At 46.0% G+C, this 72,089-nt stretch overlaps 1 protein-coding gene and 1 long non-coding RNA gene across 2 annotated transcripts; both read left to right on the top strand.

The window, feature by feature from the left end:
• The first annotated feature begins 16,615 nt into the window (after positions 1 to 16,615).
• Positions 16,616 to 35,448, top strand: LOC116974031. Its single transcript, XR_004412266.1, has 3 exons — positions 16,616 to 16,729; positions 29,151 to 29,156; positions 35,438 to 35,448. It is a non-coding gene; the product is annotated as an uncharacterized LOC116974031 (long non-coding RNA).
• A 3,019-nt stretch (positions 35,449 to 38,467) lies between these two features.
• Positions 38,468 to 51,624, top strand: LOC116974675 (NACHT, LRR and PYD domains-containing protein 3-like). The gene is made up of 7 exons (XM_033023392.1): positions 38,468 to 40,247; positions 48,072 to 48,202; positions 48,387 to 48,557; positions 50,057 to 50,227; positions 50,419 to 50,580; positions 50,863 to 51,033; positions 51,184 to 51,624. The coding sequence occupies exons 1-7, from the start codon at positions 38,490 to 38,492 to the stop codon at positions 51,368 to 51,370; spliced, it is 2,751 nt and encodes a 916-aa protein (XP_032879283.1). The 5' UTR covers positions 38,468 to 38,489; the 3' UTR covers positions 51,371 to 51,624.
• Positions 51,625 to 72,089: the final 20,465 nt, after the last annotated feature.

Genomic DNA, 72,089 nt, shown 5'->3' with positions numbered 1-72,089 from the left:
CCACGCATTCAGCTTTTTAATTTTACGTACCCTCGCCGATTTGGCCCGTGGCTCAGGTAGCAATCCGGAGATCAGTACCCTCGAGGTTCTGCTTTTTAATTTATTCCCTAACTGCTCAAACTCCTTCAGCAGATCCTCCTTCCTCGTCTACATACATAACAGACAGTGACAGTCAAGGCCTAATTGTGCAACAGTATGTAAGCGACCCTCAAAGCCCTTACCCATACCCACCTTCAACCCACCCGAATCAGGTCGGAACCAAACGGGGACAAACAACACTCGCATACATACACATCCACACAAATATTGGGACGACAGATGGCACAATGGGCTAAGTGTCCGGCTGGCGACCGGAAGGTGGCCGGTTCGAATCCCGCTTGGATTGCATACTGTCGTTGTGTCCTTGGGCAAGACACTTCACCCACCTTTGCCTGTGTGTGAATGTGTGTGAGTGATTGGTGGTTGTCGGAGGGGCCGTAGGCGCAGAATGGCAGCCACGCTTCCGTCAGTCTGCCCCGAAACGGATTGGATGAGATCAGTGATGCATCATACCAGCAACGGAGCAGATTTAACATTGAACTTAAATTGACAGTGCAATGATACTGTACCATGTTCTTCCACTTCTTTCAATATTCTGTCCAGTTTAGGCACTGCATTACGCATTTTTGCGAAGGATTCCCACATCTTTCTTTGGGCCAAAGCGCCTTTCTGCATCACCAGATTTAAGACATTTTGGAACTTTCTGCTTCGTTCCCCCTGTCTGCAGTTTTGGTGATCGTCTGCATGGAAGCGATGATAAATATGTTCAGAAGCAGAAAAATTCAATCCGAAGGAGATGACAGCGGTCAGTGGGACGAGTATAGCTTATGTTGGTCAGTAGATGGGCAATATCAAGCTAAGTGTCGCCAGAACTCGAGGTTTTGAAATTGACGGTGTACAAACCGCAACTCTATAGTACACGATATTAAGTTAAGGGGCTTATCATATGTCGTCTTTCGTCTTGCTTCATCACTAATAGACTAATTTATGATGTTGCCTTCAATACCTGGGTGTCATGGTACACCAGTCATTGAAAGTAGGCATGCAGGTGCAGCAGGCAGTGAAGAAAGCGAATGGTATGTTAGCTTTCATAGCAAAAGGATTTGAGTATAGGAGCAGGGAGGTTCTACTGCAGTTGTACAGGGTCTTGGTGAGACCACATCTGGAGTATTGCGTACAGTTTTGGTCTCCAAATCTGAGGAAGGACATTATTGCCATAGAGGGAGTGCAGAGAAGGTTCACCAGACTGATTCCTGGGATGTCAGGACTGTCTTATGAAGAAAGACTGGATAGACTTGGTTTATACTCTCTAGAATTTAGGAGATTGAGAGGGGATCTTATAGAAACTTACAAAATTCTTAAGGGGTTGGACAGGCTAGATGCAGGAAGATTGTTCCCGATGTTGGGGAAGTCCAGGACAAGGGGTCACAGCTTAAGGATAAGGGGGAAATCCTTTAAAACCGAGATGAGAAGAACTTTTTTCACACAGCGAGCGGTGAATCTCTGGAACTCTCTGCCACAGAGGGTAGTCGAGGCCAGTTCATTGGCTATATTTAAGAGGGAGTTAGATGTGGCCCTTGTGGCTAAGGAGATCAGAGGGTATGGAGAGAACGCAGGTACGGGATACTGAGTTGGATGATCAGCCATGATCATATTGAATGGCGGTGCAGACTCGAAGGGCTGAATGGCCTACTCCTGCACCTAATTTCTATGTATCTATCTATCTATCTATCTATCTATCTATCTATCTATCTATCTATCTATCTATCTATCTATCTATCCTTTTCTCTATCTCTCTATGTATATTTCTATCTCCCTCTCTCTATATATGTATTCTCTACCTCTCCCCCCTCTAAATCTCTATTTCTCTCTGTCTCTCTCTTTCCCTTTCCCTCTATCTCTCTCTATCTTTCTCTATATCTCTCTATATCATATCTCCCTCTCTCTATCTCCCTCTGTCTCTCAACCTCTGTCTCTCAACCACTCCTGCAGTGGTTACCATTTGCACCGGCTCCACACAACCAGAGCCGCCTCTCTGAGATGACCAGCGTGCCATTTCGTGATGCGAAGAGACGCTCACTGTACAGAATGTTCCTGCACATTTTGAACCTCCTTGCCTTTGTTTTCCATCCCGACACACCATGGCGGATGGTGTTACCACCCGAAGACGGGGGTGGCCCCAGTGGAGGTCGCTCTATAAGGGAGTTGTCTCCCTTTACATTGGGGACCTGGGGCAGAGAGTGCTGCACAGAGCGGTGGCGTGTAATAAACTGTTGAGTCGGTTCACGGGCTCGTCCGCTGCCTGTATATTTTGTGGCAAGGAAGAGACCGTATTCCACGCGTATATGGAGTGTAAGAGGTTACTGCCCCTGTACCAATATCTGAAGTGGTTGTTCCTAAAGTTCTGCTTGCATTTTAGTCCTATGATTCTAGTGTTTGGACACAAGGCAGGGTGTGGGGAGAGGCGAGTGGGGGGGTGGGGGGGACTTCCCTGTCAATTTGCTCTTGGGCCTGGCCAAGATGACCATTCGTGGGTCCAGGCAGCGGGCGGTCGATGGTCAGGCTAGTTTCGGCGGCCTGCCCTTCTTTCAGGCTTACGTCCATGCACGTGTGTCCCTGGAGAGGGAACACGCCGTGTCCACGGGGATTTGGAGGCCATCATGGGCACTGGTCACCATGTGGGGTTGAGAGTATTGTAAACATGAATGCATTGTTTAACTATAATGATTATTTGTTATAGTGTTTTGTTATACTACAAAAAGTAGTAAACACTGCACAGTCCATCATCGGCTCTGACCTTCCTTCCATCGAGGGGATTTATCGAGGTCTCTGCCTCAAAAAGGCTGGTAGTATCATCAAAGACCCACACCATCCTGGCCACACACTCATCTCCCTGCAACCTTCAGGTATAAGGTACAGGAACCTGAAGACTGCAACAACCAGGTTCAGGAATAGCTACTTCCCCACAGCCATCAGGCTATTAAACCTGGCTCGGACAAAACTCTGAACATTAATAACCTATTATCTGTCATTTTGCACTTTATCAGTTTATTTATTCATATGTTTTGTAGTCAATGCCTATTATGTTCTGTGTGCTGAAGCAAAGCAAGAGTTTCATTGTTCTATCAGGGACACATGACAATGAACTTGAACTTGAACTATTGTAATTTCAGATTATGTTTTGATGTGTTGTATCATATGCCAAGAGTGCCTGGAGATCGAGGGTAGGAAAGATTCTGGCGTCTGTCGTTTTCGCACCGATTCTCAGCCCTAAATTCATTTTGCACAGTGCGGCTGCCTGGCTTTATTTGGCTGGGGCTAGAGCTGGAGATGGAGCTAGAGCTGGAGATGGAGATGGAGATGGAGCTGGAGCTGGATCTGCTGATGGTGCTAGAGCTGCAATGGAGGTGGAACTGGAGATGGAGCTGCAGGTGGAGCTGGAACTGGAGATGGCGGTTGATTCCCGTGGATTTTGAAGAAACACCAGCAAAGAGAAGCGAGAAAAAGCACTGATTAGCTATAGCCCTAGTGGGAAGAGACTTTTAGATAAAGCTAAGAGCTAGAGCTGGAGATGGAAGTAGTGCTGTAGCTGGAGAAGGAGCTAGATCTAGAACTGGGAATGGAGCTTTAGCTAGAGCTGGAGATGGAACTGGAGATGAAGCTAGAACTAGAGCTTTAGACGGAGATGGAGCTTGAGATGGAGATGGAGCTGGAACTGCTGAAGGTGCTAGAGCTGCAATGGAACTGGAGACGGAGCTGGAGATGAAGGTGGAGCTGGAGCTACAGCTGGAGATGGAGATGGCCCTTGAGATGGAGCTGGAGCTGGAGATGGAGCTATAGCTGGAGAAGTAGCTAGATCTGGAACTGGGAATGGAGCTTTAGCTTTGTTGCAGTATCCCAGTAGACAAATGCATTCTCGAGTGTCTTTCCTTTGAGAACCACCAACTTACAAGAGATACAGCTGTATCAATAGCTGAAATGAAGTATGGGAAATCAGTGATGGCATTGCCAGCATAAATATTGACTGGGAATTAATTAATTAAAATGTTGAAATTATTAAAAATATGTATATTTTTGTCTTTCTAAATGCAGTGGAAAGGAAGAAATGAATAAACCAAACACAAGCAGAATATTGAAAATCGTGAACTTGGTGGGTAGTGATATAGATGCACAAATTGTTTTAATATCAATCAATTTAAATAACATTCATATCAATTTCTAAAGTGAAGTTTTCAGTTAATGAATTCCAGAGTGGTGAATCTCTGGAATTCTCTGCCACAGAAGGTAGTTGAGGCCAGTTCATTGGCTATATTTAAGAGGGAGTTAGATGTGGCCATTGTGGCTAAGGGGATCAGAGGGTATGGAGACAAGGCAGGTACTGAATACTGAGTTGGATGATCAGCCATGATCATATTGAATGGCGGTGCAGGCTCGAAGGGCCGAATGGCCTACTCCTGCACCTATTTCCTATGTTTCTCTTCCAGTACCTTCGGTGTAACAATCTTACTGTAGGACTTGTCGAGGACCGACAGTTTCTCGGACGAACCTGAGGTCATCCACTTGCTTCTCCAGTTCCCCAACACGGTCCTTCAGGAGCTGCACCTGGATGCACTTCTCAAACTTGTAACAGCCAAAGGCACCTGCAGTGTCATTGACCTCCCACATACTGCAAGCATCACACTGAATCAGCTTGCTTGACATCTCCTTCTTACGTCTCTCCATCTCCAGCGTTTTGTGTAGCCACTTCTCCGAAGACTCTCGAGCCTAAGACTCACACATTTCTCACAGGGCACTTCCTTCACTGCCGCACCCTACGAGCCATCCTGCTTATATTGACTGATATATTGCCTAATTTATCAATTTATAAACCAAATTCCTCAGATTTAAACTGTTTTCCCCCTCTGACACACTTCTAACTCTCCTCCAACTCGGGCTAGAGCCAATCAGTGCTTTTTCCTGCATATCTTTGCTGCTGTTTCTTCAAAATCCATGAGAATCCAGCTCCATCTTCAGCTCCAGCTCCAGTTCCACCTCCATTACAGCTCTAGCACCACCTACAGTTCCAACTCCATCTGCATCTCTAGCTCTAACTCCATCTCCATCTAAACCTCTAGTTCTAGCTCCATCTCCAGCTCCAATCTACAGCCTTCTCCAACTCTAGCTCCATCTCCAGGTCCAGCTCCATCTCCATCTCCAGCTCCAGCTCCAACACCAGCCCCAGCTCTATCTCCAGCTCTATCTCCAGCTCTAGCTTTAGCCCCATCTCCAGCTCCAGGTCTAACTCGATCTAATACTCAATCTCCAGTGCTAACTCCATCTCCAACTCCAGCTCTAACTCCAGCTCTCAACTCACCTCCACCCACAGCTCAATTTCCAGCTCTAGCTCTAGCTCTATCTCTAACTAGTTGCATCTCCAGCTCCATCTGCAGCTCTAGCTCTAGCTTTATCTAAAACTCTCCTCCCACTCGGGTTAGAGTCAATCAGTGCTTTTTCCTGCATCTCTTTGCTGCTGTTTCTTCAAAATCCATGGGAGCTGTGAGTTAAATCTGCCTGTGGTATGCCTCTCTTTTTAAACAGTTTTCCTCCTCTGACTCACTTCTAACACTCCTCGCACTCGGGTAAGAGCCAATCAGTGCTTTTTCCTGCTTCTCTTTGCTCCTGTTTCTTCAAAATCAATGGGAATCCAGCCTAATCTCCAGCTCCAGCTCCCTCCAGCTCCTGATCCAGCTCCAGCTCTAGCTCCAGCTCCATCTCCAGTTTCACCTCCATTGCAACTAGCACCACCAGTAGTTCCAGGTCCATCTACATCTACATCTAAAGCTCTAGTTCTAGCTCCATCTCCAGCTCCATATCCAGCTCTAGCTAAAGCTCCATTCCCAGTTCCAGATCTAGCTCATTCTCCAGCTCCAGCTCCATCTTCCATCTCCATCTCCAGCTCCATCTTCCATCTCCATCTCCATCTCCATCTTCCATCTCCATCTCCAGCTCCATCTCCATCTCCATCTTCATCTCCAGCTCCATTCCACCTCCATCTCCATCTCCAGCTCCACCTCCATCTCCATCTCCAGCTCCATCTCCAGCACTAGCCCCAGCTCCATCTCCAAATAGAGCTCCAGCTCTAGCCGTAAATCCATCCCCAGCTCCATCTCCAGCTCCATTTACAGCTGTAGCTCTAGCTGCATCTCCAGCACCACCTCCAGCTCCATCTCCAGCTCCATTTCCAGCTCTAGCTAAAGCTCCATTCCCAGTTCCAGATCTAGCTCCTTCTCCAATTCTAGCTCCATCTCCAGCTCCATCTCCAGCTCCATCTCCATCTCAAGCGCCATCTCCATCTCCAGCTCTAGCTCCAGCTCCATCTCCAATGCCACCTCCATTGCAGCTCTAGCACCATCAGCAGTTCCAGCTCCATCTCCATCTCAAGCTCCATCTTCATCTCCATCTAAAGCTCTAGTTCTAGCGTCATCTCCAGCTCTAGCTAAAGCTCCATTCCCAGTTCTAGATCTAGCTCTATCTCCATCTCCAGCTCTAGCTCTTAGCTTTATCTAAAAGTCTCCTCCCACTCGGGTTAGAGCCAATCAGTGCTTATTCTTGCTTCTCTTTGCTGGTGTTTCTTCAAAATCCACGGGAATCAACCCCCATCTCCAGTTCCAGCTCCACCTCCAGTTCCACCTCCATTTCAGCTCTAGAACCATCAGCAGTTCCAGCTCCAGCTCCATCTCCATCTCCAGCTCATAATAGGCATTGACTACAAAACACATGAATAAATAAACTGAAGTGCAAAATGACAGATAATAGGTTATTAATGTTCAGAGTTTTGTCCGAGCCAGGTTTAATAGCCTGATGGCTGTGGGGAAGTAGCTATTCCTGAACCTGGTCGTTGCAGTCTTCAGGCTCCTGTATCTTCTACCTGAAGGTTGCAGGGAGATGAGTGTGTGGCCAGAATGGTGTGGGTCTTTGATGATACTGCCAGCCTTTTTGAGGCTGCGACCACGATAGATTCTAGCTCCATCTCCAGCTCCAGCTCCATCTCCAGCTCCATCTCCATCTCAAGCGCCATCTCCATCTCCAGCTCCATCTCCATCTCCAGCTCCATCTGTAGCTCCAGCTCCACCTTCATCTCCAGCTCTAGCTCCAGCTCCATCTCCAATGCCACCTCCATTGCAGCTCTAGCACCATCAGCAGTTCCAGCTCCATCTCCATCTCAAGCTCCATCTAAAGCTCTAGTTCTAGCGTCATCTCCAGCTCCATCTCCATTTCAGCTCTAGAACCATCAGCAGTTCCAGCTCCAGCTCCATCTCCATCTCCAGCTCCCTCCAGCTCTAGCCCCCGCCACATAAAGCTAGGCAGCCGCACTGTGCAAAATGAATTTAGGGCTGAGAATCGGTGCTAAAACAACAAAGACGCCAAAATCTTTCCTATCCTCGATCTCCAGGCACTCTTGGCAGTCCGCCAATGACATCCATACCCTCGGCAATGCAGAGAAAACTCAGGAATTTCACACTGGTGGACGAATCCCAAAGCAAAGGAAAGTATCAGCAGTCCAACGATAAGTTAAACTATGAAGCCTCTCTGCCTCTGTTCCTTCTCCATCGACAAAATAGGCTGCTTCAAATCTTCTCAATTGCAGAGAAAAAAGCATGACCTCTCTCTTTTTTTTTCCTTTTCAAAAACTTTATTCAACACAGTCATATGATACAACACATCAAAACATAATCTGAAATTACAATATTTCAAGTTCAAGTTTATTGTCATGTGTCACTGATAGAACAATGAAACTCTTGCTTTGCTTCAGCACACAGAACATAATAGGCATTGACTACAAAACACATGAATAAATAAACTGAAGTGCAAAATGACAGATAATAGGTTATTAATGTTCACAGTTTTGTCCGAGCCAGGTTTAATAGCCTGATGGCTGTGGGGAAGTAGCTATTCCTGAACCTGGTCGTTGCAGTCTTCAGGCTCCTGTACCTTCTACCTGAAGGTTGCAGGGAGATGAGTGTGTGGCCAGGATGGTGTGGGTCTTTGATGATACTGCCAGCCTTTTTGAGGCTGCGACCACGATAAATCCCCTCGATGGAAGGAAGGTCAGAGCCGATGATGGACTGGACAGTGTTTACTACTTTTTGTAGTATAACAAAACACTATAACAAATAATCATTATAGTACAACAGTGCATTCATGTTTACAATACTCTCAATCCCACATGGTGACCAGCGCCCACGGAAGGCCTCCAAAGTCCCCGTGGACACTGTGTTCCCTCTCCAGGGACACACGTGCATGGACGTAAGCCTGAAAGAGAGGCAGGCAGCCGAATCTAGCCTGACCATCGACCGCCCGCTGCCTGGACCCACAAATGGTCATCTTGGCCAGGCCCAAGAGCAAACCGACAGGGAAGTCCCACCCCCCCACTCGTCTCTCTCCACACCCTGCCTTGTGTCCAAACACTAGAATCGTAGGACTAAAATGCAACCAGAACTTTATCCTTGGCGAAGGAAATACGGCACATCTTGGTGCACAATACGTAACAGCATGCCATAACCTGAGAGACGGTGAATGACCAACATACACATATGTCCGCACACACTAATTGACATTAACTGACACTAAGAAATTAATTTTGAATTGCTAAACTTGCTATTGTGTTGTACTGCTTACAGCTGCAAGAACGTGTAGCATCAATAAAGGGCAATAGGCCTATTGCGAGTTTATGTACAGGGACATATCTATCCATGCACTGTATAAATTGAATTTATACTTATGCATTTTAAATATGTATGTCATGTTTTATACTTTGGCAATATAACAATGTATTTTTATCATGCCAATAAAGTTTTAAAATTGTATTTAAAATGAAATTTAAATTTAAATTGAATTGAGAGAGAGAGTTTTGACAGGTCCTTCAGTGATGATGTCACTGCCACACGGTCCACCAATCACAAGCTGCCGAGTGCAACAATGACATCACAATGGGAAGTTGCCAACGGTAACCGCAGCAGGAGAGGTTGAGAGGGGGAGAGAGAGAGAGGGAGAGGGAGCGAGAGAGATAGAGAGAGATAGAGAGAGAGATAGAGAGAGATAGAGACAGATAGAGATAGAGAGAGATAGAGAGAGATAGAGAGAGAGAGATAGAGAGATAGATAGAGAGAGAGATAGAGAGAGATAGAGAGAGATATAGAGAGAGAGAGATACATCGATAGAAAGAGATAGATAGAGAGAGATAGAGAGAGAGAGATATTGAGATAGAGAGAGATATAGAGAGATCGAGGGAGAGGGAAAGAGAGACAGAGATATATATATATATATATAGAGAGAGAGGGAGAGATAGAAAGATAGAGATAGATAGATAGATAGATAGATAGATAGATAGATAGATAGATAGATAGATAGATAGATAGATATATAGAGATATAGAGATATAGAGATATAGAGATAACGAGTTAGAGAGAGAGATAGAGAGAAAGATAGAGAGGTAGATATATATATAAATATATATATATTTAGAGAGAGAGGGAGAGAGATAGAGAGCCTGTATTTCATCGGCGAGGTAGGGACCATGTTCCACGTGTATATGGAGTGTGTGAGGTTGCTGCCTGTGTACGAATATCTGAAGGGGCGGCTCCTCAAGATCTGGTTACATTTTAGTCCCATGATCCTGGTGTTTGGGCACAAGGCAGGGAGTGGGGAGGGGCCGGCCTCAGCCCCACTCGCTCCCCTTGGCCCCGCCCGCTCCCCTTGGCCCCGCCCACTCCCCCGGCTCCACCACGCCACGCCTCCCATGGGGGCTATGGGTTAGTGGTGCAATATTGCATTGTGGAACGGGTTGCGTTGGGGGACCAGGCCTCCCGTGTGACAGGGACCCAATGGAGAACAAACCCAACGGGACTGCACTTGGTCTAGTTATTCTTATTTTTTGTTATTTTAGGTGAAGTTCACCCCTTCTGTCTCACTTTTACTTTTGTTACTATCTCCATTTTTTTTGCTATTGTTTTGGGCGACGTTTTGATTGAGTTTTTCAGCGAGTCGAGCAAGCTGCTGACCTTAACTGGGCTGGTGAGCACCTGGATCAGGATGGTGCACAGGTAGAAATTAGTTTATCTTGGGCATAGACACTGTGGGCCGAAGGGCCGGCTCCTGTGTACTGCTCTGGGGTGTGTTTTGTTTTTGTATTGTAAACGGTGCAGGAGGAGGCCATTCGGCCCTTTGAGCCAGCACTGCCATTCTTTGTGATCATGGGCGGAGGGATGGGGGTGGGATTGTGAGCGCGCATTCCAGGTGGGGCAAGAGGAAGAGAGAGAGAGAGAGGGGCGGTGGGGGGGGGGGGGGGGGGTTGCGAAAAGATGTGTCATATCTAGCTCTGATATAATTAATACATTTTGTTCTTGGCTTTTATAGCAATTGATTTTTATGATGGGATCTGTTAAAGAAAAATATGTTGTATCAATCTGAAACCAAAGGATGCTTGCTACACAATGTACAGTAGATCATTTAGCATCAGTGGACTCTCCACTGTCGTGCTGAGTGTATCCATTCATTATTTCCTATGTTCAACATCTGTCAGCCTTGATAGAACACACCTGCCTTTGAATATCGAGAGAGAGAGAGAGAGAGAGAGAGAGAGAGAGAGAGAGAGAGTCCATCCTCATTCCTGTTCTAATCAAGAGTTTGGATTGTTACGAATGAGTATGCTGCTTGAATCATAACGCTAGTGCTTTGAGAATTTGAAAGTTTGCACCTTAAGAGGTAGTTGCTGGACTTGGACTTGGGCTTAGTTCCTCCCACACTGTTGAGTGCATTGTAAATGGTAGCGAATTGAGGAATGCAGTTGAACAGAGGGATCTAGGAATAACTGCATAGTTCCCTGAAGGTGGAATTTCATGTCGATAGGTTGGTTAAGAAAGCTTTTTGTGTGCTGGCCTTTATAAATCAGAGCATTGAGTATAGAAGTTGGGATGTAATGTTAAATTAGCACAAGGCATTGGTGAGGCCAATTCTGTAGTATTGTGTACAATTTTGGAAGGATGTCAACAAAATCGAGAGAGTACAGAGCATATTTACTAGAATGTTGCTTGGATTTCAGCAACTAAGTTACAGAGAAAGGTTGAACAAGTTAGATCTTTATTCTTTGGAGCGCAGAAGGTTAAGGGGGGACTTGATAGAGGTCTTTAAAATGATGAGAGGGATAGACAGAGTTGGGCTACATAAGCTTTTCCCATTGAGAGTAGGGAAGATTCAAACTAGAGGACATGACTTGAAAATTAAGGGACAGAAGTTTAGGGCTAACATGAGAGGGAATCTCTTTACTCAGAGAGTGGGAGCTGTGTGGAATGAGCTTCCAGTGGAAGTGGTGGAGGCAGGTTCGATTTTATCATTTCAAAATAAATTGGATAGGTATATGGACGGGAAAGGAATGGAGGGTTATGGTCTGAGTGCAGGTAGATGGGACTAGGGGAAAATAAGTGTTCGGCATGGACTTGAAGGGCCGAGATGGCATGTTTCCGTGCTGTAATTGTTATATGGTTATATTGCTATCTTACGTGCACGTTCTGGTGACATTCTGAGCACATGTTCTACAGATTTCATCCTGCGTCCCTCTATGTCCTGGCTGAGAGGCTTTGTTGCAGTATCCCAGTAGACAAATGCATTCTCGGGTGTCTTTCCTTTGAGAACCACCAACTTACAAGAGATACAGCTGTATCAATAGCTGAAATGAAGTACGGTAAATCTGTGATGGCATTGCCAGCATTAAAATTGACTGGGAATTAATTAATTAAAATGTTAAAATTATTAAAAATATGTATATTTTTGTCTTTGTATACGCAGTGGAAAGGAAGAAATGAGTGAAACAAAAAAAAGCACAATATTGAAAATCATGAACTTGGTGGGTAGTGATATAGATGCACAAATTGTTTTAACATCAATCAATTTGAATAACATTCATATCAATTTCTAAAGTGAAGTTTTCAGTTAATGTATTGGTAGTTTATTCATTCTAAACTAATGCTATCTATAATATAACGCAGGTAAAGTTCACAAGTTATAGGAGTAGAATTGGGCCATTTGACCCATTGGGTCCACTTCCATTCAATCATGGCTGTTATCTGTCTCCTAATCCCATTTTCCTGCCTTCTCCCCATCTCACTTGACACCCGTTCTAATCAGGAATTTGTCTATCTCCGCCTTAAAAATATCCACTGACTTGGCCTCCACAGCCCTCTATGGCCAAGAATTCTACAGATTAAATACCATCTGACTAAAGAAGTTCTTCCACCTCCTCTTTCTAAAAGAGCACCCTTTAATTCCGAGGCTATGACCTCTGGTCCAAGACTCTCCCACCAGTGGAAACATCCTATAGCCTGGGACTGGATGTTAAGTATCCCGACAGGGTTTGGGAGGATGCTACTAGCTAGAGACAGACAGATCAAAACCCTGGGAACAGATGAACAAAGAAACACTGTGAAAATGGTCACATGATGAACATCTGGTGAGAACAGAGCAGCACGTAATTTAATTGCTAGGCAGTGTAGCCTTGTGAAGATAAGGTGGCTGGGAACGGCCATTTTGCAAAGGAACTGTATGATGAGAATGAAAATGTTGATAAGGTACGAAGATGCATTTTGTTTATTCACCCCTTGGATGAGTAACAACTCAAAATGATTGACTTTAGAATTGTGAGAGTCTTGGGTTTGAACAAAGGCTTCCTTTAGGAGATTGAAGGAAAATTAGTATAAAAGAAGGGCGGTCTGAGACATGGGCAGCGGCAACCCGGGAACAACCATCACAAGAAGGAGGGACCTGAGTTCAAAGCTCAGAGAAGGCAAACCCCCTACCAACAGAGTGAATCTGTCCAATTCATTCACGGGGGCAATATCTGACTTTGTGATTTAGTTTAAGAAGTGATAAGTTGAAATAGTAAAGTAAAGGAAAAGTTATTAGGTCAAGTGTTTGCATGCATGTTTTAAGTTACTCGGGTGTTAATAAGGATTGTTGTAATAAACAAAATTAAACCTTGGTTTAGAGTCTTGTTTGGCGCGTCAGTTGATACCCTATAGAGGTAATAGGGTCACCAATCCTTTCCACATTCCCTCTATCCATGCTTTCACTATTCTGTAAGTTTTAATGTGATCCCCTCATCCTTTAAAACTCCAGGAAGTAGATTCCCAGTACTGTCAAACGCTAATGTATTAACCCACTCATTCCTGAATCATTCTTGTAAACCTCCTCTGGACCCTCTCCAGAGCCAAATTTGCCCACAGTACTCCAAATGCAGATTGACCAGTGCCTTATAGAGCTTCAGCAATGCATCTCTCCTTATAGAGCCTTATAGAACCTCAGCATTACATGTCTTGCATAAAGGTTTATAGTTAAGTCTGCCGACTACTCTTTTCACTTTTATTGATTAAGTCTCCGTTCCTTCCATTTCTCATTCTCACTGGCTTTTTGTTCTCTCGTATACCTTTATTATTTCTTTGAGGCAAGCTTTAAGGAATTATTTAACTTCTCTGCCATTCCCCATCTTTAATTCTCCTGTCTCTGCCTGTAAGGGCCCACTCCTGCCGTATTTAGCATTTTACTACTGCAGTCCATGTTATGTTCTCACCATTCGAGGCATGGAAACTGGCCTTTCCGCCCACCTTATCCTTGCCAAGCAATATTTTTTCTAGTCCCAATTGCTGACATTTAGCCCATATCTCTTCAAATCTTTCCTATCCACATGTGCTTGTCCAAGTGTTTATTAAATGCTGTTATAGTACATGTTTTTACTATTTCCTCTGGCAGCTCCTTCTATATACGCACCACCCTGTGGAAATGGTAGTCCCTCCAGTTACTCTTGAATATTGCCCCTCACTGTAATTCTATGTCCCCTGGTTCTTGATTTCCCCTACTCTGGGTAAAAGGCTGTGCATTCATCCTCATGATGTTGTGCACCTTGTCTTGTATTCCTTCTGCCATTTCTTTATCAATTTATTGAATCTTCTTTGAGTTCTAAATGCTCCCATTCTTCAGGAAAAAACTATATCTGACAACTTATGTGCTTGTTAACACTCCCTTTAATTCCTCATGCCAGGCATGAATAATTCACAGTTTTTTGTTTGTTTTTGCGCATTCAAATACTTTTCTTTATTGTTCTTGATGTCAGATCAAAGGGAAGAGAATGTGGCCTAGAAATCGCAAAATTGAGCCCTTTGAAGCTTATGGTGGAATAGCAGAACATTGTGAAGCTATTCCACACATTGTGCAAGGTAAATATAAATCATTTTGCTCTAAGATTTATTGCAATTTATTGGAACTGAACATAATACTTGAAATGAAGTTGTCACCAAAAGATGCATAATTTTGAAAGCCATTTTCTATGTTTCTCACATTTAATGATTCAATGGTATTTTATTGTCTCATGCACCTAGGTAGAGTGAAACTCATGTTTTGTACACATTTCAGTAACAATCTTGTTGTAAATAGGGCACAACCATACTTAAGTACAAGAGTGTGAGATTAGTAGATCACATTGAGGCACTACACGAGAGTCGCCATGTTTCCAGCGACATCTTGTGCCCTTCAAGTTCAGAGTTATTAAAAATGTGAGAGCCTCAAATTGGTCATAAGGGCACATTGTCCAGGAGGTGGCAGTGAGTTGGAGTTGCAGGGGTCAGCCTGACCAGGCGATGTGTCGATGCCCTCCAACGTTGGGCCGCCGCTCCGTGCCGATGCAGGCTGCATCTGATCCACACGCATGGCCATTTGGAACGGCGCCTGATCTAATTGGAATTTGGAAGGGGGAGGGATGGAGAGAGAGAGAGAGAAACCAAGGGTTATTTGAAGTCAATATTCATACCGCTACCCAAGTGAAATGTGTAGTGCTGTTCCTCCAATTCGTGCTGGACTTGACTCTGACAGTGGGGGAGACCCAGGCCATAAAGGTCAGTATGTGAATGGGAGGGGGTATTAAAGTGTTTAGCAATTGGGAGATCAGGTAGGTTTAGGTAGACTGAGCAGAGTCGAGGATCGAACCTGGGTCTCTGGCGTTGTGGGACAGCAACTTTACCGTATGTGCCACTGTGCCTCCCTTCTCTGCATGGAAACCCAATCACAGATTAGCCAACTGGTTTGCAGAGCCGTTACATTTAGTATCCCAAGGGTAAAGCAGTGTGACTATTCTCATGGGGTAGTTGCCTTTTTTAATGGAAAGTCATTCATTGTCTGAACTGTCAAAAAATTAATATTATTATCTAATGTTAATTTAATTAATTAATTATTAAGAAATGGAATTAGTCCAAATAATGCCTAGAATAATACAATATGGTAAATGCCATTGGAGCTAAATATACAGAAGATATTTTGCAAACTATGACTTATAAGCTATGACCCTGTGCTAAGATGTAAGTTGACTGGAAACACCCAATGGCTTGTTTTCTGAAGAATTTTAAGTTGTATAATTAGTTTGTACTTTTGTTGCTGATCAGAAAATGTTATTCTTCTACTTTTAACTTGGTTTATTTCTCATTTATCCTTGTTTGCAGAACATATCAATGAGATTGATATCCGTACTACAACGCAGGTAAAGTTCACGTTATAGGAGTAGAATTGGGCCATTTGGCCCATTGGGTCCACTGCCATTCAATCATGGCTGATATCTGCCTCCTAATCCCATTTTCCGGCCTTCTCCCCATCTCACGACACCCATTCTAAGCAAGAATTTGTCTATCTCCACCTTAAAAATATCCACTGACTTGGCCTCCACAGCACTCTATGGCCAAGAATTCTACAGATTAAATACCATCTGACTAAAGAAGTTCTTCCACCTCCTCTTTCTAAAAGAGCGCCCTTTAATTCCAAGGCTATGACCTCTGGTCCAAGACTCTCCCACCAGTGGAAACATCCTATAGCCTGGGACTGGATGTTAAGTATCCCGACAGGGTTTGGGAGGATGCTACTAGCTAGAGACAAACAGATCAAAACCATGGGAACAGGTGAACAAAGAAACACTGTGAAAATGGTCACATGATGAACATCTGGTGAGAACAGAGCAGAGAATGGTAAGACTCATTCAAATACTTTTGTTTATTGTTCTTGATGTCAGAGCAAGGGGAAGAGAAAACGGAAACCAAAAATAGCACCATTGATAGAAGATGCAGGACAATCTGAACATGGTGATCAAAATCCACACATTGTGCAAGGTAAATAAAACTCATTTTGCTCTGAGATATCCAAAAGGAAACAGCAATTTATTGGGAACTGAACATAAGACTTGAAATGTTCACCAAAATGTGCATAATTTTGAAAGCCATTTTCTATGTTCCTCACATTTAATGAACCTTGGTTCTTTATTCTTCTTGGTTTCTTGGTCCTCCAAAATATTCCAAATTGAATTTAAACTGGAAGTGGTGGAGGGAGGAATTAAGCCAGAAAGGGTTATTGGGAAGAAAGAGCTACCTTAAATTTAGTTGCATCTGGTTGGGTTACTATAGTAGGGTGCAGATTATTCCATGCTTTAATTGTGTGGAGGAAGAACGAATTGCTGTACACATCTGTCTTCGTAGCTGGAATCACAAATTGGATCTTGTTGTAAATGGGGCACAATCATACTTAAGTACAAGTGTGTGAGATTAGTAGATCACATTGAGGCACTACACGAGAGGCGCCATGTTTCCAGCGACATCTTGTGCCCTTCAAGTTCAGAGTTATTAAAAATGTGAGAGCCTCAAATTGGCTATAAGGGCACATTGTCCAGGAGGTGGCAGTGAGTTGGAGTTGCAGGGGTCAGCCTGACCAGGCGATGTGTCGATGCCCTCCAATGTTGTTCCGTCGCTCCGTGCCGATGCAGGCTGCATCTGATCCACACGCATGGCCATTTGGAACGGCGCCTGATCTAATTGGAATTTGGAAGGGGGAGGGATGGAGAGAGAGAGAAACCAAGGGTTATTTGAAGTCAATATTCATACCGCTACCCAAGTGAAATGTGTAGTGCTGTTCCTCCAATTCGTGCTGGGCTTGACTCTGACAGTGGGGGAGACCCAGGCCATAAAGGTCAGTATGGGAATGGGAGGGGGTATTAAAGTGTTTAGCAATTGGGAGATCAGGTAGGTTTAGGTAGACTGAGCAGAGTCGAGGATCGAACCTGGCTCTCTGGCGTTGTGGGACAGCAACTTTACCGTATGTGCCACTGTGCCTCCCTTCTCTGCATGGAAACCCAATCACAGATTAGCCAACTGGTTTGCAGAGCCGTTACATTTAGTATCCCAAGGGTAAAGCAGTGTGACTATTCTCATGGGGTAGTTGCTTTTTTTAATGGAAAGTCATTCATTGTCTGAACTGTCAAAAAATTAATATTATTATCTAATGTTAATTTAATTAATTTATTATTAAGTAATGGAATTAGTCCAAATAATGCCTAGAATAATACAATATGGTAAATGCCAATGGAGCTAAATATACAAAAGATATTTTGCAAACTATGACATAAGCTATGACCCTGTGCTAAGATGTAAGTTGATTGGAAACACTCAATGGCTTGTTTTCTGAAGAATTTTAATTTGTATAATTAGTTTGTACTTTTGGTGCTGATCTGAAAATGTTATGCTTCTACTTTTAACTTGGTTTATTTCTCATGTATCCTTGTTTGCAGAACATATGGATCAGACAGATATCCGTACTACAACACAGGTAAAGTTCACGTTATAGCATTAGAATTGGGCCATTTGGCCCATTGGGTCCACTGCCATTCAATCATGGCTGATATCTGCCTCCTAATCCCATTTTCCTGCCTTCTCCCCATCTCACTTGACACCCGTTCTAATCAAGAATTTGACTATCTCCACCTTAAAAATATCCACTGACTTGGCCTCCACAGCCCTCTGTGGCCAAGAATTCTACAGATTAAATACCATCTGACTAATGAAGTTCTTCCACCTCCTCTTTCTAAAAGAGCACACTTTAATTCCGAGGCTATGACCTCTGGTCCAAGACTCTCCCACCAGTGGAAACATCCTATAGCCTGGGACTGGATGTTAAGTATCCCGACAGGGTTTGGGAGGATGCTACTAGCTAGAGACAGACAGATCAAAACCCTGGGAACAGGTGAACAAAGAAACACTGTGAAAATGGTCACATGATGAACATCTGGTGAGAACAGAGCAGCACGTAATTTAATTGCTAGGCAGTATAGCCTTGTGAAGATAAGGTGTCTGGGAACGGCCATTTTGCAAAGGAACTGTATGATGAGAATGAACATTTTGATAAGGAACATAGAAACATAGAAATTAGGTGCAGGAGTAGGCCATTCGGCCCTTCAAGCCTGCACCGCCATTCAATATGATCATGGCTGATCATCCAACTCAGTATCCCGTACCTGCCTTCTCTCCATACCCTCTGATCCCCTTAGCCACAAGGGCCACATCTAACTCCCTCTTAAATATAGCCAATGAACTGGCCTCGACTACCCTCTGTGGCAGGGAGTTCCAGAGATTCACCACTCTCTGTGTGAAAAAAGTTCTTCTCATCTCGGTTTTAAAGGATTTCCCCCTTATCCTTAAGCTGTGACCCCTTGTCCTGGACTTCCCCAACATCGGGAGCAATCTTCCTGCATCTAGCCTGTCCAACCCCTTAAGAATTTTGTAAGTTTCTATAAGATCCCCTCTCAATCTCCTAAATTCTAGAGAGTATAAACCAAGTCTATCCAGTCTTTCTTCATAAGACAGTCCTGACATCCCAGGAATCAGTCTGGTGTGAACCTTCTCTGCACTCCCTCTATGGCAATAATGTCCTTCCTCAGATTTGGAGACCAAAACTGTACGCAATACTCCAGGTGTGGTCTCACCAAGACCCTGTACAACTGCAGTAGAACCTCCCTGCTCCTATACTCAAATCCTTTTGCTATGAAAGCTAACGAAGATGCATTTTCTTTATTAAGCACTTGGATGAGTAACAACTCAAAATGATTGACTTTAGAATTGTGAGAGTCTTGGGTTTGAACAAAGGCTTCCTTTAGGAGATTGAAGGAAAATTAGTATAAAAGAAGGGCGGTCTGAGACATGGGCAGTGACAACCCGGGAACAACCATCACAAGAAGGAGGGACACGAGTTCAAAGCTCAGAGAAGACAAACCCCCTACCAACCGAGTGAATCTGTCCAATTCATTCATAGGGGCAATATCTGACTTTGTGATTTAGTTTTGGAAATGATAAGTTGAAATAGTAAAGTAAAGGAGACGTTGTTAGAAGTCAAGTGTTTGCATGCATGTTTTAAGTTACTCCAGTGTTAATAAAGATTGTTGTAATAAACTAAATTAAACCTCGGTTTAGGGTCTTGTTTGCCATGTCAGTTGATAACCTATAGAGGTAATAGGGTCACCAATCCTTTCCACATTAACTCTATCTATGCCTTTCATTATTCTGTAAGTTTCAATGTCATCCCCCTCAACCTTCAAAACTCCAGCGAATAGAGGGCCTGTACTGTAAACGCTAATGTACTAACCCATTCATTCCTGAATCATTCTTGTAAACCTCCTCTGGACCCTCTCCAGAGGGGTCCAAATTTGCCCACAGTACTCCAAATGCAGGCTGACCTGCGCCTTATAGAGCTTCAGCGATGCACCCCTCCTTATGGAGCCTTATAGAGCCTCGGCATTACATGTCTTGAGTAAAGTTTATTGTTATGTCTGACGACTACTCTTTTCACTTTAATTGATTAAGACTACGTTCCTTCCATTTCACATTGTCACTGGCTTTTTGTTCTCTCGTATACATGTATTATTTCTTTAAGGCAAACTTTAAGGAATTATTTAACTTCTCTGCCATATCCCATCTTTAATTCTCCTGCCTCTGCCTGTAAGGGCCCACAACTGCCATATTTAGCATTTTACTACTGCAGTCCATGTTATGTTCTCACCATTCGAGGCATGTAAACTGGCCTTTCCGCCCACCTTATCCTTGCCAAGCAATATTTTTTCTAGTTCCATTTGCTGACATTTAGCCCATATCTCTTCAAATCTTTCCTATCCAGATGTGCTTGTCCAAGTGTTTTTTAAATGCTGTTATAGTACATGTTTTAACTATCTCCTCTGGCAGCTCCTTCTATATACACACCACCCTGTGGAAATGGTCGACCCTCCAGTTCCTCTTGAATATTGCCCCTCACCTTAAATCTCTGTCCCCTGGTTCTTGATTTCCCCTACTCTGGGTAAAAGGCTGTGCATTCATCCTCATAATTTTGTACACCTAGTCTTGTATTCCATCCTCCAAATTGTATTTATCAATTTATTGATTCTCCTTTGAGTTCTAAATGCTCCCATTCTTCAGGACAAAAACTATATCTGACAACTTATGTGCTTGTTAACACTCCCTTTAATTCCTCATGCCAGCCATGAAAAATTCACTGTTTTTTGTTTGTTTTTGCGCATTCAAATACTTTTCTTTATTGTTCTTGATGTCAGATCAAAGGGAAGAGGATTTTTCCTAAATTAAAACCAAAAATAGTGCCCTTAGAAAAAGATCCAGGAAATGATGAACCTGGTGAACCAAATCCACACAGTGTGCAAGGTAAATAAAAATCATTTTGCTCTGAAATATCCATAAGGGAACAGCAATTTATTGGGAACTGAACATAATACTTGAAATGAAGTAGTGACCAAAAGGTGCATAATTTTAAGATGGCGGATGTGCGGGAGTGGGCGCCGTCTGTGTATGGCAGCCTGCCCGCAGTCCGTCTCTTCACCTTTTTTTTATTTTAAGTCCTGTCCAAAATGTTAGTGGAGGTCTTTTATGTGGTGGGGCGGGGGGGTGGGGGGGAAGGGGCAAACTTTAATTCTTAGTCCCCTACCTGGTCGGAGAGGCAGCATTCCTCCGAGCTGCTTCTTCGCCCCGTCCTCGCGGCCTACCATCGAGACTGGAGCGGCGTTTCCTGTCGGGACCGGCCGGGACTACAGCTTCGGCGGCGGCGCAGCGCAAGGACACCATCACGGAGCGGAACCACGGAGCGGGCGATGCCTTACCGGGTCGCCGTGCGGTAAGCTCCGGAGCGCTGTGGCCGTCGATCCAAACATCGCGGAGTTGTGGCTGCGGGCGTCCGGCCGCGGGCGGCGCTGGATTTGGAGCGCCGCGGAGCCAGGGATCGAGTTCGCCGGGGTCGGAGCTCCAACCGGCGCGGCCTGAAGTCTACGAGTTCTCCGGTCTCCGGGGAGGAGGCAGCCGCTCCAGACTTTCCAAGCCGCTGAGGAATTGTTTCACCCGACGCCAGTGTTCCATCTTCACGGCAAGAGGGCCCTGAAAACATCGGACTGGCTGCAAGGCCAAAAATGGGCCCCGACCTCGGGTGTTTCAGAGGAAGAGGACTTAACTTTCTGCTGCCTTTCCCCACAGTGGAAAGTTTTGATTCTGCTGTGGGGGGACGTTTGTGTTGAACTCTAAAATGTGTTGTGTCCATTTTATTTCTTTATTTAATTTTAACCTTTTTCTATGGTTTGTATGTAAATTTATTATTTAATTTATGTAAAGCACTTTGGTGTCAATGCAAATTGACTTAAAATGTGCTATATAAATAAAGCTATTATTATTATTATATTATTATAATATTGAAAGCCATTTTCTACGTTTCTCATATTTAATGATTCTTTGTTCTTGGTTTTTTTGTGGTTCTTGGTCCTCCAAAATATTCCAAATGGAATTTAAATTGGAGGTGGTGGAGGGAGGACTTAAGCCAGAAAGGGTTATTGGGAAGAAAGAGCTACCTTAAATTTAGTTGCATCTGGTTGGGTGGGGGCAGAACGAATTGCTGTACACATCTGTCTTGGTAGCTGGAATCACAAATTGGATCGAATGCCCTCGTCTGCTCTTAATTGATTTGGGTTTGGTGTAGGTCTTGTAATCTATGTTGGGCTGACCATTTAACATTTTGTAAAAACAGGTCAAACGGTGAGCTTCACATCTGTCTTGGAGAGGGTTCCACCCCAGAGAATTCAGAAGTTTGGTAACACTTGTTTCTCTCTCATAGATGGTTGTAACAGCCACATTCACATTAATATCATCATTCCATGCTGCAGCTGTGTGCGCTAGGGTGTGAGGGTGAAGTGAAACAAGGTGAGTATAGCTTCTCCTTGACAGAAGTTGAATAATGATGAAAGTTGCGCCTCAGAAAATTTAGGACACCTGTTGCTTTCACCATTGCATGATATAACCATATAACCATATAACAATTACAGCACGGAAACAGGCCATCTCGGCCCTACAAGTCCGTGCCAAACAACTTTTTTCCCTTAGTCCCACCTTCCTGCACTCATACCATAACCCTCCATTCCCTTCTCATCCATATGCCTATCCAATTTATTTTTAAATGATACCAACGAACCTGCCGCCACCACTTCCACTGGAAGCTCATTCCACACCGCTACCACTCTCTGAGTAAAGAAGTTCCCCCTCATGTTACCCCTAAACTTCTGTCCCTTAATTCTGAAGTCATGTCCTCTTGTTTGAATCTTCCCTATTCTCAAAGGGAAAAGCTTGATCACATCAACTCTGTCTATCCCTCTCATCATTTTAAAGACATCTATCAAGTCCCCCCTCAACCTTCTGCGCTCCAGAGAATAAAGACCTAACTTATTCAACCTATCTCTGTAACTTAGTTGTTGAAACCCAGGCAACATTCTAGTAAATCTCCTCTGTACTCTCTCTATTTTGGTGACATCCTTCCTATAATTGGGCGACCAAAATTGTACACCATACTCCAGATTTGGTCTCACCAATGCCTTGTACAATTTTAACATTACATCCCAGCTGATGAGTCTGACCATTCCAATGCAGATCGTTCTGCAATTTGATGCTAAGATACTTGGTTTGTTTGGATTATTTAAGGGTTGCACCAAGTATATTGTAAGATGTTTCGCCTGGATTCCTCTTTCTGGTGACACGCATGGTTTCACATTTGGAAGGGTTGAACTGTATGCCCCATTGTTGTGACCACTCAACCATTGTATCGAGATCCTTTTGGAGAGCATCTTCATCATCAGCTGACTTAATTGGACGGTACAGCAAACAATCATCAGCGAATAGTCTGGTCGTGCTTGCAACTTTTTCATGGATGTCATTTATTATCATCAGACTTGACTGGAATAAGTATGTAGCTAAGTATCATACTGAAGTCTGTGAAGCCACCAAATCATGGGCTATGGCAGGTAGACCCAGACAGGGGCCTGTGTTTGAGAACAAGATGCTCACTAATGCAAGGTATAAGTATGCTGTTCGCTTCATCTGTAAAAATGAGCAAGCTATTAGGGCTGTTTCCATGGCTAAGAATCTGCTAAGTAACAATGCTACAGATTTTTGGAAGGAAGTGAGAGCTCTCAGCAGTTGCAAAACATCTCTTACCATGTACTGTAGCTGGAATCTCCCGAACAGCTAATATTGCGGAGTTATGGCGACAACATTGTGGCACTTTATTCAACTGTGTCCAAGGTGACTTGTATAGGGTGGACAATATTGAGAGTAATGACTCGATGGTGATTATATCACATGAGGTGTATCATGCTATGAACAAGCTGTCCAACAACAAAGCAAGTGGCTTTGATCATATCTCTGCTGAACATCTTAAGTATGCGAGTATGAGGATAGCTCCTCTCCTAGCTATTTGTTTTACTGGCTTTATGATTCATGGCTTGTTACCAGACTCAATGTTGTCTGTCCTGTTAGTGCCGGTCATTAAAGACAAAGCTGGTAAAGTAGGCAGCCTAAATAATTACAGGCCCATAGCTTTAGCCAGCATATTGTCAAAAGTTTTAGAAAGAGTTCTGCTGGATAGAATGAATGAGTTTGTTAACTCCACAGATAACCAGTTTGGCTTTAAAGCACTGACTTATGCATATATGCCCTAAAGGAGATTGTAAACAAATATAGAGGCAAAAACTCTTCAATCCTTATGTGCTTTATTGATGCTTCCAAAGCGTTTGACCGTGTTAATCACAGAGAGCTGTTTGGTAAAATGAGTCAAAGAGGGGTGCCTGAAAACATTGTTAGAATTCTGGCCTACTGGTATGCCCACCAGACTATGCAAATAAAATGGGGCAATAGGGTCTCAGCCCCATTTGGGGTTAGCAATGGTGTTAGACAAGGGGGAATTTTGTCGCCAGTCCTTTTTAATCCATATATTGATGATCTGTCTAAACAATTGAAAGCCTGCAACACTGCGTGCGTGATTGGTAATATTTTAATGAACCATATTTCCATATTATGTAGCACATTTAGCTAAATGGGAGGATTCAATGTTCATGATGTTGGGTTGTTAAAGAGAGAGAGAGAGTTATCCAACGCATAAGAAACAGTCGGATAGGTGCACGGACGGGACATGTTTGGTGGAATATGGACCAAGCACAGGTGAGGGGGACTCTCTCCCCCTCCTCCTCCCCCTCCCCCTCTCCCTCTCCCTCTCCTGTATTTAAGGACGACACGTAAATTTCAACCAGGGCTCCTGCAATTTCCTCTCTAGTTTCCAACAATGTCATCGGATATATCTAATCAGGCCCTGGAGATTTGCCTACCTACATACATGATGATAGTACCTTCAGTACTTCTTCGACGGTAACACTGACTGCTCTCAAGACACTTCCATTGACTGCCCCAAGGTCCTCCGTCCTACTGTCTTTCTTCTCGGTAAATATAGAGGGAAAATACATATTGAGGACCTTGCCTATCTCCTGTGGCCCCACACAGAGGTGACCGCCTTGATTCCCGAGGTCCCACTCTCTCTCCAGTTACCCTTTTCCCCCTTATGCATTTTAAAAATATTTAGAGATTGTCCTTAATGTTATATGCCCAAGCTATTTCCTGGCCCCTTTTTGGCCTTCCGGTTTCCCCGTTCCGTGTACTTTTTAGTTCCCGAAACACCTCCAGGGATGCACTTAATCCTAGCTGTCTCTACCCGTCCCAAGCATCCTTCTTGTTCTTGACCAATGCCTCAATATTCCTCGTCAGCCACATTTCCTCACATTTGCCTGCTTTGCCCTTCACTCTAATACGGACTTACATATCCTGAGCTTTTGTCAGCACACTTTTAAACACATACCACTTGGCCGATGTTCTATCATCTCAAACAACCTGCTCCAGTCAACTTGAGCGAGATCTTCTCTCATACCCTCAAAATTGGCCTTACCCAAGTTGAGCATTTTAACACGTGTGCCCTCTCTATCCCCATCCTTAAATATCTTATACCTAATCGAACTGCGGTCACTGGCCCCAAAAGGCTCATCCACAAACGGTACATTGACTTGCCCTTCCCAATTTCCCATTGCTAGGTCCAGTGTTGCACTCTCACATATGGGGGCCACTTGCGAAAACTCTCCTGATCACTTTTGAGGAATCACACCACATTTAAACCCTTCAGATTATGATTATATCCCAGTCAATATTGGTCCATTGGAGAAACAGAGTGGGCAGCTATCTGCAGAGCCAAAAGAGATGGGGGAGATATTGAACAATTTATTTTCTTCGGTATTCACCAAGGAGAAGGATATTGAATTATGTGAGGTAAGGGAAACGAGTAGAGTAGTTATGGATACTATGAGTTTCAAAGTAAAAGAAGTACTGACACTTTTGAAAAATATAAAAGTGGATAAGTCTCCAGGTCCTGACAGGATATTCCCTAGGACATTGAGGGAAGTTAGTGTAGAAATAGCCGGGGCTATGACAGAAATATTTCAAATGTCATTAGAAACGGGAATAGTCCCCGAGGATTGGCGTACTGCGCATGTTGTTCCATTGTTTAAAAAGGGTTCTCAGAGTAAACCTAGCAATTATAGACCTGTTAGTTTGACTTCAGTGGTGGGCAAATTAATGGAAAAGATACTTAGAGATAATATATATAAGCATCTGGATAAACAGGGTCTGATTAGGAACAGTCAACATGGATTTGTGCCTGGAAGGTCATGTTTGACTAATCTTCTTGAATTTTTTGAAGAGGTTACTAGGGAAATTGACGAGGGTAAAGCAGTGGATGTTGTCTATATGGACTTTAGTAAGGCCTTTGACAAGGTTCCTCATGGAAGGTTGGTTAAGAAGGTTAAACTGTTGGGTATAAATGCAGGAATAGCAAGATGGATTCAGCAGTGGCTGAATGGGAGAAGCCAGAGGGTAATGGTGGATGGCTGTTTGTCGGGTTGGAGACAGGTGACTAGTGGGGTGCCTCAGGGATCTGTGTTGGGTCCTTTGTTGTTTGTCATGTACATCAATGATCTGGATGAAGGGGTGGTAAATTGGATTAGTAAGTATGCAGATGATACCAAGATAGGGGGTGTTGTGGATAATGAAGAGGATTTCCAAAGTCTACAGAGTGATTTAGGCGATTTGGAAAAATGGGCTGAAAGATGGCAGATGGAGTTTAATGCTGATAAATGTGAGGTGTTACACCTTGGCAGGACAAATCAAAATAGGACGTACATGATAAATGGTAGGGAATTGAAGAATACAGTTGAACAGAGGGATCTGGGAATAACCGTGCATAGCTCCTTGAAGGTGGAATCTCATATATAGATAGGGTGGTAACGAAAGCTTTTGGTATGCTAGCCTTTATAAATCAGAACATTGAGTATAGAAGCTGGGATGTTATGTTAAAATTGTACAAGGCATTGGTGAGACCAAATCTGGAGTATGGTGTACAATTTTGGTCGCCCAATTATAGGAAGGATGTCAACAAAATAGAGAGAGTACAGAGGAGATTTACTAGAATGTTGCCTGGGTTTCAACAACTAAGTTACAGAGATAGGTTGAATAGGTTAGGTCTTTATTCTCTGGAGCGCAGAAGGTTAAGTGGGGACTTGATAGAGGTCTTTAAAATGATGAGAGGGATAGACAGAGTTGATGTGATCAAGCTTTTCCCTTTGAGAATAGGGAAGATTCAAACAAGAGGACATGACTTCAGAATTAAGGGACAGAAGTTTAGGGGTAGCATGAGGGGGAACTTCTTTACTCAGAGAGTGGTAGAGGTGTGGAATGAGCTTCCAGTGGAAGTGGTGGCGGCAGGTTCGTTGGTATCATTTAAAAATAAATTGGATAGGCATATGGATGAGAAGGGAATGGAGGGTTATGGTATGAGTGCAGGCAGGTGGGACTAAGGGAAAAAAGTTGTTCGGCACGGACTTGTAGGGCCGAGATGGCCTGTTTCCGTGCTGTAATTGTTATATGGTTAATATTGAGAAAGTTAAAATCACCAAATGGTTTTAAACTAAATGGAGGAGGGGGGTGTCAAATGGGATAGTCAAGGACGGAATTAAAGGGAACGGAAGTAAAGGGATGGTTAATGACCCCAGAATTATCGGGAAAGAAAGCTCACATAAAGATAGGAAAGATGCGCCAAGTGTAATAGGGATCGATGTGAAATGTGAGATGCGTAAGGAATTAAAAGTATTGTATATGAATGCGCGAAGTATAAGAAGTAAAGTAGATGAGCTTGAGGCTCAGGTAGAGGTTGGTGGATATGAAATTTTGGGGATTACTGAGACGTGGCTGCAGGAGGATCGAGCCTGGGAACTTAACATTCAGGGTTATACATCTTATAGAAAGGACAGGCAGGTGGGCAGAGGAGGGTGGTAGCATTGCTGGTGAGGGATGGAATTCAGACCCTTGCGAGGGAAGACATAGGGACTGACAAAGTAGAGTCACTGTGGATTGTGTTGAGGAATTGCAAAGGCAAGAAGACATTGTTATCTACAGACCCCCAAATAGTAGCCCGGATGTAGCGTGTAAGTTGCAGCAGGAGTTAAAACTGGCATGTAACAAAGGTAACACCACTGTGATGTGGAATTTCAATATGCAGGTAGAATGGGAGAATCAGGTTGGTTCAGGACCCCAAGAAAGAGAGTTTGTTGAGTGCCTCCGAGATGGATTCTTAGAGCAGCTTGTAACGGAGCTGACCAGAGAAAAGGCAATTCTGAATTTAGTGTTGTCCAATAAACCAGATTTGATAAGAGAACTAGAGGTAAAGGAACCGCTTGGAGATAGTGATCATAATATGATTAGATTTAATCTGCAATTTGCGAAGGAGAAGGTTAACTCGGAAATGTCAGTGATGCAGTTGAACAAACGGGACTATGGAGGCATGAGGGAGGAGCTGGCCAAGGTAGACTGGAAAGAGATCCTAGCAGGAATGACAGTGGAACAGCAATGACAGGACTTTACGGGCATAATCCGGAAGACGCAGGATCATTTCATTCTAAGAAGGAAGAAAGATTCTAAGGGGAGTCGGAGGCAACTGTGGCTGACAAGAGAAGTTAGGGATAGAATAAAACTTAAAGAAAAGATATGTAACACAGCAAAGAGTAGCTGGAAGCCGGAGGATTGGGAACCTTTATTGGGACAACAGAAGGAAACAAAACTGGCAATACGGGCTGAAAATATGAAGTACGAGGGGAAGCTGGCAAGGAATATAAAGAAGGACAGTAAAAGCTTCTTTAGATATGTTAAGGGCAAAATAATAGCAAAGTGAAATGTGAGTCCCTTGAAGGCTGGTGAAATTATTATACGGACCAAGGAAATGGCAGAAGAGTTGAACAGGTACTTCGGATCTGTCTTCACTAAGGAAGACACAAACAATCTCCCAGAAGGACAGGGGATCTAAGGGGGTAGAGGAACTTAAATACATTTTCATTTGGCGTAAAATAGTATTGGATAAGCTAATGGGATGATAAATCCCCAGGACCTGATGGACTGCATTCCAGTGTCCTCAGGGAGGTGGCGCTAGAAATAGTGGACGCATTGGTGATCATTTTCCAATGTTCAATAGATTCAGAATCAGTTCCTGTGGATTGGAGAATAGCTAATGTTATCCCACTTTTCAAGAAAGGAGCGAGGGAGAAAACAGGGATTTACAGGCCAGTTAGCCTGACTTCGGTGGTGGGGAAAGATGCTGGAGTCAATTATTAAAGAGGTAATAATGGGGAATATGGATAGCAGTAAAAGGATTAGTCCAAGTCAACATGGATTTATGAAAGGGAAATCAAGCTTGACTAATTTTCAGGAATTTTTTTGAGGATGTGACAAGTAAAATGGATGAAGGGGTGCCAGTAGATGTAGTGTATCTAGACTTTCAGAAAGCCCTTGATAAGGTCCCGCACGGGAGACTGGTGACTAAAATTAGAGCACATGGTATTGGGGGTAGGGTGTTGACGTGGATAGCAAATTGGTTGACAGACAGGAAACAAAAAGTAGGAGTGAACGGGTCCTTTTCAGAATGGCAGGCAGTGGCGAGTGGAGTGCCGCAAGGCTCGGTGTTGGGGCCGCAACTGTTTACCACATATATTAATGATTTGGAAGAGGGAACTAGGAGCAACACTAGCAAGTTTGCGGATGACACAGAGCTGGGTGGCAGTGTGAACTGTGAAGCGGATGTTAGGAGGTTGCAGCTTGACCTGGGCAGGTTGAGTGTGTGGGCAGATGTGTGGCAGATGCAGTATAATATAGATAAATGTGAGGTTATCCACTTTGGCGGCAAATACAAGGGGGCAGAATATTATCTCAATGGGGTTGGGTTAGGTTAGGGAAGGGGGAGGTACAACGAGACCTGGGTGTCCTTGTACACTGGCCACTGAAAGTTGGCGTGCAGGTACAGCAGGCAGTGAGGAAAGCTAATGGAATGTTGGCCTTCACAACTAGAGGATTTCAGTATAGGAGTAAAGTGGTTCATCTGCTGTTTGTATAGGGCTCTGGTAAGACTACATCTGGAGTTGTGCAGTTTTGGTCTCCTAATTTGAGGAAGGACGTCCTTGTGATTGAGGCAGTGCAGCGCGATTTTACGAGATTGATCCCTGGGATGGCGGAACTGTCATATGAGGATAGATTGAAAACATTGAACTTGGCTTGTATTCACTGGAGTTTAGAAGGATGAGGGGGATCTTATAAAAACATATAAAATTATAAAATGTCTGGACAAGCTAGATACAGGAAAAATGTTCCCAATGTTGGGCGAGTCCAGAACCAGGGGCCACTGTCTTTGAATAAAGGGGAGGCCATTTAAGACTGAGATGAGAAAAAACGTATTCACCAAGAGAGTTGAGAATTTGCGGAATTCCCTGTCACAGAGGGCAGTGGCGGCCAAATTACTGGATGGATTTCAGACAGAGTTAGATAGAGCTCTAGGGGCTAGTGGAATCAAGGCATATGGGGAGAAGGCAGGCACGGGTTATTGATTGGGGACGATCAGCCATGATCACAATTAATGGCGGTGCTGGTTCTAAGGGCCGAATGACCTCCTCCTGCACCTATTTTCTATGTTTCTTACAACAACCTCAGTTATAGATGGCATATTTGCTCTAATTCGCATTGACTATTGGGGGTCTGTAGTACACTCCCAACAAGATGATCATTCCTTTGTTTTTCCTCAGATCCACACATATCGCCTCACTACTCGAACCGTCCGTCATGTCACCTCTGACCACTGCCGTGACATCGTCTTTAACCAACAATGCAACCCCCTCCTCTTTTTCCCTCACACCTGTCTCTCCTAAAGCTCCTGTATCACGGAACATTGAGCTGCCAGTCCCGCCCCTCCCCTAATCAGGGTCAGTAATGGCTACAACGTCGCTGTCGCTCCTACCTATCCATACCCTAAGCTCATCTACCTTACCCGTCAGGCCCTTTTCAATAAAATACGTGCAGTTTAAATGAACCCTTTCCCGCACTCCGCCTTTCACTGACACATTATGTTCAATAACCATTCCCTCACCACCCTGGATACGAACCTCTCACCTGCCTCTGTCCTGTAGGAGATCCCATCACTCTGCCAATCTAGTCTAAATCCTCCAATGTAGCATTAGCAAATCTGCCCACCAGGACGTTGGGTAACCCTCTAGTCAAGGTGCAACCCGTCCTTTTGGTACAGGTCACCCTTGCCCCAGAAGAGATTCCAATCTTTGAGTATAGAAGTTGGGATGTAATGTTAAATTTGTACAAGGCATTGGTGAGGCCAATCCTGGAGTATGGTGTACAATTTTGGTCGCCTAATTATAGGAAGGATGTCAACAAATAGAGAGAGTACAGAGGAGATTTACAAGAGGACATGACTTGAGAATTAAGGGACAGAAGTTTAGGGGTAACATGAGGGGGAACTTCTTTACTCAGAGAGTGGTAGCTATGTGGAATGAGCTTTCAGTGAAGGTGGTGGAGGCAGGTTCGATTTTATCATTTCAAAATAAATTGGATAGTTATATGGATGGGAAAGGAATGGAGGGTTATGGTCTGAGTGCAGGTAGATGGGACTAGGGGAGAATACGTGTTCGGCACGGACTAGTAGGGCCGAGATGGCCTGTTTCCATGCTGTAATTTTTATATGGTTAATAGTCCAGATATCTAAATCCCTGCACCCTGCACCAGCTCATTAGCCACACATTGATTTTGCCTATTTACTGTTTTTGCCTTCAGTCGCACAAAATACTGGACGCAAACCTGAGATAACTATACTGGAGGTCCTGCTTTTCCGCCTCTTACCTAATTCTCTAACATCGCGTTGTAGAACCTTCCTCATCCTACTTATAGCATTTGTGCAAATTTGCACAACAACCTCAGGCTGTTCCCCCTCTCTCTCGACGACGCCGTGCAGCGCTGCATTTAAGCTGTAAGAAAGAACTGCAGATGCTGGCTTAAATCGAAGGTAGTTACAAAATGCTGGAGTAACTCTGCGGGTCAGGCAACATCTCGGGAGAGAAGGAATGGGTGACGTTTCGGGCGAGACCCTTCTTCAAAGTCTGAAGAAGGTTGTCGACCCGAATCTTCACCCATTCCTTCTCTCCAGAGATGCTGCCTGGCCCGCTGAGTTACTCCAGCATTTTGTGTCTACTGTATTATCAGTCCCGTCCAGAAAAATCTCATTTACCCGCATGGTCCTGAGGTAATTGAGCTGCTGCTCCAGTTCCCTAATAACGTCCTTCAGGATCTGCACCTGGACACAATTTCCGCAGGTGAAGTTGTCAGAAGCACCGGCAGTGTTCCCGACTTCCTACATCCTGCAAGAGAACACTGTAACAACTTGCCTGCCATTACGTCATTAGACCATTCACTAATTAAGAATAAGACAAACTCACAGAACATATTCCCTTCTCTGAATCCGATAACTTCCTTGCAGTCACTGCAATAAGTCACAAGTTTAAATATCGTGACACACGCAAATACGATTTAAATGTAGACTGCTCGCATCAGCCTCCTCGCCGAAGACTCTTGTGTCAAAGATTCACACTTTACCTCCCAAGGCACTTCAGCCAAAAACTCACACTTCACCTCCACAGGCACTTCACATCAACAAGGCCACTCCCAACAGACCACGCCGCTGGACCAGGCCCTACTTTTAAGTGTTAATCAATCCATTAATTGAGATGTTGCAGCCAATACCCGCACTCGCTCCTTCAACTTCCGCTCCTCTACCGACCTTGAAGTCAAGTTAAGTGTTTCAGGCTGTTCCTGTCTGGCTTATAAATCTCCGGCACTGAAAAACAGTGTAAAACAACTCACCCGGGGTTTAACTTGTAGCAGCGAATCCCCGCACTCGCCCCTTTAACTGCCGCTCCTCTGTCGAAGTTCAGTTGAAGTTCAAGTTCACCTTTTTTGTCACATGCACCAATTAAGGTACAGTGAAATTTGAGTTATCATGCCACCATACTATGTGAAAAGCAACAAGACACACAGCCACATAAAATAAAACTTAACATAATCATCCACCAGAGTGTCAAGTCAAGTCAAGTCACTTTTATTTCTATAGCACATTTAAAAAACAACTCTCGTTGACCAAAGTACTTTACATTGGTGGAGGTACTAACGTTATACAACATTGGTTCATAGATACATACATAAATACATAAACATAGCCCTCATTCAGAGGACGTCAAGAAAGGCTTGATAGTAAAGATGAGTTTTAAGTCTCGACTTAAAAGAGTCGATGGAGGGGGCAGTTCTGATGGGAAGAGGGATGCTGTTCCGCAGTTTAGGAACTGCAACCGCAAAGGCACCGCAACCGCACTACAACCGCAAACCACACAGTGGAATCCACATTCTTCACTCTGATGGAAGGCAATACAGTTAATTCAACTTCCTCCTTTGTTCACCCGTGGTCAGAGCCTTTGAACTCCCCGCAGTACAGCTGCCGACGGTCCGATGTCCAAGCCCTCGCGTCGGGATGATCCAATCTCCGGCGTCGGGATGGATCAGAACACTCCGTTGCATGGAGCTCCCGACTCGGCCTCTTCTTACCGTAGACTGCAGCTTCACGGTGCTATAGTTCACAGGCCCCAGGGTACGGAGCCCCTTCACTGGCGTTCCTCTGCAAAGGATCACAGTATCCGCGATGATAAGTCCGCGCCTCGCCCGCAGCTTGAAGCTCCGGGCCGGTCTCCAGGAAAGGCCAGACCATTCCACGTTGTTATGTCGCAGGGGGGACGAAGATGTGACAGGGAGAAAAATTACATCTCCGTCGAGGTAGTAGCTGAAAAAGGTTTGCCCCGATCACCCCCCCCCTCCCACCCAGATTTCCCCCCACCCCTCACACCCCACATAAAACATGTGAAGACATATTAAAACATACTTTTGAGACAAACTTACCGATGGAAGAGTTAAGTGTTTCAGGCTGTCTTTGACTGTTTTTTATAATGAAAGAATAGATCGACTGTGGCTTTTCGTCACTGGAATATAGAAGGATAAAGGGATCTGACAGAAAAATGCAGAAACAGGAAAGTAGACTGTTATCTGAATGGTGGCCGATTAGGAAAAGGGGAGATGCAACGAGACCTGGGTGTCATGGTACACCAGTCATTGAAAGTAGGAATGCAGGTGCAGCAGGCAGTGAAGAAAGCAAATGGTATGTTAGCATCCATAGCAAAAGGATTGAGTATAAGCACAGGGAGGTTTTTTGCAGCAATACATAGAGGTACCTACTAGAGGAGGGGCAGTGCTGGACCTCCTGTTAGGAAATGAGATGGGACAGGTGTCGGAGGTATGCGTTGGGGAGCACTTCGGGTCCAGTGATCACAATACCATTAGTTTCAATATAATTATGGAGAAGGTCAGAACTGGACCTAGGGTTGAGATTTTTGATTGGAGAAAGGCTAACTTTGATGAGATGCGAGATGATTTAAAAGGAGTGGACTGGGACATTTTGTTTTATGGGAAAGATGTAGAAGAGAAATGGTGGACATTTAAAGGGGAAATTTTAAGAGTACAGAATCTTTATGTTCCTGTTCGGTTGAAAGGAAACAGTAAAAATTGGAAAGAGCCATGGTTTTCAAGGGAAATTGGACATCGTTCGGAAAAAGAGGGAGATCTACAATAATTATAGGCAGCATGAAGTAAATGAGGTGCTTGTGGAGTATAAGGAATGTAAAAAGAATCTTAAGAAAGAAATTAGAAAAGCTAAAAGAAGATATGAGGTTGCTTTGGCAAGTAAGGTGAAAGTAAATCCAAAGGGTTTCTACAGCTATATTAATAGCAAAAGGATAACGAGGGATAAAATTGGTCCATTGGAGAAACAGAGTGGGCAGCTATCTACAGAGCCAAAAGAGATGGGGAAGATATTGAACAATTTCTGTATTCTTCAATTCCCAAGGAGAAGGATATTGAATTATGTGAGGTCAGGGAAACGAGTAGAGTAGTTATGGATACGATGAGTTTCAAAGTAAAAGAAGTACTGACACTTTTGAAAAATATAAAAGTGGGTAAGTCTCCAGGTCCTGACAGGATATTCCCTAGGACATTGAGGGAAGTTAGTGTAGAAATAGCCGGGGCTATGACAGAAATATTTCAAATGTCATTAGAAACGGGAATAGTCCCCGAGGATTAGCGTACTGCGCATGTTGTTCCATTGTTTAAAAAGGGTTCTAAGAGTAAACCTAGCAATTATAGACCTGTTAGTTTGACTTCAGTGGTGGGAAAATTAATGGAAAAGATACTTAGAGATAATATATATAAGCATCTGGATAAACAGGGTCTGATTAGGAACAGTCAACATGGATTTGTGCCTGGAAGGTCATGTTTGACTAATCTTCTTGAATTTTTTGAAGAGGTTACTAGGGAAATTGACGAGGGTAAAGCAGTGGATGTTGTCTATATGGACTTTAGTAAGGCCTTTGACAAGGTTCCTCATGGAAGGTTGGTTAAGAAGGTTAAACTGTTGGGTATAAATGCAGGAATAGCAAGAATAGCAAGATGGATTCAGCAGTGGCTGAATGGGAGAAGCCAGAGGGTAATGGTGGATGGCTGTTTGTCGGGTTGGAGGCAGGTGACTAGTGGGGTGCCTCAGGGATCTGTGTTGGGTCCTTTGTTGTTTGTCATGTACATCAATGATCTGGATGAAGGGGTGGTAAATTGGATTAGTAAGTATGCAGATGATACCAAGATAGGGGGTGTTGTGGATAATGAAGAGGATTTCCAAAGTCTACAGAGTGATTTAGGCCATTTGGAAAAATGGGCTGAAAGATGGCAGATGGAGTTTAATGCTGATAAATGTGAGGTGTTACACCTTGGCAGGACAAATCAAAATAGGACGTACATGATAAATGGTAGGGAATTGAAGAATACAGTTGAACAGAGGGATCTGGGAATAACCATGCATAGTTCCTTGAAGGTGGAATCTCATATAGATAGGGTGGTAAAGAAAGCTTTTGGTATGCTAGCCTTTATAAATCAGAGCATTGAGTATAGAAGCTGGGATGTAATGTTAAAATTGTACAAGGCATTGGTGAGACCAAATCTGGAGTATGGTGTACAATTTTGGTCGCCCAATTATAGGAAGGATGTCAACAAAATAGAGAGAGTACAGAGGAGATTTACTAGAATGTTGCCTGGATTTCAACAACTAAGTTACAGAGATAGGTTGAATAAGTTAGGTCTTTATTCTCTGGAGCGCAGAAGGTTAAGGGGGGACTTGATAGAGGTCTTTAAAATGATGAGAGGGATAGACAGAGTTGATGTGATCAAGCTTTTCCCTTTGAGAATAGGGAAGATTCAAACAAGAGGACATGACTTCAGAATTAAGGGACAGAAGTTTAGGGGTAACATGAGGGGGAACTTCTTTACTCAGAGAGTGGTAGCGGTGTGGAATGAGCTTCCAGTGGAAGTGGTGGCCGCAGGTTCGTTGGTATCATTTAAGAATAAATTGGATAGGCATATGGATGAGAAGGGAATGGAGGGTTATGGTATGAGTGCAGGCAGGTGGAACTAAGGGAAAAAAATTGTTCGGCACGGACTTGTAGGGCCGAGATTGCCTGTTTCCGTGCTGTAATTGTTATATGGTTATTATATGGTTACTGCAGTTGTACAGGGTCTTGGTGAGACCACACCTGGAGTATTGCGTACAGTTTTGGTCTCCTAATCTGAGGAAAGACATTCTTGCCAGTGAGGGAGTACAGGGAAGGTTCACCAGACTGATTCCTGGGATGGCAGGACTTTCATATGAAGAAAGACTGGATACACTCGGCTTGTACACGCTAGAATTTAGAAGTTTGAGGGGGGATCTTATAGAAACTTACAACATTCTTTAAGGGTTGGACAGGCTAGATGCCAGAAGATTGTTCCCGATGTTGGGGAGGTCCAGAACTAGGGGTCACAGTTTAAGGATAAGAGGGAAGTCTTTTAGGACCGAGATGAGAAAATGAGAGTGGTGAAGCTGTTGAATTCTCTGCCACAGAAGGTAGTTGAGGCCAGTTCATTGGCTATATTTAAGAGGGAGTTAGATGTGGCCCTTGTGGCTAAATGGATCAGGGGGTATGGAGAGAAGGCAAGGATGGGATACTGAGTTGGATGATCAGCCATGATCATATCGAATGGCGGTGCAGGCTCGAAGGGCCGAATGGCCTACTCCTGCACCTATTTTCTTCCTTTTAATTTTTATCTCGGCACTTCAGTTCTCCATCTGTAGAAACTGATCATTATGCGAAGAGCGCGGCGGAATGTAGCATTTCAAGCAACATCACTGCAGTGCCATCTGTGCTCCATTGAGGGTCATTAAGGAATAGGCAGAAGGGGCAGGCGAGAGTGGGAGCACAGATCTAGAACTGTGTGGGAGGTGGTGGAGATCAAAGGAAATGGGCGGCACGGGGTGGAGTCTGGCGTGAAGATTAGAAGGGGGGGGTATAAATATATGGGAGATAGGGAACGAGTTTATGGATAAATCTTAGGGGGAGCAAGGTGCTAAATGTAGGACAAAATTAAATTCAAAGAGGAGGGATGCTCTATGAAGGAGGGGAGAATGGAAAAGGATAAGAAGAATGCGGGCATAGAAAGAGAAATGGAGATAGATATGAGAAGACGAGATAATGTAGTGGGTGCAATTAGTGAAGTCTAGTTGAACGATATAGGTGTGTGAGTGAGTGGAAGAGGAAGCTGAGTGGAGAATGAGTAGAAGGGGCTTGGTGAAGCTGGGAAAGCGGTGTGCAGCGTGAGCTGAGAGGGTCTGTACAGACGTGAATGGTGTTTTCGGAAGAAACAAGCAGAAATGACAGTGTAAAGTAGAATAGAAACCGCAGTAGAGGTTAGACGTGTGAAATTAAGCGTTAGTGGTGAATATGAAGACCTGCAGAGGGATCCGCCTAGTCGGGAACGACAGGAGGGAATAGAATAAAGCAAGTGAAGGAGACAGAAATTTGAGGGAAAAAAGCATAGAATAATGTGTGGGCATTTATCAATTGGAGAACAAAACCATTATAAAAATGTTGCTATATAGAAACATAGAAACATAGAAAATAGGTGCAGGAGTAGGCTATTCGGCCCTTCGAGCCTGCACCGCCATTCAATATGATCATGGCTGATCATCAATCTCAGTATCCCGTACCTGCCTTCTCTCCATACCCCCTGATCCCTCTAGCCACAAGGTCCACGTCTAACTCCCTCTTAAATATAGCCAATGAACTGGCCTCAACTACCTTCGGTGGCAGAGAGTTCCTGAGATTCAGCACTCTCTGCGTTAAAAATGTTTTTCTCATCTCGGTTCTAAAGGATTTCCCCTCTATCTTTAAGCTGTGACCCCTTGTCCTGGACTTCCCCAACATCGGGAACAATCTTCCTGCATCTAGCCTGTACAATCCCTTGAAAATTTTGTAAGTTTCTATAAGAGCCCCCCTCAATCTCCTAAATTCTAGCGAGTACAATCCGAGTCTATCCAGTCTTTCTTCATAAGAAAGTCCTGGCATCCCAGGAATCAGTCTGGTGAACCTTCTCTGCACTCTCTCTATGGCAATAATGTCCTTCCTCAGATTTGGAGACCAAAACTGTACGCAATACTCCAGGTGTGGTCTCACCAAGACCCTGTACAACTGCAGCAGCACCTTCCTGCTCCTATCCTCAAATCCTTGCTTAAAAGCAATATTACAATTAATGACCAGTTGAGTACCAATGACTAGGAGTAATATTATCTGCCATTGGTCCCGCCACAGCCTTAAAATAGCATTGTAATTTACAAACCATCGATGTGGTAAATCTCTGTTTTGTCTCATCAAAGATGTTCAGATGAAACACAAAGAAAACCTCCGGGTACTAAGTGAGATGCTTGAATTGAAAACAATCCTGACGTCGGAGAAGATTGAGATTTCGCAGCTGGGTGACCGATATACTGAACTGACAATTATTTCTCCATTACGTCAGTGGAAGCTCGTGGAACACGAACTCTTGTCACGCGGGAAAGAACACGAAGAATGTCGAGAACAGCATCTCCAGAGAGAATTGGAAAAGATACGAATTGATCAGTTATTTCGGAGCAGTTTTACTGGGGAAATGCGTTTGATGGAGAGGTCAACTAGCGATGCTGTGGTACTTAATACGGGGTGTTCAGCGGTTGCCTGTGGAGTCCCAGGCATTGGTAAAACAACATTAGTGCAGAAGATAATTCATGATTGGGCGACAGGAACCATCTACCCATACTTCCAATTTGTTTTTAGTTTTAAATTCCGCGACCTGAATAGCATAAGGAGCAAAGTGACGTTGAAAGATTTGATATTAAATTCCTATCCTTACCTGGCGACACTTCTGGAAGAGCTTTGGAAGAATCCAACTGTTTTGTTGTTTATCTTTGATGGTTTTGATGAATTCAATGGTTTTATTGATTTCGCTGACAGAGGGGCAGTGACAGAGCCCAAACACATGTGCCTCGATCCCGAGTGGCCGTGTGAAGTCTCTGATATAGTGTATAGCTTAATCCAGCGCAAGTTGCTCCCAGGATGTTCAGTGCTGTTGACCACACGCCCGGCCTCACTAAATTTACTAGAACAAGCGGACATTAATGTTTGGGTTGAAATCCTGGGATTTGTAGGTGAGCAAAGGAAGGAATATTTCAACCGTTTTTTTGGAGATCGGGCGGTGGCAGAAGCTGTTTTCAAACACGTGAAGGAGAACGAGATCCTATACACCATGAGCTACAACCCCTCATACTGCTGCATCTTGGGACTTACACTGGGCCCTTTCTTCATGCATAAAGGCAGAGACCTGAAGCTAATACCCAAGACAATTACCCAACTGTATTCCTACTATGTTTACAACATCTTGAAAAAACACAGCTCAGAGACTAAGAATGTTTGTGACGTGTTATTGAGAGTTGGTCAGATGGCCTTCATCGGAGTGTCTGAGAAGAAAATTGTGTTTCAAAATGAAGATTTGATGAAGCACAATCTACAGCCTTCCCAGGTTTTGTCCGGGTTCTTGGTGGAACTTCGGGAGACAGTTACCACTGGCTCTCGGGTGGTGTACACCTTCCCGCACCTCACGATCCAGGAGTTTGTAGCCGCACTCGCACTATTCCTATGTCCATATCCAGGGGATATCAAGAAACTCCTCACTGAAGCCCACAGCGCGAAAGATGGGCGGTTTGAGGTATCTTTCCGTTTCGTTGCTGGCCTCTCCTCCCCAGGATCATCTAAACCGCTGATGGAGTTTGTGGATCAATTTCCTGAGGAAAGCATCCACCAAGTGATTGATTGGGTGAAACAGAACGTGGATAATCAGATTGGAAGCTCGTGGAGTGAAAGGGGCAAAAGGAATCTGTTAAACACATTGCACTATCTGTTTGAGTCTCAGAATCCTGCAGTTGCACAAGTCACATTGGGATCAGTACCAAGACTTACATTTGGAGATGCGGATGCAAAGAAGGCATTATCACTCACACCAATTGACTGTGCAGTGCTTTCGCACGCCATTGGACTCTGTTGCACAATAAACGAGCTTGATCTTCGCAATTGCTGCATTCAATACGAAGGGATGCTGCGTCTTGAGGCGGTACTACAAAAGTGCCAAGTCTTGAGGTGAATTTTTATTTCTTTATTTCATTATTATCGAAATCTACAGCAATACTTTCATAATATCACTGTTTCTTTATTTATTTTGCCTGTGAAACACTGCACTACAAATAAACTAGGGTACCGAATTTGGCAGTATTCTCCGCGTACTGATTCTAGTTAGTGGTTTCTACAATTCTTAATGGGGAAGGCGTTTTATTTCTCACGAAAAGGAAGCATTCACAAATAAACACATACTAATTAAGGCAAATGGAGTCACAGTTACACACAGCACGTGCTATTCACTATGTTCCTTTGCTTTCTATGAATAACGCATTTAATGGCAATTGAGACCCAATACTAACATATCGATCGAAATTACTCTATGGTACCGGTTTACCTGCAATTTAGCTTCAAACTATATATTTCGGGGTTAGGGACAGACTTATTCCTAACGCAAATTCACGAACAAGACCTTGCATTCACTGAGTGGTTTAAACTGTAATTTTATCGCTAATACTTCTAATGTATATTACATGGTCATCTGCGATCATGACTGCCACCACTACGGAGTATATTTGAGATGGCCAGTGAATCCTGTACGACGGAGATGCAATTAAACGTATTCGATAAAAGCATTTAAAACTTTTCTTCATAAGTATAATATTAATTGAACTGAATGTACAGCCACATTTGTTATGTTAACGACAGACGTCATGTTCTATTCATCTTTAATCTATTAATCTGTGCAATCACCCGATCTATTAGTCCTTCATAATTATTTCACAACATTTGTCTATATGCGTTCAGGTTAGAAGGAAATAACCTGGGAGATTCTGGAATAAAAATACTGTCGAAGATACTGACTGACTCCAAGTCAAAAACACAAACTGTCGGGTAAGAACTGGTTGTGAGACCGTGTGTGTTGCGTGAGTGGATATTTCAGTAGCTAAATGTATTAATGTGCGAGCCGATGTAAATCAATGTGCTTCCACTCTGCCACAATATTGTCTTATTTTAATTTTATTTTATCCTGCTTTTCATACTTCATTTAATTTACTATTTCCTTTAAATGTTCCTTTATCCATTCTGTTTACAGATATCTTTTAGGTCTTTCTTTCCCTCTGCTGTACTATTATTCTTTCTCGTTTTGTCTCCTCTACTGTTCATTATTTTACCCATATATCCTGTATTTCGTCCCCAGTCTTCCCTTTATCTCTTTATTTTTTTCTTTTGCTCCTCGTTTTTCATTCTTTCGTCTTTTCTCTCTAGCTTCCATCTCTATGTCTTTTCTCTCCTGTTCGTATTCTCTACTCGCTGTGTCTTTCCCTTTTTCTCATTTCTATTTATGATCTCCATTCATGCTTCTTATTTTTATCTCTATGCGCATTCCCTTTATTTTTCTCTTTCAAAGATTTCCTAGTTTTGATTGTAATCACATTCGTTTTTAATTGAATCCAATCTTTCTCCGACTTCTCTTGCTCCTCTCATATGCCTCCTTCTTCTCCTTCCCATTTATCATTTTTATTTCATCTCTCTTCTCATTCCCACGAATAATTCCCTGCCATTTATCCGTTGCTCACGTCTCCTTCTCTCCGTTCCTCTTCATTCTCTCCCCTCCGACTTCACACTAATTACCTGCCTTGTTACCTTTTCTGCTCAGCTCTGTTTATTATTCTCACTACCGTTTCTTTCTCTTAAACTTCGAACTTATTTCTCTTGGTCTATTCTGTATCCCCCCCCCCGGCGCCATTTCCATTTTCACTGTTGCATTCTGACCATTATTTCCGTTTCCTCTGTCTCTCTCATTTCTCACCACCAACCTGTTTCATTTTACTGTATTGCCCCCACGCGTCACAATGTATCTTCTCTTTTCTCCATTCTCACCTTCCCAACCATCTCGTGCTGTTTCTCCTGCTGTGTCTTGTTATAGTTTAATTGTGCCTCTGGCTCTATTCCTCTCGACAAGTCCCTGTATAGGTCAATGAAATTCGTGCTTAAGCAAAGCAAGAATTTCATTGTCCTATACAGGGACACATGACAATAAACTCACTTGAACTTGAACTTGACGCTTTCTCTAATCCATCTCTCAATTACTATCCGAGCATGTCCTTACTCTATTGTTCACTAGGAACACCGCCTACCTTTCTTTTGTCTCTCACTTCTCTATTTACCCCCACGCTCACTCTTATTTCTCTGTTAATTCACTCTTTCTTCTTTTTATCCGCTCATTTTCGCTTGTTTTATTCCTCCTTCAATCTTACAAGGCTTGAACCCTTGCTGAGAATCATGTGTCATGGTTAGGCTCGGGTGGGGTGCGGGGCGACTGGAGTTTGACTTGTGTTGTGCATTTACTTAATAAGAATTGTGAGAAAATGCCTGGAACTATAGACCAGTCATCTCTACATCAGTGGTAAATAAATTACTGAAGATCGTTCCGAAGGATCTCTAAGGCATGTCAATGTATTTGGACAGAATTAGGCTGATAGGGTGATTCAGCGTTGTGTTCAACATGGACGATCGTATCTTCCGGATTTGATTGAGCTTTTTAAAAACATAACCAAAAGGACTGATGACTGCAAAGCTGTGGATTTTGTTCAGGTGGACTTCAGCTAGACCTATGATTAGATTCCGCATGGTATGCTGCTCGGGACGATTGGGTCAGCTGGTATGCAAGGAGAGCTAGATAATGGAATAGAGAATTGACTTCATGGAAGAAAGCAGAGGGTAGTGGTGTAAGTCTACTTTTTGGACTGGATGTCTCTGAGGACGCATGTGTATAGGGGGCAAGTGCTGCACCCATTGTATTTTATACCATCGATTTGAATAAGAATGACAAGACATTATTAGAATGTTTGCAGATGACACCAAAGTAGGTGGTATCGTAGACAGTTCATCAAAATCCTTACCAAAGTCCACATGTACAACATCTACTGGCCTACTTTCATCAACCTGCTTTATCAGCTCCTCAAAACCTCAGTTCTGATTGTCTACCCTCCTAAGCTCCAGCCCAGTGACATAAAACATCTGCCTTGCTCTAATTAAGTAGACGCACGGCATGCCCTTACAAACCTGAGCTACCTATGCCTAATTACCCAATTCGCTCCCAATGATAGTAAATCCTATCTCCAGGAAATCTCTCCTGCAGTTTCACTAGCCCTGAGTTCGGACTCATTGTCCTATGGTTCCCTGGATTCCTTTTTACTTTCCTTCTTAAACAATAGAAACACAATGATAATTATTCAGTCGGCTGGGCCCTCACTTGTGGCCTGAACAGAACCAAGAATCGTTCTTAATGTCCCCACAATGTCCCGTGTTGTTTCTTCAATAACCTGAGATAGGTACTATTAGGCACCGGGGAGTTTAATGCTTTTGAAGACCCTAAGCATTAACGCCCGCTCGATTTGAAACTGGCCTTACATATTCGTATTTTCTACTTCCTGCTCTCTATGAGCCTACCTTCGACGAGTTTGCTCATATACGTTCTCCGGCTCAAAACATATACTCCCTCCTTTATCCTTGAGCGGTAAACTGCCTTGCCCCTATTAAGTAACATACTCCAACATCCCGATGTCTCCCCATACAAAACTGTATTTGAACTCAGGAAAGGTAGACACAAAATGCTGGAGAAACTCAGCGGGACAGGCAACATCTCTGGAGAGAAGGAATGGGTGACATTTCGGGTCGAGACCCTCCTTCAGACTAGTCAGCGGAAATGCAAGGTAAATTAGGGAGTATTGAACACTATATCCAAAATTCTTCTTCCACCGCAAGAGAGAGTTTTCAAGAGAGAGTTAGATTTAGCTCGTATTGCGAAGTGAATCAAGGGATATGGGGGGAAAGACGGTAAGGGGAACTTATTTTGAATGATCAGACATGATCATATTCAATTGCGGTGCTTGTCTCGAAGGGCCGAAAGGCCTATTTCTGCACCTATTTTCTATGTTACTATGTTTCTATGTTTCTTACATCAGACACATAACAGTCCCGTTTCCCAATACAAGATCCAGTATGATCCCTCGCCAAGTCGAAATACCCTCAGTCTGTTTAAGGAAAATTTAGATACGGCTTACATATTTTTGCCCGTCTAATCCTCTTGAGCCGTGTATGCCCCAGTCAATATTGGGGCAGTTAAATTCACCCACTATATCAAACCGATGGTTCTAGCATCCTTCCTTAATCTGTCAGCCTATCTGATCACCCATCTCTCACTAACTGTTGGGTGGCAAGTAATATAATGCCATTGAAGTCATTGCTCCTTTCTTATTGTTGACATGAACGCAGAATGCTTCAGTAGATGTACCCTCCAGTAGGCCATCACTGCAGACCGCCGTTATATTCTACCGGAACTATAAAGCATCGTCTCCTTTGTAGCCATCTAAAACATCGAATCCCAGGCATGCACAACTGCCAATCACGTCCCTCTTGCAACCAAATTTAAACATTGGCCACGATATCATCATTCCAGGCATTGGTCCAGTGACGAGGCTCATGAGCTTCTACGGACAATAGGCCTTGCATTGAAGTAAACATACTTCAGTCCTTCATTCTCCACATAACCATGAACCTCTTCCTGCCTGTCCTTCCATAGATAATGTCATGCCTTATAATCCACTTCCGCGTCAACCCATCTATTTGCTGACCTGTTGCTCTGCTTCCCATCCTCATGGCATCCTAGTTGAATCTTTACCCTGCAGTCAGCCTCCTTGCAAAAATGCTGCTGCTTTACTTGTGAAACTTTTGACGCAACTTTCATGGAACTATGAAGCTGTGCTGCAAGTTCGCTCTGAACTACTTCACTTCCTCAAGCCCCGCCATTTACTGCGACATCGGCCATCGAGTCCGACCCGACCAAAAATCTTCGGGTAGATTATTTACATCCTACACTCTGGGGACAATTTACAGAAGTCAATTGCCCTGCAAACCCGCACGTCTTTGGAATGTGGGAAAATTCGTGATGATGTAGGCAGGATTCGAGGTCCATAGCTACAGGGAAAGGGTCGTCAGGCTGTCTTTATTTCTTGGATGTTCACTGGTGATCTTATGCAAGTGTATAATGTCATGAGGGGAACAAAACAGGGTGAAGCTACAAAGTTTTATTTCCGACGGGAAGGGAAATGAAAAACCGATGGGCATAGCGTTAATATGAGAGGGCAACAATGTAACAGGAAAGAGTGAGCCATTTTTCACTCAGAGTGTGGTAGGTATAGGAATCAAGCTTCCAGGTGAGGCAGGTCATATTACAAGAAATAATAGCGACTTGGGAACATGAGTTCGAAAATTTCTGGGGGTTTCGGGTGAACCCTTTCAGATAGAGCGATCGTAGATGCGAAAACGAGGTCGATGTGGTGTAGGTGGGTCGAAAGGGCTGTCGCTGTTATATATGACTCAAAAGTTCTTAGTGATTCTCTTTTATAATGTATACTTTGTTCATAATAATTCCGTTGCTCTCTTTCCTGTCCCGCACTCGGCACTCTTTATTTTTCCGCTCTCACTTTGTTTATTTTGCACTTCAGACTTGCAGATAATAATCTTACACATTGCTGTGCTGAAGATCTGGTCTCGCTTACCACTGCAACCTCGCCGCTGAAGGAGCTGGAGCTGGGTTATAACAAACTAGGGGATTGCGGAGTAAAACTATTGTCTGCGGCTCTGGGGCGCCGCGAGTGCAAACTACAAAAACTACGGTAAGTACGCGATCGTAAATGAGATATCATAAAACAGTATGGCCCAGCGCTAACCTTTAACCGGCCAACTATCATAATCGGGTCATCAAACCAGCCGACAAGGGAGGTGCCGTGTAAGTCTGGCGCGTCGATGTCTACAAAGCTGAGGCCACGCGCCAACTCTCGAACACCTCCTCCTACTTACCCTTGGACCATGACCCCACTGACGAGCACCAGGCCACCATTTCTAGCACCATCACCGACTTCATCAATTCCCACGCCCTGCCCGACCAAGCTTCCAACCTCATCGTTCCCCAGCCCTGCACGGCCCGTTTTTACCTTCTCCCCAAAATCCACTAACCCGGCTCTCCCGGCAGACCCATTGTCTCTGCGTGTTCGTGCCCCACCGAACTCATCTCCACATACCTTGACTCCATCCTATCCCCTTTGGTCAAATCCCTCCCCACCTATGTTCTAGACACCTCAGACACTCTCCGCCGCCTCCACGCATTCCACTCTCTGGGCCCTCACCCCCTCATCTTCACCATGGATGTCCGGTCACTCTACACCTCCATCCCCCACCAGGATGGCCTCGGAGCCCTCCGGTTCTTCCTCGACCAGAGGAGCAACCTATACCCAGCCACTGACACTCTCCTCCGCTTAGCGGAGTTGGTCCTCACCCTCAACAACTTTACATTTGACTCCTCCCATTTCCTCCAATCACAAGGCGTAGCTATGGGCACACGCATGGGCCCCAGCTACGCCTGCCTCTTTGTCGGGTACGTTGAACAATCCTTGTTCAATACGTACTAGGGCCCCATCCCCGACCTCTACCTCCGTTACATTGACGACTGCTTTGGTGCCACCTCCTGCACCTACACACAACTGACTGACTTCATCCACTTCACCACCAACTTCCATCCGGCACATGGTAGGGACGATTTCCGACACGTCCCTACCATTCCTTGACCTCACCATCTCCATCGCAGGGGACAGACTCCTGACCGACATACATTACAAACCCACTGACTCACATGGCTATCTGGACTACACGTCTTCCCACCCTGCCCCCTGTAAAGACTCCATCCCCTACTCCCAATTCCTCCGCGTACGCCGCATCTGTTCCCAGGATGAGACATTTCATACCAGGGCATCGGAAATGTCCTCGTTCTTCAGAGAACGGGGATTCCCCTCCGCCACCATAGATGAGGCTCACACCAGGGTCTCATCCATACCCCGTAACACTGCTCTCTCTCCCCATCCCCGCACACGCAACAAGGGCAGAGTCCCTCTGGTCTTCACCTTTCACCCCACCAGCCGGCAAATACAACACATAATCCTCCGCAATTTCCGCCACCTCCAACGTGACCCCACCACTCGCCACATCTTCCCATCTCCCCCCATGTCTGCCTTCCGCAAAGACCGCTCCCTCCGCAACTCCCTCGTCAATTCTTCCCTTCCCTCCCGCACCACCCCCTCCCCGGGCACTTTCCGTTGCAACCGCAGGAAATGCAACACCTGTCCCTTCACCTCCCCCCTCGACTCCATCCAAGGTCCCAAGCAGTCGTTCCAGGTGCGACAAAGGTTCACCTGTATCTCCTCCAACTTCATCTACTGCATCCGCTGCTCTAGATGTCAGCTGATTTACATCGGTGAGACCAAGCGTAGGTTGGGCGATCGTTTCGCCGAACACCTCCGCTCAGTCCGCAATAACCTACCTGACCTCCCGGTGGCTCAGCACTTCAACTCCCCCTCCCATTCCCAATCCGACCTCTCTGTCCTGGGTCTCCTCCATTGCCAGAGTGAGCAACAGCGGAAATTGGAGGAACAGCACCTCATATTCCGTCTGGGGACCTTGCGTCCTTATGGCATTAACATTGAATTCTCCCAATTTGGCTAGCCCTTGCTGTCTCCTCCCCTTCCTTAACCCTCTAGCTGTCTCCACCCACCCTCCCATCCGCCCGCCCTCGGGCTCCTCCTCCTCCTCCCCTTTTCCTTCTTTCTTTCCCCCACCCCCCATCAGTCTGAAGAAGGGTTTCGGCCCGAAACGTCGCCTATTTCCTTCGCTCCATAGATGCTGCTGCACCCGCTGAGTTTCCCCAGCAATTTTGTGTACCTATCATAATCAATAACCCATTGTGGTTTCACATGTTCTCCAGCTGAGAAACTCGCTACTGTTCTTCGTAAAAGCGAAGGAACTGGACCTACGTCATAATAAGCTGGGTGATCGGGGAATGAAACGACTGACTACGGCTCTGAACGACTCAGATTGTCAAATACAGGAACTGAGGTATGTGCCTGCCCGCATGATATTAGAAATTCACAAGCTCCTCTGAAATTATAGGCTGAATAAGTCTCCATAGTCCTATCCTCTATTGTGTAATAATAAGACGTCAATAATTCGCACGAACTTTACCAATATTCATGTCTTTCATTTAATAATCCGATTATTTATTTTTATTTTATCACACTAGAGTAGAAGACAACGGCCTCACTGACTCTTGTGCCGAGGATCTCGCCGCCGCTCTCTGTGCAACCCCCTCGCTGACTAAACTGAACTTGGGTGAGAACTACTTGGGGGACTCAGGAGTAAAAGTGTTGTCTAGAGCACTCATGGATTCCGATTGTAAAATACAGAAATTGAGGTAAGTAGATTACGGATGATTCTGATAACTATAATAACGTTTATGTATAAGTTATGTATAAGTCTTACCAAGCCAATATATGTAGGAAGGAACTGCAGATGCTGATTTAAACCGAAGATGGACACACAATCTGGAGTAACTCAGCGGGACAGACAGCATTCATGGAGACAAGGATTGTGTGATGTTTCTGGTCGAGACCCTTCTTCAGATTAATCAGGGGAAAGGGAAATGAAAGATATAGATGAAGGAGTGGAGAGACAAAAATAATGAATGAAAGGTAGGCAAAAAAGTAACGATGATGAAGGAAGCAGGCCATTGTTATTTGTTTATAGGGTAAAAACGAGAAGCTGGTGCGAGTTGGGTGGGCCAAGGATGGAGAGCGAGGGAATGCCGAGATGCCCTCATGCTTTTGGGAAAGGCGGTTACCCCCTCTCATCGTGGATGAGGCCCTCACTTCTGTGTGTTAGGTAACCCGCAGCTCCGTCCTTGCTCCCTCTCCCCCTAGTCGCAACAGTGACACAGTTTTCCTGGTCCTTGCCTTTCACACCATCAGCTGTCGCATACAACACATAATCCTCCGACATTTTCGCCGCTTCCAACGGTAACCCAACACCAGTCACATTTTCACATCTCCACCCCCTCCCGCTTTCCGCAGAGACCATTCCATCCGCAGCTCGCTGGTTAACCCTTCCATTCCCACCCAAACAACTCCCTCCATAAGTACCATCCCCTGCAACCGCAGGAGATACAAATCATGTCCCTATACATCTTCCCGCGATTCTACACAGGGACTCCGGCTGTCCTTTCAAGTAAAGCAGAGGTACAATTGCACCTCCTCCAACCTCATCTACTGCACCCGTTGTTCAAGTTCCGGAGTCTTATACATCGGCGAGACCAAACATAGATTTGGTGATCCTTTCGTTGAACACTTTCGCTCGACCGCCTAGACCTATCTAATCTCCCGGCTGCTGAACACTCTAATTCTCCTTCCCTTTCCCACAGAGACATTTCTGTCCTCTGTCTCCTCCATTGTCAGAGTAAGGATAATCGCTAATTGGAAGAACAGTATCACATATTTCGCCTGGGCAGCTTACAGTGCAGTTGTCTGAATATTCTGTAACCAGGAATTCCCACTCTCTCCACCCTCCCACCCCTTCCCGCCCCGCCAACCACGTCGCACCAGCTTTTCGTTTTCACCCAACAAACAGGTAACAATGGCCTGTTTATTTTATCATAGTTGCCTTTTTGCATATCTTGCATTCATTTTCATTATCTCTCAACATCATCGTCTATATCTCTCGTTTTGCTTTCCCCCCGACTAGTCTAAAGAAGGGTTTTGATCCAAAACGTCACCCATTCTTCCCACCAGAGATGCTGCCTGTCCCGTTGAGTTAATCCAGCTTTATGCACATATTATAATGTTCCAGGTTGTAGCTTGATTGATGCCGCGCATAGTGATATTCTTGCCTTCATAATCTTTATTTTATATGTCGCTTTAGTCTGAACAACAACCAACTTACCGACTCCAGTGCACGAGATATTGCCTCCACTCTGAATGCAAACATTTCGCTGACGCAACTGGATCTCGGTGAGAATACGCTGGGAGATTCGGGAGTAAAAATGTTGTCTGTGGCTCTCAGAGATTCGGACTGTAACATCCAGGAGTTGGGGTGAGTCAGATTGAATAGTGGAAGATTGCAATAAACCCTTAATCATTCAGATATTTAATGTCTAAAGGCAGTAGAGTATATATTGTGTGACTCTTCCCTTCGACAACAATTCCGTGTATCAAACTCAATCACCTACTTTATTTTCTTTTTAAAACGTGTTTAATTTTGTCTTTCCTCTATGTCTCCTCCAGTCTAAGTAGTAATCACCTCACAGCATCTTTCGCTCATGCCCTGGCGTCTGCTCTCAGTTCATTGACCGAACTGTCAGTGGGTGATAATAAACTGGGAGATGCAGGGGTGCGAGTGCTGTCTGAAGCACTGAAGGACACAGAATGTAACATCCAGGAACTGCGGTAAGCAGCTGAATAAGTATACTGTAGATCTGGGCGATCTCTAACGCCCTAATTTAGATAGGAAAGGTTTGAGGGACATGGCCCAAACACTGAATGGTGGGACAAGTGTATTATGGTCGGCATGGGAAAGTTGCCCGAAGCATCTGTTTCCATGCAATATGACTAAGAATCTACGATTATGATATAACGTGGGAATTATTAAAAGTTCAATTATTAAAGGTTCAATATATAAACATGTCTTTCTTTATAATAGTGATGAACATTTGCTCCTATGATCACTAGATTGAATAATAATGGTCTCACGCAGTCCTGTGCCGAGGATCTCGCAGCTGCCATCAACACAAATGACTCTCTGACGGGGTTGGACCTGAGTGATAATAAATTGGGAGATTCTGGAATTAAAGCGTTGAATGCAGCCCTGGTGAATCCAGAATGCAAAATAGAGAAGCTAGGGTAGGTAGAACGTGAGAGGCATCACATGACTGTGTTGCCCTGTTTCTTACTATTACAGAATTGTTACTTAAAACTGTTGCTGAGACTCTCTCCCTCTCCACTAATATATATATATATATCTCTCTGTCTCTCTCTCTCTCACTGTTGTAGACTTGGCCGCATTGTGCTCACTGATTCGGTCTTCGAGGACTTCATCAGCACTCTCGGTGCAGCTCGCGTAATGAAGGATGTCAGCCTGGAAACAAACTTGTCCTCAGACCTATCTGGGCCATCTTTCGGCACGAGCAATGAACAGAAGTCTGGAATGGATGCAATGGGTGTTTCTTCTGATCTTTAGCTGAACGTATAGAAGTGCGTTTTGTATCTCATTCATACGCACCATGACCATATTGCAGCGGGTCTCCAATTTAACACTTTCACGGATGTGATCTAGCTTGATGAATATCTGTGATATGCTTCAAATTACGATAGAATTTAAACCTTCCTTTCAAAATAGCATAGAAGTAAAGAAGGTACTCCAATTGCACCATACATCAGTGAACCAGCTCCGAGACAGCTACGTTTAGTTCACCGTGCCCTCCATAATGTTTGGGACAAAGACCCATCATTGATTTTTTTGCCTCTGTACTCCACAATTTGAGATTTTTAATAGAAAAAAAACACAAGTGGTTAAAGTGCATATTGTCAGATTTTAATAAAGACGATTCTTATACATTTTTGTTTCACCATGTATATCTTAAAGCAGTGTTTATACAGAATCTCCCCCTTTCAGGGCACCATGGTATTTGGGATACGGCAATGTCATGTAAATTAAGTAGTCATGTTTAGTATGGCAGATGGCACAATGGGCTAAGTGTTCGGCTGGCAACCGGAAGGTAGCCGGTTCGAATCCCGCTTGGAGTGCATACTGTCGTTGTGTCCTTGGGCAAGACACTTCACCCACCTTTGCCTGTGTGTGAATGTGTGTGAGTGATTGGTGGTGGTCGGAGGGGCCGTAGGCGCAGATTGACAGCCACGCTTCCGTCAGTCTGCCCCAGGAATAGCTTACCACCACCGAGTGTGACTGAGGAGTGAATGAATAATGCGATGTAAAGCGCCTTGAGTATTAGAAAGGCGCTATATAAATCCCATCCATTATTATTATTATTATTCTGTTGCATATCCGTTGCATGCAATAACTGCTTGAAGTCTACGATTCATGGACATCACCAGTTGCTGGGTGTCTTCTCTGGCGATGCTCCACCAGGCCTGTTTTGTAGCCATCTTTTGCTAATGCTTGTTTTGGGGGCTGGTCCCCTTCAGTTTTCTCTTCAGCGTATAAAAGGCATGCTCAATTGGTTTCAGATCACTTATTCCTTTTCCTTCACTTTTTCCTTATTGGTTTTTCACTCACGCTCATTAATCTATTCTTCACTTTTCACAACCTCTTTTTCTTCTCTCCTTTCTCACTTCTCTCTTAAAAAAAGGGAAGTTGTACAGAGAATGTAATATGTTAACATCGTTTTTGTGCCAATGCATTGTACTCACTTCTAATAAATAAAATTAAAAAAATAAAAAGAATTGACCATTTCTTGGCTTTGAAAAACTAATTTCTTGCTTTAGCAGTAAGTTTGGAATCATTGTCTTGCTGTAGAATGAACCGCTGGCCAATGAGTTTTCAGTCATGTGTTTGAACTTGAGCAGATATGATATATCTATACATTTCAGAATTCATTATGTTACTACCATCAGCTGTTGTATCATCATTGAAGATAAACGAGTCAATACTTTCATCAGCCAAACATACCCAGGCCATAACACCCCCACCACCGTTTCACAGATGAGCTGGTATGCTTTGGATCTTTGGCAGTTCCTTCTCTCCTCCATACTTTTGTCCTACAATCACTCTGATATAATGGGGAGAGGGCGGGGGGGAGAGGTGGAAATGGGAAGAGGGCAACGGGGAGAGGGCGGGGGGGAGGGGCAATAGGGAGAGGGCAATGAGGGAGAGGGCAACGGGGAAAGGGCAATGGGGAGAGGGCGGGTGGAGAGGGCAATGGGGAGAGGGCAATAGGGAGAGGGCAATGGGGAGAGGGCAATGGGGAGAGGGCAATGGGGAGAGGGCGGGTGGAGAGGGCAATGGGGAGAGGGCAATGGGGAGAGGGCGGGTGGAGAGGGCAATGGGGAGAGGGCAATGGTAGGAGAGGGCCATGGGGAGAGGGCAATGGGGAGAGGGCAATGGGGGAGGGCAAGGGGGAGAGGGCGGGAGGAAGGGGCAATGGGGAGAGGGCAAGGGGGAAGGGCATTGAAGGAGAAGGCGGGGTAGAAAGGGCGGGGAGAGAGGGCGGGGGTATTATGTACCGGGTGTTCGCTTTATCCTGTGTGATGTATTGAGTCTGAAGAAGGTCTCAATCCAAAGCGTCACCCATTCCTTGTCTTAAGAGATGCTGTCTGTCCCGCTGAGTTACTCCAGCATTTTGTGTCCAGCTTTGATTTAAACCAGCATCTGCAGTTCTTTTCCACACTCTTTATCCAGCAGATGTGCACAGTGCAATATAATCAACTCCACAGTAGAGCGCGGCGGTGATGAATGGTGGGGGTAGCGTATGGTCCCCTGTGTCTAACACACAGCGGCTCACTTGCACAAAGATCTCCAGTGAACTGATCATACATGACCTGCCGATCACGGGTCACGAGTATTACTGTAACCTCTCCCCCACTGCCGTGCCGATCCCCACGATGTACAGGTCTACTAGCCCCGGACTTACCTGTCTCACTGCCCCATGTCATTGACGATATACCTCCTCCAATATTAATCATTCCCTCAATGTCCACACATCCCTCCCTTCCACAACAGCCCCACCCCTCACTCCCCACTCCATAACACACCTCCACCCCTCACTCCCCACTCCATAACACACCCCCACCCCTCACTCCCCTCCATAACACACCCCCACCCCTCACTCCCCTCCATAACACACCCCCACCCCTCACTCCCCTCCATAACACACCCCCACCCCTCACTCCCCCCTCCATAACACACCCCCACCCCTCACTCCCCTCCATAACACACCCCCACCCCTCACTCCCCTCCATAACACACCCCCACCCCTCACTCCCCTCCATAACACACCCCCACCCCTCACTCCCCTCCATAACACACCCCACCCCTCACTCCCCTCCATAACACACCTCCACCCCTCACCCTTCCATAACAAACCCCCACCCCTCACTCCCCTCCATAACACCCCCCCACCCCTCAATCCCCTCCATAACACACCCCCACCCCTCACTCCCCTCCATAACACACCCCCACCTCGATAACACACGTCCACCCCACTCCATAACACACATACACCCCTCTACTGCACTATACCTCTCCCACTCCTCCAATCCATTGTCCTCCCCTCTTCCTCCCTCCTCTTCCACCTCCTCATTCCCCCTCTCCTTTCTCATCCTCTCTGCCCCCTCCACCCTCCTGCTCTCCCCCTCCTCTCCCCACCGATGTCCCCTCCCCCCTGTGCCCCCCTCTCTTCTCCACCCTGCCCCTCCCCCTCCACCCATCCTCTTCTCACCGCTCCCTCCCTCTCCCCCTCCCTCTCCCATCAGTCCCTCCTTTCACCCCTCCCTCTCCTCTTCCCCATCTACCACTCTTTCCCTCCTCTCCCCTCCCTCCTATCCCCCTCCCTCCACTTTCCTTTTCCCCAACCTCCACGCCCGCTCCCAGGGAGGGGAGAGGCGCGGGGAGAGGAATTGGGGGGAGAGGAGGCGGCCAGCATGGGGAAGGGGGGATGGGAGGCAACTGCGAAGAGGGTGGTTAAACGTGTCGGGGGGGGGGGGGGGGGGGGGTGTTAAGATGGAGTGAGGTGGGGAGTGGGGAGAGAATTGCGGGGGAATGACGGTGGGGTTTGGAGGGGAGAGGAGCGGGATGGGAGCGGGTGCGGAGGGTGTTGGAGAAGGGGTGGTGTTGAGAGGGTTTGGGGGGAGAGAGGCAGCTAGAGGGTGTTGGAGGGGGTGTGAGTGGAAGTAGTTAGTCGGGGGAGTTGGGGAAGGGGCTTGTGTTTGGAGGGTTGGCGGGGCTCGATGGTGAGGGAGGGAGGGGGAGTTTGAGGCGGGTGAAGGGAAGGAGTTGCTGGAGGGGATGAGGTGGAAACGATTCAAATATACGCGTGTATATATTCCTGTAAACCTGCCCTGTGCATAAATGGTTGGGAATGGCAGGCCGGGGGAGTGGGAGGTGGGCAGAGGGTTGGTGGTGCTGTGGGTGGTGTGTGGACACTGCCCGTGACGGGCTGCCTGTGTTACAGAAAGGTGGCATTGCCACTGTTCCTACTGCCACTGGCCATGTTGGATGTGACGGTCAGTTGGGTGCAGAGCGGGGGCGCTGCGGCTGTGGGGTGGGGGGTTGTACATCTGACTGCGCTGTCTGTCTGCCTGCGGCCGCTGCTCCGTCTGGGGGGCAGCCGTCCAGCTGAGCCGTGGCCGGCACTGGCCACCTGATGCCAGGGGCACAGACACCGGGAGTAGCCCGCCACCGCCTACGTCTCCAGACTGCTGTCCTGTCAGCCGCCACATCTCAGACGCTTCCTCCTCGTGGCTGTCTTCGTGGTCCTGTCCTCGGCTGGTGAGCGGCGGCATGTGAGGGCGGGGCATCTGGGGGACGGGTGCTGCGGGACGGGGAAGTACGTCTGCATCTGGAGGAGAAACATATTGGTTGGGGCGTCTGCGTCTGGGAGAAGGTCGTCTGCGGGAGGACCGTCTGCAGAAGGGGCATCTGCGTCTGGGGGAAGTGCGTCTGCATCTGGAGGAGAGACACCTGGGGGTGGGGCATTTGCGTCTGGAGTTGTGGCAACTGGGTGTGGTTCTATGAGGTTGTGGTTAGGCGGAGTGGGGAGGTCGGGGCTGGGGGGTAGGGGGTGAAGTGTGATTCTCGGGTTGAGGGGGTGAGGGGAGGTCGGGTTGTGGGGGATGAGGGCTGAAGGGTGATTCTCTGGGGGTGAGGGGGTGAGGACATGTCGGGGGGGTGAGGTGATTCTGTGGGGGTGAGGGGGGTCGGGCTGTGGGGGTGAGGGGAAGTCGGATGGGGGTGAGGGGTGAGGGGAGGTAGGGGGTGAGGGGAGGTTGGGCTGTGGGGGTGAGGGGTGAATATCTGGTGTGAGGGAGTGAGGGGAGTTCGGGCGGTGAAGGGGGTGTGGATTGATTCTCTGGGGGTGAGGGGAGGTTGGGCTGTGGGGGTGAGGGGAAGTCGGATGGGGGGTGAGGGGTGATTCTGTGGGGTTGGGGTAGTCGGGCTGGTGCCCCGGTGCTGCCTCTCATGTTGCTGCTGCTGCCTCCTGCAGTTGTCGGGGCTGCTGCTGAAGGTGTGTGTGCTGTGCTACGGTGGGCCGCTGGTGGCCGAGGGCGGCGTCACCAGTGGAAGCCTCGTCTCCCTCACCCTCTACCAGCTTCAGCTTACCTCCGCCGTCGAGGTGAGTGGGACGGGAGGAGGCTGGTGGCCGGCACGAACCCAGACCCAGACCCAGACACAATTTCAAATTAACAACGGTCCCTTACCGCGAATCGGCTTCATCTCCTTCAATTGCCGACTGCGGTATATTTTCATCCCGGACGAGGTCTTGATCTACCACCTGTCGTGGGACCACTGGAGGGTCACTCCAGTTGAGGTGGTCTGTGGTCTTTTTTGGCCGTTTTCGGCCGTTGAACGATCGTCCCCCTGCGGCCTATACAGCTAGCCGCCAGAACCGCTAGAATCCCTGCACGCTGCCCGGAGAGGACGCTGGCGTTGACTGTTCGCCGCTTCTTCGCCCGCTGTCTGTTACCTACCTGTTAACTGTTACCTACCTGCCTGTACCTGTGCCTGTGCCTGTGCACCATCGACGCTGGACACCTCCCTGCTCCAGCTGGATCATCTCTGCACCCGCACCGCTGGACAACCTCTCTACACCTGCACCGCTGGACAACCTCTCTACACCTGCACTGCTGGACAACCTCTCTACACCTGCACTGCTGGATACTCTCTACACCTGCACTGCTGGACAACCTCTGCACCCTCATCACTGGACTACCTCTACACCTGCTCTGCTGGACAACCTATTTGCTCCCTCAATTGCTGGACACCTCGCTGCATCTGCATTGCTGGTCAACCTCTTTGCTCCCTCACTGCTCGACACCTCGCTGCACCCGCTCTGCTGGACAACCTCTCTGCTCCCTCACCGCTGGATACTCTCTCCGCCTGCACCTGCACCGCTGGACACCTCTCTGCACCCTCACCGTCATGCTCAAATACTCAACTCTGCAGATGGCTGGTTTCTGCAACAACCACATCCCATCCTGCATCCAGGTCGTTAAACAGCTTGGACTTCTGCGTCGACCCCGTTACATCCACAGAGGCTCTCGGCGCAGGCTTGTTTGCTTCAACCACGGACATTCCATTCCATCCGTCTGCTCATTACCACGCTCTGCCCCCCCTCAACCGCGTCACCCCCCACCCCAGCTGACCGCACGCACTGTCAACCGGGACAACCTCAGATCTCTCCAGCCTGCCCCCACCCCTCCACCCTCTCACAATGCCAACTTTGCCCTCCTCAACACCAGGTCGCTCAACAACAAAGCCCTTGCCCTCCATGAACTAATCCTTGACAACACTCTGGACTTCCTTCTGCTCACTGAGACCTGGCAACAACCCAATGTCTTCTTCTCCCTCAATCAAACATCCCCACCTGGATTTAATTACATCTCCAAACCCCGCCCCTCCCGCCATGGAGGTGGCCTAGCTGTTATTTTTAACCAGAATTTCCGTATCACTGAACTCACCTTCCCCCCAGTAGCATCATTTGAATTCCTCGCCTTCAAAGCCCTTTCCTCCATGACAGTCATCCTCATTTACCGGCCACCTAAACCAAACCCCTCCATCCTATCTGACTTCACTGAACTCCTCACACTTGCCTCATCCCTCTCCCCATGTCTGCTGCTACTTGGTGACTTAAATATTCACATGGACTCTCCCACCTGCAAGCTTGCATCTGAATTCGCCTTTTTACTGGACAACTTCTCTCTCACTCAGCACGTCACCTTTCCCACCCATGACAAAGGTCACATCCTTGACCTGGTCTGCTCCACAAATCAACCGGTACTCGACCTCCATCCTTGCCTCTTCCCCCTCTCTGATCATAAGCTTATACGGTTCACCATCCCTTCTCCAACACCTCGCCCCCGCTTCCTCCGAGTAATCTAAAATCCATTGATTCCCACCATCTCTCTGACCTGCTCTCCACCACTCTCCCCCTGAACTCAACCCCCATCTCACCTGATGATCTCACAAACCATCTCAACTCCACCTTATCTACCTCCCTCAACACTCTGGCCCCCCTCAAAACAAGAACCGTAACTTTCAACACATCTTCACCCTGGTACACACCTGCACTTCGTAAACTGAAACAGACTGGTCGCCAACTCGAACGACTTATAAAGAAATCATCTCTCACAGTCCACCTTGAAGCTTACAAACTCCACCTCACTGACTACAAAGATGCTCTCATTGCTGCAAAATCTGCCTACCTCTCCTCCATATTCACCGATCCCTGCCTAAACCACAGAACCCTCTTCTCCACAGTGGGCAACCTACTCAAGCCTCGAGCCAACACTCTCCCTACCTCTACTCCGGACCTTTGCAACTCATTCCTCCACTTTTTCGCTGATAAAATCAGCACCATCTATCAATCTTTATCCCCTGTACCCGACTCCCCAGCATCTACTCCACCACCTACCAAGGCCCCTCCTTTCAACATCTCCACTGACCTCCTTACCCCTCCTCCACACTGCTTCCTCTCCCAGTTTGACCTGGTCACCCCTATTGAAATCTCCAAACTCATCAGCTCTTCCAAACCCACTACCTGCTCCCTCGACCCTCTCCCCACTCCCCTGTTGAAGTCCTGCCTCCCCGTTCTCTGCCCCTACCTCACTAATCTCTTCAACTCCTCATTGTCCCAAGGAATTGTCCCCTCCGCTTTCAAAACTGCTGCCGTTACACCAATCTTAAAGAAACCTGGTCTTGATCCCTCCTCTCTCATTAACTACCGCCCAATCTCAAACCTCCCCTTTCTTTCAAAAACCCTGGAGCGTATCGTTGCGTCGCAACTTCATTCCCACCTCCTTACGCATAACCTACTTGAACCCCTCCAATCTGGCTTTCGCCCCCTCCATAGCACAGAAACTGCTCTCCTCAAAGTCCTCAACGACCTCCTCACCTCTGCTGACACTGGTTCCCTCAACATCCTCATCCTCCTCGACCTGAGCGCAGCCTTCGATACAGTGAACCATAACATCCTGCTCACCAGACTCAAAGACCTCTGCATTGAAGGCTCTGCACTCAGCTGGCTCCGTTCCTACCTTTCCAACAGATCCCACTTCATCTCTCTCCACAACCACACCTCTGCTACAGCCTCAGTCACTCAAGGCGTTCCCCAAGGCTCCGTACTTGGCCCCCTCCTCTTCATCATCTACATCCTCCCCCTTGGTCAGATACTCCGCCACTTCAATCTGGACTTCCACTGTTACGCTGATGACACCCAGATTTACCTTGGCACCAAATCCCCCCACAACCCCTCCCCCCTCTCCCATATCAACTCCTGTTTGTCAGCTATAAAAACCTGGATGCAACAAAATTTCCTCAAACTCAACAGCGAAAAGACAGAATTCCTCCTCATAGGCTCCAAAGCCACACTCAGCAAAATCAATAACCCCACTCTCACCATCGACGGCACCACTGTCTCCCCATCTCCCCAGGCCCGCAACCTTGGCGTGATCTTTGATTCCACCCTCTCCCTTGAGCCTCACATCCGCCATGTCATTAAAACCTCCTTCTTTCATCTCCGCAACATCGCCAAACTCAGACCCTCTCTCACACCGCCTGCTGCTCAAAGACTCATCCATGCCTTCATCTCCTCCCGACTGGACTATTGCAACTCACTTCTCCTTGGCATCAGCTCCACCTACATCAACCGACTCCAACTGGTCCAGAACGCAGCCGCCCGACTCATCACCCACACCAAATCCTGGCATCACATCACTCCAGTCCTCAAACAACTTCACTGGCTTCCCATCTCCCACCGGATCACCTACAAAATCCTGGTCCTCACCTACAAAGCCCTCCACCATCTGGCCCCCCCATATCTCACTGACCTCCTCTCCCCCTACCAACCCTCATGGTCCCTCAGATCCACATCAGCCGGTCTCCTCTCCATCCACAAGTCCAACCTCCGCAGTTTTGGGGACAGAGCCTTCTCCAGGGCAGCTCCCAGGCTCTGGAACTCCCTCCCCCAACTGATCCGCAATTCCGTGTCCCTCACCATCTTCCAGTCCCGCCTCAAGACCCATCTCTTCACCTCTGCCTATCCTTAGCCCCACGTCCCCGTCCCTTTTCATCTGTGCATTAATTGCCTCATACTGTGTTTTGTATTGAATTCTGTCTTTACTTTGTGTACTAGTCATGTCTCTACTATTTATTTCATTCCCCTTACATGTTTTTCCTCTACATGCTCAATTTTTGTAAGGTGGCCTTGAGACTCTTGAAAGGCGCACACAAATAAAATGTATTATTATTATTATTAAGTCCATCCCCAGCTCAATCTACAGCTGTAGCTCTAGCTGCATCTCCAGCTCCAGCTCTCTCTCCCTCTCCCTCTCCCTCTCCCTCTCCCTCTCCACCCCCCCACCCCCTCTTCCTCTTTCTCTTCCTCTGTCTCGATATTCAAAGGCTAGTGTGTTCTATCAAGGCTGACAGATGTTGAACATAGGAAATGATGAATGGATACACTCAGCACGTTAGTGGAGTCCACTGATGCTAAATGATCTACTGTACATTGTGTAGCAAGCATCCTTTGGTTTCAGATTGATACCACCTCATTTTCTTTAACAGATCCATTTACTGGCAGATCTCTCTACTAGTTATCTAAGTTATAAGCAATCATTTCTCAACCATATTTTTTACAAACAGATATTGGAACTGTAGTTAAATGCAGCAATCATAAAAATCAATTGCTTTCAAAGCCAAGAACAAAATGTATTAAATTAAATCAGAGCTAGACATGACACTTCTCTTCGCAAATCCCCCCCCCCCCCCCCCCCCCCGCCCCTCTCTCTCTTCCTCTTGCCCCACCTGGAATGCGCGCTCTCTATCCCACCCCACCCCTCCCCCCATGATCCCAATGAATGGCGGTGCTGGCCGAATGGCCTCCTCCTGCACCGTTTACAATACAAAAACAAAACACAACCCAGAGCAGTACACAGGAGCCGGCCCTTCGGCCCACAGTGTCTATGCCCAAGATAAACTAATTTCTACCTGTGCACCATCCTGATCCAGGTGCTCACCAGCCCAGTTAAGGTCAGCAGCTTGCTCGACTCGCTGAAAAACTCAACCAAAACGTCGCCTAAAACAATAGCAAAAAAAATTATGATAGTAACAAAAGTAAAATTGAGACAGAAGGGGTGAACTTCACCTAAAATAACAAAAAATAAGACCAACTAGACCAAGTGCAGACCCGTTGGGTTTGCGCCCCATTTGGTCCCTGTCACAGGGGAGGCCTGGTCCCCCAACGCAACCCGTTCCACAATGCAATATTGCACCACTAACCCATAGCCCCCACGGGAGGCGTGGCGTGGTGGAGCCGGGGGAGTGGGCGGGGCCAAGGGGAGCGGGCAGGGCCAAGGGGAGCGGGCAGGGCCAAGGGGAGCGAGTGGGGCTGAGGCCGGCCCCTCCCCACTCCCTGCCTTGTGCCCAAACACCAGGATCATGGGACTAAAATTTAACCAGAGCTTGAGGAGCCGCCCCTTCAGATATTCGTACACAGGCAGCAACCTCACACACTCCATATACACGTGGAACATGGTCTCTACCTCGCCGATGAAATACAGGCTCTCTATCTATCTCTCTCCCTCTCTCCCTCTCTATCTTTCTCTATCTCTCTCTCTCAATCTTGTTATCTATCTCTCAATCAATCTCTCTATCTTTCTCTCTATCTCTCTCTATCGGGTCAAAAGAGTTGGAGGAATTGAGTGAAATCCAGGTTAGTCGGGAAGTGGTGTTGGGTAAATTGAATGGATTAAAGGCCGATAAATCCCCAGGGCCAGATAGGCTGCATCCCAGAGTACTTAAGGAAGTAGCTCCAGAAATAGTGGATGCATTAGTAATAATCTTTCAAAACTCTTTAGATTCTGGAGTAGTTCCTGAGGATTGGCGGGTAGCAAACGTAACCCCACTTTTTAAGAAGGGAGGGAGAGAGAAAACGGGAAATTACAGACCAGTTAGTCTAACATCAGTAGTGGGGAAACTGCTAGAGTCAGTTATTAAAGTTGGGATAGCAGCACATTTGGAAAGTGGTGAAATCATTGGACAAAGTCAACATGCATTTACGAAAGGTAAATCATGTCTGACGAATCTTATAGAATTTTTCAAGGATGTAACTAGTAGCGTGGATAGGGGAGAACCAGTGGATGTGGTGTATCTGGACTTCCAGAAGGCTTTCGACAAGGTCCCACATAAGAGATTAGTATACAAACTTAAAGCACACGGCATTGGGGGTTCAGTATTGATGTGGATAGAGTACTGGCTGGCAAACAGGAAGCAAAGAGTAGGAGTAAACGGGTCCTTTTCACAATGGCAGGCAGTGACTAGTGGGGTACTGCAAGGCTCAGTGCAGGGACCCCAGCTATTTACAATATATATTAATGATCTGGATGAGGGAATTGAAGGCAATATCTCCAAGTTTGCGGATGACACTAAGCTGGAGGGCAGTGTTAGCTGTGAGGAGGATGCTAGGTGACTGCAAGGTGACTTGAATAGGCTGGGTGAGTGGGCAAATGTTTGGCAGATGCAGTATAATGTGGATAATTGTGAGGTTATCCATTTTGGTGGCAAAAACAGGAAAGCAGACTATTATCTAAATGGTGGCCGATTAGGAAAAGGGGAGATGCAGCGAGACCTGGGTGTCATGGTACATCAGTCATTGAAAGTAGGCATGCAGGTGCAGCAGGCAGTGAAGAAAGCGAATGGTATGTTAGCTTTCATAGCAAAAGGATTTGAGTATACGAGCAGGGAGGGCCTTGGTGAGACCACACCTGCAGTATTGCGTACAGTTTTGGTCTCCAAATCTGAGGAAGGACATTATTGCCATAGTGGGAGTGCAGAGAAGGTTCACCAGACTGATTCCTGGGATGTCAGGACTGTCTTATGAAGAAAGACTGGATAGACTTGGTTTATACTCTCTAGAATTTAGGAGATTGAGAGGGGATCTTATAGAAACTTACAAAATTCTTAAGGGGTTGGACAGGCTAGATGCAGGAAGATTGTTCCCGATATTGGGGAAGTCCAGGACAAGGGGTCACAGCTTAAGGATAAGGGGGAAATCCTTTAAAACCGAGATGAGAAGAACTTTTTTCACACAGAGAGTGGTGAATCTCTGGAACTCTCTGCCACAGAGGGTAGTCGAGGCCAGTTCATTGGCTATATTTAAGAGGGAGTTAGATGTGGCCCTTGTGGCTAAGGGGATCAGAGGGTATGGAGAGAAGGCAGGTACGGGATACTGAGTTGGATGATCAGCCATGATCATATTGAATGGCGGTGCAGGCTCGAAGGGCCGAATGGCCTACTCCTGCACCTAATTTCTATCTATCTATCTATCTATCTATCTATCTATCTATCTATCTATCTATCTATCTATCTATCTATCTATCTATCTATCTATCTATCTATCCTTTTCTCTATCTCTCTATCTCTCTCTATGTATATTTCTATCTCCCTCTCTCTATATATTTATTCTCTACCTCTCCCCCCCCTCTAAATCTCTATTTCTCTCTGTCTCTTTCTTTCCCTTTCCCTCTATCTCTCTCTCTATCTCTCTCTATATCTCTCTATATCATATCTCCCCCTCTCTATCTCCCTCTCTCTCTCTCAACCTCTGTCTCCCAACCACTCCTGCAGTGGTTACCGTTTGCACCGGCTCCACACAACCAGAGCCGCCACTCTGAGATGACCAGCGTGCCATTTCGTGATGCGAAGAGACGCACACTGTACAGAATGTTCCTGCACATTCTGAACCTCCTTGCCTTTGTTTTCCATCCCGACACACCATGGCGGATGGTGTTACCACCCGAAGACGGGGGCGGTCCCAGTGGAGGTCGCTCTATAAGGGAGTTGTCTCCCTTTACATTGGGGACCTGGGGCAGAGAGTGCTGCACAGAGCGGTGGCGTGTAATAAACTGTTGAGTCGGTTCACGGGCTCGTCCGTTGCCTGTATATTTTGTGGCAAGGAAGAGACCGTATTCCACGCGTAGATGGAATGTAAGAGGTTACTGCCCCTGTACCAATATCTGAAGTGGTTGTTCCTAAAGTTCTGCTTGCATTTTAGTCCTACGATTCTAGTGTTTGGACACAAGGCAGGGTGTGGGGAGAGGCGAGTGGGGGGGTGGGGGGGACTTCCCTGTCAGTTTGCTCTTGGGCCTGGCCAAGTTGACCATTCGTGGGTCCAGGTAGCGGGCGGTCGATGGTCAGGCTAGATTCGGCTGCCTGCCCCTCTTTCAGGCTTACGTCCATGCACGTGTGTCCCTGGAGAGGGAACACGCAGTGTCCACGGGGATTTGGAGGCCATCATGGGCGCTGGTCATCATGTGGGGTTGAGAGTATTGTAAACATGAATGCATTGTTTAACTATAATGATTATTTGTTATAGTGTTTTGTTATAGTACAAAAAGTAGTAAACACTGCACAGTCCATCATCGGCTCTGACCTTCCTTCCATCGAGGGGATTTATCGAGGTCACTGCCTCAAAAAGGCTGGTAGTATCATCAAAGACCCTCACCATCCTGGCCACACACTCATCTCCCTGCAACCTTCAGGTATAAGGTACAGGAGCCTGAAGACTGCAACAACCAGGTTCAGGAATAGCTACTTCCCCACAGCCATCAGGCTATTAAACCTGGCGCGGACAAAACTCTGAACATTAATAACCTATTATCTGTAATTTTGCACTTTATCAGTTTATTTATTCATATGTTTTGTAGTCAATGCCATTATGTTCTGTGTGCTGAAGCAAAGCAAGAGTTTCATTGTTCTATCAGGGACACATGACAATGAACTTGAACTTGAACTATTGTAATTTCAGATTATGTTTTGATGTGTTGTATCATATGTGTTGTATCATATGCCAAGAGTGCCTGGAGATCGAGGGTAGGAAAGATTTTGGCGTCTGTCGTTTTAGCACCGATTCTCAGCCCTAAATTCATTTTGCACAGTGCGGCTGCCTGGCTTTATTTGGCTGGGGCTAGAGCTGGAGATGGAGCTGGAGATGAAGCTAGAACTAGAGCTTTAGACGGAGATGGAGATGGAGCTTGAGATGGAGATGGAGCTGGAACTGCTGAAGGTGCCAGAGCTGCAATGGAACTGGAGATGGAGCTGGAGCTGGAGCTGGAGATGAAGGTGGAGCTGGAGCTACAGCTGGAAATGGAGCTGGAGATGGAGATGGCCCTTGAGATGGAGATGGAGCTGGAGATGGAGCTGGAGCTGGAGATGGAGCTATAGCTGGAGAAGTAGCTAGATCTGGAACTGGGAATGGAGCTTTAGCTTTGTTGCAGTATCCCAGTAGACAAATGCATTCTCGAGTGTCTTTCCTTTGAGCACCACCAACTTACAAGAGATACAGCTGTATCAATAGCTGAAATGAAGTATGGGAAATCAGTGATGGCATTGCCAGCATAAATATTGACTGTGAATTAATTAATTAAAATGTTAAAATTATTAAAAATATGTATATTTTTGTCTTTGTAAATGCAGTGGAAAGTAAGAAATGAATAAACCAAACACAAGCAGAATATTGAAAATCGTGAACTTGATGGGTAGTGATATAGATGCACAAATTGTTTTAATATCAATCAATTTAAATAACATTCATATCAATTTCTAAAGTGAAGTTTTCAGTTAATGTCTACGTAGTTTATGAATTCTAAACTAATGCTATCTATAATATAACGCAGGTGTAGCGGGCCTGGACGAAGAAGCGATGATTAAAGGTGACCAATCCCCACAAATTCTTGTTGGCCCTTAAGTGTAGTCAGATGGGGGAACCTGTGGACAGCATCCACCCTGGCGGGCAGAAGCACCAGTTGATGGACAAACCAAAATCACTGAGGCGCAGACAAAGCCGACTGAGATGAATGTAGTGCTCCTGCCGCGAGCGACTGGCCACGAGTATGTCATCCAAGTATACGAATACAAAGTCCAGGCCGCTGCACACACAGTCCATCAGCCGCTGAAAGGCCTGCGCAGTGTTCTTCAAACCAAATGGCATCCGTTCAAATTCAAACATTCCAAATGGCGTTATAATGGCCGTCTTCGGGATATCGGCGGGGAGGACCGGAATTTGGTTGTACCTTCGCACGAGGTCCACCTTGGAGCACACCGATGCTACGGCCAGATAGGCATTGAAGTCCTGAATGTGCGGGACCGGGTACCTGTCGGCGATGGTCGCATCATTCAGGTGACGGTAATCCCTACACGGTTCAGCCCCCTCCCACTTTAGGGACCATGTGGAGCGGTGACACCCATGGGCTATCGGAGGGACGCATGATGCCCATCGCCTCCATCAGGCGCAATTCCTCCCGAGCCAGACGAAGCTTGTCTGGCGCGAGACAACATGCCCGGGTGTGCACAGGCGGGCCAGTAGTAGGAATATGGTGATCCACGCCGTGCTTGGGGGGGGAGGAGTGGAAGTGGGGTTCAAGGATGTCCGGAAAATCTGCCAGGATGCGTGCGAATGTCACATCCATAGACGACAGGTGGCGATACGGGATCATCAATGCGGATGAAGACCGGCTCCAGCGTGACGGAGTGCACCAGGTGCCGCCGCTTGACATCCACGAGCAGTGAATGGGCTCGAAGGATCACCATTCCTTCACTCGAAGGCCAAGAATTCTACAGATAAAATACCATCTGACTAACAAGGTTCTTCCACCTCTTCTTTCTTATAGAGCGCTCTTTAATTCCAAGGCTATGACCTCTTGTCCAAGACATTCCCACCAGTGGAAACATCGTATAGCCTGGGACTGGATGTTAAGTATCCCGACAGGGTTTGGGAGGATGCTACTAGCTAGAGACAGACAGATCAAAACCCTGGGAACAGGTGAACAAAGAAACACTGTGAAAATGGTCACATGATGAACATATGGTGAGAACAGAGCAGCACGTAATTTAATTGCTAGGCAGTATAGCCTTGTGAAGATAAGGTGGCTGGGAACGGCCATTTTGCAAAGGAACTGTGTGATGAGAGTGAAAATGTTGATAAGGAACGAAGATGCAATTTGTTTATTCAGCCCTTGGATGAGTAACAACTCAAAATGATTGACTTTAGAATTGTGAGAGCCTTGGGTTTGAACAAAGGCTTCCTTTAGGAGATTGAAGGAAAATTAGTATAAAAGCAGGGCGGTCTGAGACATGGGCAGCGACAACCCGGGAACAACCATCACAAGAAGGAGGGACCTGAGTTCAAAGCTCAGAGAAGACAAACCCCCTACCAACAGAGTGAATCTGTCCAATTCATTCATAGGGGCAATATCTGACTTTGTGATTTAGTTTAAGAAGTGATAAATTGAAATAGTAAATTAAAGGAGAAGTTATTAGAAGTCAAGTGTTTGCATGCATGTTTTAAGTACTCCAGTGTTAATAAAGATTGTTGTAATAAACAAAATTAAACCTCGGTTTAGAGTCTTGTTTGACACGTCAGTTGATACCCTATAGAGGTAATAGGGTCACCAATCCTTTCCACATTCCCTCTATCCATGCTTTTCATTATTCTGTAAGTTTCAATGTGATCCCCTCATCCTTCAAAACTCCAGGAAGTAGATTCCCAGTACTGTCAAACGCTAATGTATTAACCCACTCATTCCTGAATCATTCTTGTAAACCTCCTCTGGACCCTCTCCAGAGCCAGCACATCCTTCCTCAGATAAGGGGTCCAAATTTGCTCACAGTACTCCAAATGCAGGCTGACCAGCACCTTATAGAGCCTCAGCGTTGCATCTCTCCTTATAGAGCCTTATAGAGCCTCAGCATTACATGTCTTGCGTAAAGGTTTATAGTTAAGTCTGCCTTAACTGGGCTGTTGAGCACCTGGATCAGGATAGTGTGCAGGTAGAAATTAGTTTATCTTGGGCATAGACACTGCGGGCCGAAGGGCCGGCTCCTGTGTACTGCTCTGTGTTTTGTTTTTGTTTTGTAAATGGTGCACGAGTAGGCCATTCTGGAGTATTGTGTACAGTTTTGGTCTCCTAATCTGAGTAAAGACATCCTTGCCATAGAAGGGAGTACAGAGAAGGTTCACCAGACTAATTCCTGTTCCCGATGTTGGGGAAGTCCAGGACAAGGGGTCACAGTTTAAGGATAAGGGGGAAATCTTTTAGGACCGAGATGAGAAACATTTTTCACACAGAGTGGTGAATCTCTGGAATTCTCTGCCACAGAAGGTAGTTGAGGCCAGTTCATTGGCTATATTTAAGAGGGAGTTAGATGTGACCATTGTGGCTAAGGGGATCAGAGGGTATGGAGACAAGGCAGGTACTGAATACTGAGTTGGATGATCAGCCATGATCATATTGAATGGCGGTGCAGGCTCGAAGGGCCGAATGGCCTACTCCTGCACCTATTTTCTATGTTTCTCTTCCAGTACCTTCGGTGTAACAATCTTACTGTAGGACTTGTCGAGCACCGACAGTTTCTCGGACGAACCTGAGGTCATCCACTTGCTTCTCCAGTTCCCCAACACGGTCCTTCAGGAGCTGTACCTGGATGCACTTCTCAAACTTGTAACAGCCAAAGGCACCAGCAGTGTCATTGACCTCCCACATACTGCAAGCATCACACTGAATCAGCTTGCTTGACATCTCCTTCTTACGTCTCTCCATCTCCAGCGTTTTGTGTAGCCTCTTCTCCGAAGACTCTCGAGCCAAAGACTCACACATTTCTCACAGGGCACTTCCTTCAATGCCGCACCTTAAGAGCCATCCTGCTTATATTGACTGATATATTGCCTAATTTATCAATTTATAAACCAAATTCCTCAGATTTAAACTGTTTTCCCCCTCTGACACACTTCTAACTCTCCTCCAACTCGGGCTAGAGCCAATCAGTGCTTTTTCCTGCATATCTTTGCTGCTGTTTCTTCAAAATCCATGAGAATCCGGCTCCATCTTCAGCTCCAGCTCCAGTTCCACCTCCATTACAGCTCTAGCACCACCTACAGTTCCAGCTCCATCTCCATCTCTAGCTCTACCTCCATCTCCATCTAAACCTCTAGTTCTAGCTCCATCTCCAGCTCCAATCTACAGCCTTCTCCAACTCTAGCTCCATCTTTAGCTTCACCTCCATCTCCAGCTCATCTCCATCTTTAGCTTCACCTCCATCTGCAGCTCATCTCCATCTCCTGCTTTAGCTGTAGCTCCATCACCAGCTCAATCTCCAGCTCTAGAACTTGCTCCGTCCCCAGCTCCATATTTAGCACTATCTCCAGTTCTAGCTCTATCTCCATCTCCATGTAAAGCTCTAGTTCTAGCTCCATCTCCAGCTCCAGCTCCAGCTCCAACACCAGCCCCAGCTCTATCTCCAGCTCCCTCTCCAGCTCTAGCTTTAGCCCAATCTCCAGCTCCAGGTCTAACTCGATCTAATACTCAATCTCCAGTGCTAACTCCATTTCCAACTCCAGCTCTAACTCCAGCTCTAAACTCACCTCCACCCACAGCTCAATTTCCAGCTCTAGCTCTAGCTCTATCTCTAACTCTAGTTGCATCTCCAGCTCCATCTGCAGCTCTAGCTCTAGCTTTATCTAAAACTCTCCTCCCACTCGGGTTAGAGTCAATCAGTGCTTTTTCCTGCATATCTTTGCTGCTGTTTCTTCAAAATCCATGGGAGCTGTGAGTTAAATCTGCCTGTGCTATGCCTCTCTTTTTAAACAGTTTTCCTCCTCTGACTCACTTCTAACACTCCTCCCACTCGGGTAAGAGCCAATCAGTGCTTTTTCCTACTTCTCTTTGCTCCTGTTTCTTCAAAATCAATGGGAATCCAGCCTAATCTCCAGCTCCTGATCCAGCTCCACCTTCAGCTCCAGCTCTAGCTCCAGCTCCATCTCCAGTTTCACCTCCATTGCAACTCTAGCACCACCAGTAGTTCCAGGTCCATCTCCATCTCCATCTAAAGCTCTAGTTCTAGCTCCATCTCCAGCTCCATATCCAGCTAAAGCTCCATTCCCAGTTCCAGATCTAGCTCCTGCTCCAGCTCCATCTTCCATCTCCATCTCCGTCTCCATCTCCAGCTCCAGCTCCATCTCCATCTCCAGCTCCATCTCCAGCTCCATCTCCAGCTCCAGCTTCAGCTCCATCTCCATCTCCAGCTCCACATCCATCTCCAGCTCCAGCTCCATCTCTAGCTCCATCTCCAGCACTAGCCCCAGCTCCATCTCCAAATAGAGCTCCAGCTATAGCCCTAAGTCCATCCCCAGCTCCATCTCCAGCTCCATCTACAGCTGTAGCTCTAGCTGCATCTCCAGCACCACCTCCATCTCCAGCTCCATCTCCATCTCCATCTCAAGCGCCATCTCCATCTCCATCTCCATTTCCAGCTGTAGCTCCAGCTCCACCTTCTTCTCCAGCTCCATCTCCATCTCCATCTCCAGCTCCATCTCCAGCTGTAGCTCCACCTTCATCTCCAGCTCCAGCTCCATCTCCATCTCGTGCCATCTCCATCTGTAGCTCCAGCTCCACCTTCATCTCCAGCTCCACCTTCATCTCCATCTCCATCTCCATCTCCATCTCCAGCTCCATCTGTAGCTCCAGCTCCACCTTCATCTCCAGCTCTAGCTCCAGCTCCATCTCCAATGCCACCTCCATTGCAGCTCTAGCACCATCAGCAGTTCCAGCTCCATCTCCAAGCTCCATCTTCATCTCCATCTAAAGCTCTAGTTCTAGCTTCATCTCCAGCTCCATCTCCAGCTCTAGCTAAAGCTCCATTCCCAGTTGTAGATCTAGCTCCTTCTCCAGCTACAGCTCTATCTCCATCTCCAGCTCTAGCTCTTAGCTTTATCTAAAAGTCTCCTCCCACTCGGGCTAGAGCCAATCAGTGCTTATTCTTGCTTCTCTTTGCCGGTGTTTCTTCAAAATCCACGGGAATCAACCCCCATCTCCAGTTCCAGCTCCACCTGCAGCTCCACCTCCAGTTCCACCTCCATTGCAGCTCCATCTCCAGCTCTAGCTCTAGCCCCATCCCCAGCTCTAGCCCCAGCCACATAAAGCCAGGCAGCCGCACTGTGCAAAATGAATTTAGGGCTGAGAATCGGTGCTAAAACAACAAAGACGCCAAAATCTTTCCTATCCTCGATCTCCAGGCACTCTTGGCAGTCCGCCAATGACATCCATACCCTCGGCAATGCAGAGAAAACTCAGGAATTTCACACTGGTGGACGAATCCCAAAGCAAAGGAAAGTTTCAGCCGTCCAACGATAAGTTAAACTATGAAGCCTCTCTGCCTCTGTTCCTTCTCCATCGCCAAAATCCTTGATAGGCTGCTTCAAACCTTCTCAATTGCAGAGAAAAAAGCATGACCTCTCTCTCTTTTTTTTTCCTTTTCAAAAACTTTATTCAACACAGTCATATGATACAACACATCAAAACATAATCTGAAATTATAATAGTTCTAGTTCAAGTTCATGTTTATTGTCATGTGTCCCTGATAGAACAATGAAACTCTTGCTTTGCTTCAGCACACAGAACATAATAGGCATTGACTACAAAACATATGAATAAATAAACTGAAGTGCAAAATGACAGATAATAGGTTATTAATGTTCAGAGTTTTGTCCGCGCCAGGTTTAATAGCCTGATGGCTGTGGGGAAGTAGCTATTCCTGAACCTGGTTGTTGCAGTCTTCAGGCTCCTGTACCTTCTACCTGAAGGTTGCAGGGAGATGAGGGTGTGGCCAGGATGGTGTGGGTCTTTGATGATACTGCCAGCCTTTTTGAGGCAGCGACCATGATAAATCCCCTCGA

Source organism: Amblyraja radiata, chromosome 6 (genome assembly GCF_010909765.2).
Source record: "Amblyraja radiata isolate CabotCenter1 chromosome 6, sAmbRad1.1.pri, whole genome shotgun sequence".
Taxonomy (NCBI): domain Eukaryota; kingdom Metazoa; phylum Chordata; class Chondrichthyes; order Rajiformes; family Rajidae; genus Amblyraja; species Amblyraja radiata.
This window is presented reverse-complemented; position numbering and strand designations above follow the sequence as displayed.

Coding starts and splice junctions, on each gene's coding strand:
- LOC116974675 (XM_033023392.1), top strand. CDS start 38,490: ATGAAACACAAAGAAAACCTCCGGGTACTAAGTGAGATGCTTGAATTG. Junction 40,248..48,071: donor GGATGCTGCGTCTTGAGGCG/GTACTACAAAAG, acceptor CATGTTCTCCAG/CTGAGAAACTCGCTACTGTT. Junction 51,034..51,183: donor TGCAAAATAGAGAAGCTAGG/GTAGGTAGAACG, acceptor TCACTGTTGTAG/ACTTGGCCGCATTGTGCTCA.